This window comes from Manacus vitellinus, unplaced genomic scaffold (genome assembly GCF_001715985.3).
Source record: "Manacus vitellinus isolate BGI_N305 unplaced genomic scaffold, ASM171598v3 scaffold_44_pilon, whole genome shotgun sequence".
NCBI lineage: Eukaryota > Metazoa > Chordata > Aves > Passeriformes > Pipridae > Manacus > Manacus vitellinus.
Window position 1 is genome coordinate 4128893 of NW_021940565.1, and position 69270 is coordinate 4198162.

A 69270-nucleotide genomic window follows, 5' to 3' on the forward strand; every position below is an offset into this window, starting at 1 on the left:
TGGGCTTCTGCTGCCTGGGCACCACCAGGGCCAAGGCTGGCGCAGTGAGTGGGGCCCCTCCTCCCCCTGGGAGAGCAGGGGTCCTATTTGCCCCCTGCCCTGCCTGCGCGCTCCCTGCCCTGCTGACCCTCCTCTCCCCTTTACCCGCAGGACGGCTTTGTCCGGGTGGACCGGGACTACGTGGCGCAGGCAGCAGAGCTGGCACGGGCAGGGGGCTGCAAGCACTTTATCCTGCAGTCCTCCCAGGGGGCAAACGCACAGAGCAGCTTCCTCTACCTCCGCGTGAAGGTGAGGAGTCAGCTGGGGTGGGCTCCTGGTGCTTGTGTAGGAGTCACAAAATGCTGGGATGCTCGTGAAGGAAGGAGTAGCTGAGGTCTCAAGAGTTGCAAATAGCTCTGGGGGTCCTCCTTGTGCTGTGGGACAAGGGAAGGGGCTGCTGTGTGACTGGCTTCATCTGAAGCAGCATAACCCTGCGTGCAGTTTTTATCTTCCTCTTTAAACCTAGAAAGACTCGCTGGGGTCTGTAGCCCAGACCCAGCTCCCCAGCCTAAAGCTGCTTCACAGCTAGGTGGGGGGGCTATGTCCCAGTGAGACGTGAACTATCCAGGGATGGAGAGCCCACAGGCTCCCCAGGTGGGACCATACCTATCGTAAAAGCTTTTTTCCCCCATATGTTGTGTGCTGCCGCCCCCAACACCTGCTGGATTCACAGCTGTCTGCCGGCTGGATCCATCCCCAGGCTGGATGCAAAGTCCAGTTGCTCTCGGGAGCGGCCCGTTGCAGTTAACATGATGGTTGCAAGGGTGCGCTGCTGACTCACAGTCTGTGTCCACTGCGGGCACTCGCCCCACGCTGCCTGTCCTGGAGAGCTGCTCCCTGCCTGGCCTCTTCCAGCTTTGCACTGGCATTAGTGCCGTCCTGCCCACAGCTCAGCAACTCTCTCCTGCCCATTCACGGAGTGGCAGGGATGGTGCTTGCAGTCATCCTTGTCTCCTTTCATTCCTGCCCAACTGCTCTGACAGGGCGAAGTGGAGAACCTGGTCCAGGCTGTTGGTTTTGATCGCTGTACCATTCTCCGTCCAGCGTGAGTAGCAGTGGAGGAGGGAAGGCACAGGGCTTGGGTGGAGGGTTGTCAGGGCAGCAGGTTGATGGAGAAGGAGAAAGGATGCATAAGCAGGGGGAAGTGGAGAAAGCCACCAGCTGCAAATGCAGCTCACAGATGAGCAGACTGCTTCCCAATGCAGAGCTTGCTTTCTGCAGCAGTTTCCCATGGCCCATCCCAGTGCTAGTGCCACGTGAGGTTGGAGCACATAGGTCGGAGATTATCTCTGCATGGACCTTGACCTTATGCAGGGGGGGAGTACTCACCTGTGTCCTTTCAGCTGCACTGCACTCTTGCTGCCTAGGAGAACTGGCATCCTGCTTTTGGCAGCACAGTGGAAAAAGGAGTTGAGTGTCCAGGGGCTCAGCTCAGTCACATTTTGTGGCCCTGCTAAAGCCCCAAAGCCCATGTGGGTTTAGGAAGCTGGTCTGCACCCTGGTGCAGCTGTAAAACCCAGTCTCTAGCCTTCCCTTGGGGATGGTTTCAGGCTGACCCCACCTTACCTCCTCGCTCTGCAGGGTGCTGCTGTGCAAGCGCCAGGAGTCCCGGCCCATGGAGTGGGTAATTCGGCAGTTCCTGGGTGTTGTGGCTCGGGTCTTCCCCACTGCTTACTCAGTGCCTGTGGAAACAGTGGCCAGGGCTATGGTGGCCTGTGTGCTGCAGCCAGGCGAGGAGAAGGTGAAGGTGCTGGAGAACAAGGCCATCCATGAGCTGGGAAAGGCAGTGCCACAGCAGGGCACATAGAGCAAAAGGGATGGCAGGAAACAGCTTGGTTCACCATTCAGATGCTCTTTTGGGCCGAGGATGAATGCACGCATGGGAGAGGTGCAGGGTGCTTATATGGCTAACGTGGAGCCAGAGGTGGGTGCACTTCTTTACACAGTGGCTCATTCTGTCAAGGAATCAAAAATGCAGATGCTGGATGAGGAGAAACAATGTGCTCTGCTGCCTGGATCCAAAAAGCAAATGCAGATAAAGTGGTGTAATCCAGGCCTTGAATAAAACCCTATGACTGATCTGTTTGTGCCAGCTTTGTGTTTAAATTATACCTGTCACCTGCACATCAACAACCCAGCCTTACCTATCGAGATTGTGTCTTTTAGTGACACTACAGGGAATGCCCACAGGCAAGCGGCCATGCAGTAGATGGACACAGGAAGGCAGAATCAGCTCTCAGCTGTCTGTGCAGAGGCTGCACCTCACAGAGCACACGGTGGCACCAGTGCTGCTAAGATAGCGGAGCTCCTGAGTGCTCAGCAACAGCTGCTGAGGCGCCTGGGGGTGGCTCTGCCCACAGCAGGTCTCTGCAAACAACACTGTCCTCGCTGATCTGCTGAGGGTGCAGAGGGCCTGCTGCAGGGACGCAGCTGTTTGGGCCTGCGCTGTCACTTGGTGCCTGTAGTCACATCAACACCACGCAAATACTTGGGTTGACTTGAAAACACCTGTCTCCACATGTCTCTCTGGCCTTTCCTTATATAAATGAATCAGAGCTCAGACCCATGTTCCTCAGAGTGCTGTGCATGTGCAAGAGCTGAGGCCAGCCACACGCACATCTTGGAATGGGCTTGCCCCTGCCCCATGCTGCCCAGGTACCAGAAGGGGAGAAGGTTCCTTCTGTGGGCATGGAGCAGGCACAACGAGCAGTGCATTGTCCCAGCTGCAGTCCCAACTGTTCTCAGGCCTCCTGCTTGGGGTCGAGGAACTTGGTGGCTCGACAGCTGGGATGCAGGACTTACGTGACTCCCAAATTCCCAGCTGGCCAGAGTCCCAGCACTTCGGGTAATGCTGCTTTTCAGGATTTTCTCTGACCTCACCCGTGGCTCCTGTGTCAGTGACTTGGATGTGGCAAATGGAGGGAGCCTGGATCTCATCTCTGTCCTCTACACAAGCAGTTTAATCACTGGGCAGGACCTCAGAAAGTTGGCAGAGGCAGTGAGATGGTGCAAGGCCTGCACCCGAGCAACTCTTTAACCACGTGTGGGGCTCAGTTCAAAGGGACCACAGAGCCACAGTTACTCCTCCAACTGTCCCAGTGAGAGTATCTTTAGAGTAAAATTTCATATCCAAAGGGAGATGAGAGGTAGGCTGGTCAGGAGCATCACACAAGTTTCGGAGGGGTGTTTCAACTTTCCTCAAGTTGGAGCAGGAAAGCTGTTCAAGCATGCAGCACTGGGTTACACAGGCATAATGCACTCCAGTGCTCAAAGAGATTATTAAAAAAGGGAATGTGCTTATACAGGGGAGTGGAAATGAACACCTGAAGTGGTAAGACCTTAAAAGTAGTAAAAATTGCATACAGAAGAGAGATTGAAAAAAGAATGTAAGCTTTGGAAAGTTACAGGTAAAAGGCAAGCCACAGAAGACTTGAAGAAAGCATCCTAAAGGCATAAAAATGAATTATGACTATGTGAGAAGCAGAAAGGGAGCCTGAGGGACAGGATGTGATTAGGCTCTATAGGAAGAAAAGAGCCATCACAGGAAGACTTGAGGAATTACTTGCATTGCCCTTTGCTGTGAAGGAGCTCACACTAGCATCATTCCGTAGGGGGCACACATTTGCATGACTGTCCCAAAGCACGCAGGGGGAAAAAAATAAAAATATTTTTAACTCCATTTTTAGAACACATGGTTAAAAGTCTGCCAGAAGGAGCACTCAGATGAATTGCCAAATACTCTCCTGGGTGAGAATTGCAGTGATCCCTGTACCAAAAAGTCAACATTGTTAAATATGATACTAGTTTTTAAAAAGTTCCAGTGGGAACCAGGAAACTGCAAAGCAGCTAGGCTGCTTTCTATAAAAGGCATGTTGTTAGAAAGGATAATAAAGTCTGGAAATAACAGGGCCCAGGATAAATGTGGTGTAGTGGGAGATTCCACATGGCTTTTGAGGGGGCAGTTGCAAGACACAAGCCTAGAGCACTCTTGGAGGAAACCAGCCATTGTGTATATAAGACAATCTGGTCCTCAGAGTGCACTTGGATCTCCAAAAAGCTCTCCCAGAAGGGCTCTTAAAGAAATTAAGCTGTCGTGGGAAGAAAAGGAAGGTCTGTGTAGTTTCTTACTGGAAATATTTTCTTAGCACTCCAAAGCCTTGAAACACACGAAACAAGCATTTATTGCTGGACAAAGGTCTGTGGAAAATGCAAGCTATTTCTGTGTAACCCTTGTTTTTGCTCAAGTGGCACACAGTTTCTTCTTCAGTGTTTCAGATAAGTCTCTGTTAGAATGCACAACTGCAATCCCAGCACACAGTATAACTTCCTTATCACCCTCTTGTATGGAATTTCCTCACACATTTTGGACCTCAGTTCCTCAGTTTGCTCTGTGCACTCATTAAACCCCCCCTCCCTAGAGCTGTGGAAGAGATCACAGGGCATCAATCACTGAACTACGGCAGAGCCACAGGAGCAGGCGATTTGCCCACCTAGGGCTGAAAGAGATAAAGGAGGTAAAAGTCTCTAGGGAACAGACACTTCCTCCATGGTGTCTCACATGGGGGAAGCTCCAGGTTCCTCCAAGCAGCAAGAGGTCTGCAGAAATGGGGCCATGCCCCTGGCATGCCTGGCATGTCTCTCTGCTTTCCAGGGGCTTGTAGCCCTGGCTGGAGCTGGGAAGAGAGCACAGAAGGGTGTTCAGTGTCTCCTGGACAGCATTTACACAAACCTCCTGGTCCCACAGACCCAAGGGATTCCAATGCTGACTTTATTACTGCAGATTAATGAGAAGAAATAACTGCATTCCCAATGGCTCAGCAGCGAGCGTGGGGCTACGGGGGTTTCCCATGTGGTGCCATGGCCCCACTGTCCTTCCCAGTCCCAAGAACTGCTGGCACCTCTCACCCAGCCCACACTGCCACCGGCTCCTCTCTGAGTCAGGGGGTGCCTGGACAGCTGGCAAAGCATCCTACAAACAGCATCATGCTTGAATGGAGATTTTCAAAGCAGCCTCACTGGCACTCAGTGACATCCTAGTGACGTCCCTGCTAGCAAATGTATGGCCCTGACATGCTCTCTGACCCCAGGGTACTGGTACAGCCCAGCACAAGGGCAGAGCTTGCAAGGCTGCATTCCTTTGGAGAGCAGGGGCTGCACCCTAGCTGCTGGGACTTGGGATGACCAGGTGACCTCCAATTCACTGACTGGGTGAGGCACCTCCATGCTAATAAAAGACCCTCCTCCTGATTCCTCTGGGAAAAGCACAGAATGACAGCAGCCTGGGAAGGAGTAAAGGACCTCCATCCTCTGCAGCTGCCACGGTTTCCTTACCCCCTCTGCAAGACACAGGAGAGGCTGGGGAGCACCTCAATGCCAGCAGTGGGAAGAGGCAACCCACCCCAGCGAGACCCCACATCTTGCACCCCGCCTGGGTACATCTGGGGGACTCTAGTCAGCCCAAGCCCAGGCAAACATCATTTGAGCATCTAATCCTCTGAAATTGTAGGCTGTCCTTTTTTTTCATTCAGTTTCCATTACAAACCAGTACAAAGCTTGCCCAAGCTCTCCAGGGAGGCGCAGTTTCCAACAGACATCCACCTTTCACTTACTGCGCTCAGAAGCTGAAATGCAGACAGTGTCTTACTGCGTAGTCCCAGAACAGGTCCAAAATCCAGCTGGAAAATAGAACCAGGCACAGCTCTGACACAGCTCAAAGAACAGGCCTCAGCTTAAATGTAGCCCCAGGCTGGGGGGCAGGTGGGGCTGGTCAGGGCAGTGATGATCGTTAGTGACCCAGGGTGTGGACAGCCAGGTTGGGAGCAAGGTTCCTGTTCCCAGCTCCGAGTGTTAAACAAGGCACTCATGCACCTTTTCATAGTCACGCAGACAGCCAAGGTCAGGGCCAGGCACACAGCAGGTTTTCAGTGCTGGCTGTGGTCACCCTCTTCACTCAAGTGCTGCTAAGCTGTGCTAGGAGTGACTCCATTGCAGCTGCTGGCTGTAGCTCATCCTCCCCCGTGAGGGGGCCAGATCTTTGGCTGTGGGACCCTTTGGAGCCAGGCTGGTCCCTGTGTTTGCCATGAGCTGCCCCTCAGCAGGCAGCCTCACTTGTTGGTGTTGCACCTACACTGTACCTGAGTGGCTGGCTGAGGCTGGGAGAAAAATCACACTGCAGATGCTTTTGGACTCATCAAAGTGTCATTGTTAGATAAAACCAGAACATTTGCTATGATGAAAAGACTTGTTTTTTCAAGCTTACGTGAAAAGGAACTTGTTCTGGCACAAAATTCACTGTTATCCACCAGCCAGTAGCCACTTTTGAAGCTGTGGATGCATTGACATTAGCCACAGCCTTTAAATCAACAGCAAGACTTCTCATAAGAACTTTTTTTTTTTTCCAAAAGTACTGTTTTTCACTGGAAAAAAAACCTCACTTGAATGAAGCATGTCTACCTGGCTCTTCTAAATACTGACCCGGAGCTTGATATGTTGTTAAAAGAAAGGCTGTGGGCTTCCTGAAGCCCCCCAGAGAGCAGCTTGGCCCTTCCAATTTGATTACCTGATCTCACCCCAGAAAGACCACATTTTTTTTTTTCCCCCCCGTGTGAGCTTTGAGAGAAGAAAACAAAATCCAGAAGCTGCTGGGGCCGGGGCCAGCTGCAGCAGGCTGGCCGGCATTGGTTACGGGGCTGGCAGGGGTCCAGCTCCCGGCGCTATATAGGAACGAGAGGGGGGAGCTGGGCTGCAGACGGAGCCACTGCTGCTTGGTTTAGCCATCACTCACACTCTTCTCACGGCTCGAGGAAACTACAGCCTGCCAAGATGTGCAAAGGATTAGCAGCGCTGCCCCACACGTGCCTGGAGAGGTGAGAATGGCCAGGATGCCAGGGGGCTGCCTCCCCGCAGGGTTCTGCCGGGGCAGCTGGAGGCACAGGGGCTCTTCCTTAAGCATGTCCCTGAGATGAACATCTCATATGGGGACTGGGATTATCCAGCTCTGAACTGGGAGGGAAGGGAGGCTTTCTGGGGGTGGCTCAGTGGGTGCTGCAAATGGCTGGGACCCTTAGTGGGACGAGTGGTGATTCAGTTGCAAACTACCCACTCTGACTTGGGAACCTCTCTGCTGGGTGAGTTTGGGCTGCCCCAAACCCACCTCTCTACCCCTGCTGCTCTGAGCAGGAGTGCGTTGTTGTCAGATCTTAATATTTGCAAAACATGGAGGAGGGGAGGAGGAAAAAAGCAGAAAAGAGGTTTTGCCTTTCTGAGGCAAAACCAGCGCTGGCTCACAAGTGCTTTTAAATCCTCTTTAACTGCCTGTGTCTTGCTCTCACACGGATTAGCCAGACCTGGCCCCTCTCCACAAGGCTCAGTTCCATGCAGAGCACCAGCTCTGCCTGGCTTGTGGCACCCATCCTCGTCTTCATGCCTACCCACCTGGGTGCTTTCCTCAAAACCTGCCCCTGATGGTGTTGGTGCTGCCTCCCAGGCTGCTCTCAACCCTCTTTGGAGCCACAGCAAGCTCCAGCCCCCAGCCATTTCCATGGTGATTGGAATCTGGGGTCTCCCTGCGGCATCAGGGCACCCGATGCTTCACCTAAGGAGGAAGCTTGGGAAAAGACTATACATGTGAATCCCCCAATGAGGATTCCCTCATGGCTGCAAATGCCTCCGCACCGGTTTTTGGATGAGAATGAGGGGACATTCACTGTCCTTGGGGGAGCTCCAGAGAAGTCCCAGCTGAAGTTGTGGCACTGGGGTCTGATGCTGCTTGCCCAGAAGCAAGGCAAATTCCCATCACAGGTACAAACAGGAGCATGGGCCTGTGGCAGTTTCTTTGTTGGAAATGTGCCTTTGGGCCATCCTAGTGACTCCACTGCCTGCTCCCCTGCAGCCTCCTGCGCCACAGGCAGACAAGCAGCACTCTTCCAGATGTGGGTGATCCACATGTTTCTGTTCTGCTATCCCCTTTGTTTTCACTCTTCTGATGCTTTCTAATACTAAATTTTCTTAATAAAGATTTTCTCCCCCTGTTGCTATGCTGATGCTTTCACCTGTTGTGCCCTCAAATCCTTGCTCCTGAAGGCAGCTTCACTTACACTTTCATACGCAGAGTCAGGACTGCGTTTGCCCCCTGCGCATCACTTTGCACTGCCCTGTGAGGCATTCTAACAGCTGCTCCACTGCCAGTCTCATGAGATCTTCCCACAGTTCCTCACAATTTGTCCCTGAGTGCCATACCTGGGGAGTGCAATATCTGCTCCTCGGCCACTGACCCCCTTCTCCCCACGTGTGTGATGTTTAACAGCACGGTCCCAGCCTGTGTTCCCATAGCACCATCCCCACAGCTGTGTGCTACCTTTCCCACGCTGTCATCCATGAGATGGCCTTCTCCCCTGCAGCTGCCTGGGGTCTGGAAAGCCCACCCAAAGTCCCCTGAAGACCCAAGGGGCTGGTACCCCCTGACTCCCCACAAAACGTGGTTGCTGGCCTCTTCAGAGAAGGATGATAGGTTGGAAGGAATCTCTTCCTACCGCCAGAGCTGCCTTGACTTCTCTCCAATAGACCATATTTGTCCATGTGTCCACCACAGATCTGACACAGCTGCCACTGACGTGCCCATACAGCATCACACTTGCAGCTTTATGGCTCCTTGAATCCCCTCTGGAGCCTTTTTCCCCTCAAGGGGCATTTCCTCTCACACCTTCCTGCCCTTGGGCACAGCAGCACCTTTATCTTTCAGCTATAGCTTTAACTCCTTTGAGCTTCTATTTTTGTTTTGTTTTTAAAGCTGGAGTCTCTCCTGGCCCTCCGAGCAGCCTTCTTGCTCTTGATGTGTTTGACAGAGCCCATATTTTCTATTAATGCTTCTTGGAAGCTGTTTCTCAGACTTTTTCTTGGCATTCTCCCATCTGTTCTCACACTTAACCTTCCACCGTTTACGGTCCTCTTGCTCTTTCTCACTTGGCCATAGCTGGGTTTTTTTGAAGGATGCCTTTTTGTTTATAACTGCCTTTTTTACCCTGCTGTTAAGCCTTTGCTGAAGCCTTGCTTGAAAGCTTGCAATCCGTCTGCTGGAGGACGCCAGGATGGTGTCTTTAAATAGCCCTTCCCTCCCTCAACCTGCAATCTCTCAGCCCGCTCCAGTCCTTTCACTTCCTTTTAGCAACCTTCCTCACCTCTGCTGCCTCCATGGATTTCATGAAGATCCCACAGCCAGGACTTGCTCCAGTGCAGGGGGGTGGTTTTTTCTGCTGTCCCGACACCAGGACTTGCAGGGCTCCAGTGGGGTGGGCAGCCACTGGTGGTCTATTGACAGCACCATGGGATGGAACAGGATGGATCCATCCGAAGAGTCTCACTGGGAACAGCATGCAGTGGGGCTGCAATATAGGTCTAACACCACTGCACAGCACAGCCTGAGACAAAGAGGCCCCAGGGCTGAGCTTAAATGGAGCCCCATTAATGTGCAGGGTGTGGGGCTCAGCTGGAGCTGCTCAGGGCCATTAGGGCCTGTCAGTGCCCTTTGAGCCTGACAGATGTTGCCCATAAGTCACTGTCAGAGGATGGGAATCAGAGAGAAGGACTTTGAACCAGCTCTGAGCATTATCCAGGAGAGTACTTGCTGCTGTGTGAAACTGCCATCAGTAGCATCCCAAACACCTTGTGCATGTGTTGGCTCATCTACACCAGAGCAGGGGGGTCCCCGGGTCATGTTCAAACAGCAACAGACTACTGGTCCTGTCCTCCCAGCTCCTTAGGTCACCATGGGCTAGATTTGGCTGTTGGTGCCCCTGCTCCCAGCACAGCTCGTGTTATCTCCCTGCCTACATGGTACCTCCTGCATCCACCGTCCTTGCTTCAGAGGTGGGCAACTTCCCCCTGCTCCTGCCAGATGAGCCTCTCATGATAGGGCACATGGTCCAGTTTCCTGGAAGGGACTGTCCCTGGTGCACAGCACCCAGCACTGGCAGTGGGTTGGCCATGGCAACATCCACAGCTTTACCCTCCCTAGTGTTGGGCTGTGGCAGGGAGGGGCACATGGTGGCAGCCAGCATTTCTGCTCAGCCCCTCTTTGAGAGATTCTCCCTGAACTCATGTGTCCCCTTCCCTGCAGGGACCTGAAGCCACCAGCACAGATGTTTGGGAAAGCAGATCCAAGGGAGAGGCTGTTCTGCCCCAACAGCTTTCCTGGGGCACTCTCTGCACCCACCCATTGCTTTGGTGCTAATGGGGCTGCAGCTCCTTGTCTGCTTCACCTGCTCCCCATCACTGCAGCTGTGCCATCCTCTTTGGTCAGGGCCATGCCATGGGTGTCCCAGCTGTGATGGCCAGGAGGGTGCCTGAGGCTTGCAGGAGAGACAGTCTCAGGCACTGGACATCAGGAGCCAGCTCCAAGCATTTATCTGCATTTTATTTATTTATCAGAGGGAGCAGGACAAACGGTACGCGGCAGCATCCCTGTCCCAGACACCTCAGTGTGGGAGCATGGCGACCTCATCACCTTTTGCCTGAGGTTCTGCTCTTTCCAAGATTCAAGTTTTCTCAGAAGCACTAGCAGTGGGAACTGCTAGTCCCTGTAGCTGCTGACATTTTCCATGAAAACAGTTGGGTTTCTGGGTGCGTGATGCCCTGTGCCGTACACCCACGGCGGGTGGTCCGTGCAGCCCCAAGCTGGGCTACTCACTCTGGCTGGGCCTGCTTTGAGCTTTCATGCAAGGGTGGCTGTTTAGAGGCAGATTTCTTCACAGAAGTTGGGGGCAGCTGGCAGGGAGCAGAGCAGACGCCCCTGCTCCAGGTCTCAAAAAGTCACCCATGGGGACTGGCGAGTGGAAACCAAAACACAGAGAGAGTTTTACAGGGAGGGAAAAAAATTAAAGGAATTGCAATAAAACAGCAGACATAGCAAGGGAGTGATCATCCACAGAGGGCTTGTGAAAATAAACAGCAGAGAGGAAAATTGTAGGGAGCCCTGAAGCCAGGGACCTACAGCCTGGCTTTGCCAGCCATGCCAAAAGCTCAGCCCAGCCAGCCTGTGAGGAGCAGTGTGCCCCCTTGCTCTCCTTCACCTCCTCTACCAGGAAGATGACCTGGAAGCCACCAAATGTTGCTGTGTCAGGGAAGAGTCCTGCCCTGCAAAGATGGGGCTTGGGGTATCTGTTTTCACCCCTTTATTTCTTCGCCCTTATACAGCACACCTCAGTGTTCCCTGCAAAAGCTCAGCTTGCTTTTGCTACCATCGCTGAGCTGCAGCAGAGAGGAGCCTTGTCTGCAGTTTTAGATGCTCAGGACCTCATTGCAAATTGTATTGCACAAAAGGGAATGTTTCGGGAGACATCTGGGCCTGCTGTCAAGCCCCAGGACCCCTCTTGTTTCTGCTTCTTCCAAACAGAGGTCTAGGGCATGGCCTTGGGGCAACGGGGAACTGGCACGAAGCTTTTGGCAGTCAGAGTATTTCAACTCCTGACAAAACTGTTCTTCCCCCTCTGCCCCAGGGAAGGCAGCACTCAGGAGGTGTCTATTTGCGGTGTCTATTTCCCATTGCAGATATAAAGCTTACTTATTACCCTATATATATATATCTCTGAGGGTGTCCTGCTCTGAATGCCATCGGCAGTGCAGGGCTGGCAGGCACAGGGTGGGACAGGGCTCGGTGGGGCAGGCACTGCCGTGCAGCCCAGCACGGCACCCGCACAGCCTCCTCTCCAGGGACAGCTCCTTCACCTCCTCACCAGCACTTCTTCAGGCTCATCACTATAGAGACTGAGTGCTGCACACACGGCCCTAATTCACCATCAGAGCAGCCCGCCAGCTCTGCTGATACAATTATCCCAGCCACAGATGGGGATAGAGTGAAGAGATCAAGATCAAGAGCTGCCGCTAATGCGGAGCGCCCGGTTTGAACAGCACCAGCCAGGCGCAGCCTTTACAACATGAGGGTACATTTGTTCATCTGTAAGTAATTACAGAGCTTTGTACTTCACCAGGGGCTGTGCAGGGCAGGGATTGTGACTGTCCGCATTGCCCCGTTCCTCTGCCTGACCTGCCTCTGCTCCTCCCCTCCTGCAGGGCCAAGGAGATCAAGACGAAGCTGGGCACACTGATCCAGAAGCACGACTCAGCCATTGACTTCATCATCCCCTACCCTGAGAAGCCAGAGAAGCCGCCCAAGGCCCAGAAGTGAGTACTGCACTGGGGTGGGCTGTGCTGGCACCTGTGCCCAGCCAGTGGGGTGGTTATGAGCCCTTTTGGGGTGCAGAGGAGCTGAAGCCCTGCTGGGGGGGTGCACAGGAGGCTCTACATGGCAGGCAGCTTCGTGGCCTGACTGCTAAGTGCAGGCTCAGGAAGTTATGTCAGGGCAGCATGAGACATGTCAGGCAATACAGCTCTATGGAAACTAGATTTCCCATGGAAACTCAATTTATTTTTTATGAGATTTCCTGTTATTGGATAAAGGTTTTTCCCAGAGGCATGTGGCACTTGGACTTCTCTGAGTCACCTGCCTCAGCCCAGAGGTGCCAGCCTTCACGGCCATCTGGCTTTGGGATGGTAGCATGTCCCTGAGCTGGCTGTGTGACCGTATGGTGTGATGCCTGGCTCTGGGCAGCTCTGGGATGATGGCACCTCCTCACCTTATTGCCTTTGTCCTGAGCCACTGCTCTCTGGCACTGAGCTGGTGTATAATATTGGCTCTGCTTTATCAGCACTACTTAAAGCACATGAAACATTAGTTATTTTGCCTGCTAATCCAGGCTGTGGTGGGTGATATGGAGGGGGAGGCTTTCTGGCAGGGTGCCTGCTCACCACAGTGCTGCCTGGCAAGAGCTGCCCAGATCAAGCAGGGCAGACAGAGCTGCCATGCCCCAGATGCCTCTGTGACCGAGACACATTTGTCCCCATTAGCTGTCCCCTCAGAAAGCCAGAGAACATCCTCTCTCCCCAGTGCCTGGAGGAGTTGTTTTCTCTGCACTGCAATGTTGTGCAGCCTCGTCATTGCTCACCTGTCAGAATCTCGCTTGCTGTTAATATCATCCCTAGGACATTCAGACAATGGAAATGTGAATTTGGTAGTTTCCAGGAAATCTGGATTGTGTTGGGTTACTGCAGCGATGCTTCACCTCATGGGGGTGAGAAGTCACCTGGCAGGAACAGGGAGAGTTTTTGATCCTTGATAGAAGTGCAAATGCAATTTGAGGTCCAGGAAGTGAACAATCAGAACCCCCTGTCGTGGTCCTTACTGCTGCAGTCTGATGACAAGTGAGGCCAAGTACCCACCCTGAGCAAGCTTTGCTTTCCTGCTGTTCCCCTCTCTGTGCTGGAGCCACATGGGCAGCACGGCTGGGCAGCAGCACCTGCACTTCCCCCAGACCCACCACTGAAGCATCAGGCTGTCCTGCCCACACTCCTTGGGATGCTCCGCTCACCCAGGGGGTTTCAGCCCCAACACGTGGCTCCTGTGGCAGCAAAACAAGTTGCACAGGGGCTTCCCTCACCTTCCAGTCAACACCAGGCATTGCCCTGGTGGGTCACAGGGCAGGAACTGTGAGCCCAAGGCAGCTTGGCCAAACTCCTTGGAGCTTAACTAAAACAACAGGAAAAAGCCACAGTCAACCACCCCCCCCAACTCTTTAGTCACATTGAAAAATATAGCAAAAAAAAAAAAAGAGGAAAAACCTCGCAGCTGGAAAACACTGGAGGTTTCCACTGGGAAGGGTGCCGAGGCCATTGTCCTGCCTTGCCTTAGGGCGTGGGAACAGGGCAGGCGGGCTGTGGGAGTGGAGGGCGCTGACCCCAGCCCCAGTAGCACAGGGCCGAATGACCAAGCCCCTGCCAGCAGGGAGCATCCTTCCCCACCCCAGCAGGAAAACACAGAGATGCATCCCAGCTGCCTGCAGAGCTCCTGCTCTGCCATCCCACGCACAGGCAGTGAGGTAAGGAGGAGACCTGTGGCTGCAGAGGGGACCCATTTTGCAGGTCAGCCACATCTCTGGTCAAAAATGGGGGATTTCGCCTGCCCAGCCCCATCCTCACCTTCCCTGGCACTCGGCTCTCCCCAGGAGGAGGGTACTCGTGCTGCAATGCAGCAGCATCACCATTTCATCCTCAGACCATCACCTTCGCTCTGCAAGTTCCTGCAGATTGTTATCCAGTTCTCCACATGTTTAAAGGAATTATTTAAAAACCTGGAGCCCAGACTGGGGCTGTGGGGTAAGCATAGACCACCTGGGCTTTCTTTACTCTCTTCAGGCCATCACCAGAGGAGGCTCTGCAGTGGCGTGATTCCTTGGAAAAGCTCCTGCAAAACCCCTGTAAGTTCACATCCCCCTGTGGTCAGTCACCTCCCCTCTCTCCACATCCCCTGCTGTTGCTTGCCCCCCCCTGGCACTGCCAGTGCTCAGCAAGGGCTCGGCCCTCCCACAGATGGGCTCTCCAGCTTCCTCACCTTCCTGCGCTCCGAGTTCAGCGAGGAAAATGCCGAGTTTTGGGTGGCCTGTGAGGACTACAAGAAAACCAAGTCCCCTGTGAAGATGGCAGAGAAGGCCAGGAAGATCTATGAGGAGTTCATCCAGACCGAGGCACCCAAAGAGGTCAGTGGCCATGGGGCAGGAGATGGTACTGGGAGGGGTGAGGCTGCTGTGCTGTTGGTCCCCTTCCCATAGGAGAGTGATGGCTGCAGGGCACCTTATGCCATGGCTGAGGGGCTCAGAGGGCTGTACTTCTGGCAAGGGGCAGGCCCATCCCCATGTGCTGCATTCCCACCCTTCACAGCCCTGGTGCCCCTGTTTTCATGCTCAGCCTCTGCTTGGCTGTCTCCTGCCATGGGCACCTTCAACACACGCCTGTCCCCCTTTTCCCCACAGAGGGCTGACATTAATTGTAAGGGATGGCAATGTACAGTAATCCTCCTCCACAAGTTAGCTTTGCTGCAGGACAGACCTCATCCTTATAGCTTTGCCACTAATAATTCCTCCAGAGAAAAGAACTTGCTTCAGTCTCTCCCCACACCCTTTGGGGCAGAGCAGGTGAGGGGAGATGCCATCACCCACCCCTCTAAAGGCAAGGTCCCCATCCCTCTTACACTCCCATCACAGGTGAACATCGACCACTTCACCAAGGCTGTGACCATGAAGAACCTGGTGGAGCCGTCACCAACCAGCTTTGACATGGCCCAGAAGAGGATCTTTGCCCTGATGGAGAAAGACTCCCTGCCGAGATTTGTGCGGTCGGAGTTTTATCAGGAGTTAATCAAGTAGCAATGTGGCAGGGCTGTGCAAGGCATTCCCACTGCTTCTATCTAAACACCCGCCCCTTCTCCTGCAGCTGCTTTGCTTTCTTCATACCACCCTAGAAGAGCACCCAGGGATGTTGCTAAACATCTCTCCTCGTGCTTTGGATTGTCAGATGTCCTGGTGTTTCCTCTCTTCCCATCTCTTTCCTCTCCCACAAAAGACCAATTGCAGAAATTCCCTGGAGTTGGGACCCAGAAGGGTGGCAGAGCAGCCCCAGGTCCACAGTGACCGGGAGCCACTTGGGCAGCTGGCACATCTCTGGCGCTGCAGAGCTTGGCATTAGCTGGAGGCTCTGGGGTACCAATGCTGCCTTCTTAGGACTCCTTAGGACATGACAATTTTTCTCACAGTTTTGCCCGTATCACTCATTTGGCCCAGGCTCGCTCCCTCCTGCCAACTTCCGAGGGTGCTGCTGAGACTGCTCAGGTACCCTACAGGTTCTTCCCTCCCTGGCCAAGGTGCAGGGTGAGATGTGTCCACTGCCTGATTGGCATCATCTTGTCTTCAGAAAGCAGCCAACCAGCAGGCACAGTGACAGCCGTGCAGGGATGGAGGCAAAGCAGGGACAGTGTGACAGCCATACAGCAGGGATGGCAGGAATGGCAGTGATGGCTGTATGGCAGAACCAGGAGCCCCAGAGTGTACCTGGCAGGCACGAGGGGTGAGCAGAGCGAGGCTGCAGCACCGCTTCCCCAACAGCTCTGCTCGGAGTCAGTGCTGAGACAGCCTGTTTGCTCCACACTGAAGACAGTAAAGAGGGTAAAACAAGACCTGTTTGTCCAAAACACCAGGACTGTTTAGCAACCCAGAACTCTCGCTCTCTCCAACCTTTGCACCATGTCCTGAGCTCTCAGACCACAGCCCGTGCCATGTCCCAGTGCCAGTGCAGAGCCCTCACAGGGCTGGTGTCTGTGGCGTGCTGGGATGGCAGCTCTGGGGGTTGCTGCAGGGGTTTCTTGCTCCAGTCGCTTCTGTCTGCAGTAGGCATGCCAAAGTGATACTTCTGCACAAACCCAACCGAGGGGCATTGATCAGAGGAGGGAGGAAAGTCATGCTGGGGAGAAAAAAAGCTGCAATTGCAGCTGTTCAGATCCAGTTTGAAAAATCCAAACCAAACCCAAAAACCAAACCAAATTAAAAACCGTCATTGGAAACATGAAAAATAAACCCCTAGATTCTTGAACAGATGCAAACTGCTGAGTTTGTGTAGCCTACATCTCTCTCTCCTGTCTCCTCCCATCTGCCAAGGATGTGTGATTCCATAGGCTGTTTCTAAAAAGACCAGCTCTTTTCTGATTCAAAGCCAGCCCACTGCTAACAGAATAAATCACACCTGAGGATGGGGCAAGGGCATACATGAAAAGCAGCTGGGATCTTATTTCAGCCTCGAGGCAAATGCAATGAACCACTGCTCCATAGGGCCTCAGTTTCATCCCCGTGATGGTTTCCTGGTGCAGCATCCACAGGTCATGGCTTGCAAGGAGCTGCTTCAGCCAGCAACCTGACAGACACCAGCAAAATAACCCATGTCCGTGCTGCCTCCAGGCATCCCAGACCAGCCCCCTTCCCTGGGCTGCTCAGCCTCACTGCAAGTCATGGGACTCCATGCAAAATGCAGTAACATAAACAACGGATTTGCCAGCCTCTTCAAGACTCTCAAAATCTGATCAAAACCCCACCAGCCCCAAATATTTACATGTTGTCACTATGGTGATGAAGAAAAATACATCCCGAGCTGCAGGAAGTGGGCTATGTTTTCCAGGCAGGAGTGGGGAGGCAGGGAAAGGATGGAGGCAGTCACAAATGTGACTTTTTTTTTAAACACTGGAGCAAAAGGTCTGGGAAAGTTGGTGCTGGAGCAGCAGGGGTGAATGCAGGGGGTGGCTTGGGTGCCCCCAAAGAGCCCAAGGGAGCCCATGAGCAGCAGGAGGGTCCCACCGAAAGGGCGCAGGATCCCCCAGCAGTGCCCACTGCTCAGAGCTGGGGAGGCAGGAGCAGGGCTGGGCATGGGATGGGGAGCTTAGCCAGCTCCTCTGCTGCTGCATGGTGCTCCCACCACCTCTGCCTGCCTGTGCTCCCTGCACTCTCCCAACGTCTCCATGAACTGGTGTCAATGCAAGCGGGTTCAGCACGTTCAAGCTCCTTATTTACAGTGTGACTCAGAAATGCAAAACCGAACAGGCTTCCCTGCAGAAAGACCTAGATCTTTCATTTCTACTTAATCCTTTGGCAGCTATTTCCAGATTCCCTCACATGTTTCAGAGTTAAATGCCACCACCAACGCCATAAGGTCGGGATGCTGCTGGAGGCTATCTTGCTATGCACCATCAGAATCTGAGACGTCAGTAGCTACAACAGCTACAGTAGCGTGGGGTAGGGAGAAGGTGTTTAGGTATGCATGTGCTGAAAAGAAAGGCGGAGGCTGGATTCAGGAGAGATAAAACTGGAAATCCCTCCCCAGCTCAATTTCTGCTAAAATGCTGGAAGTCTACTTTGAGCGCTGCCAGTGATCTACTGGGCAGCCATAAAATGTGGCCCCTGAAGCATCTTGGAGCTCTTGGGAAGTTGTGTTTGTGTAGAAGGGTCATTTGGCTAATTATATGAGTAGGCTCTCCCAGAAAGGTGGCAATGCCTGTACCCAGCCCATGGCCCAGCTTTCCACAGGCCCAGAGGTATTTACTGTCGGGCTGACACCAACCATCATATTTCTGGTAGGAAATACTTCATGTATTTTATCACTCTTGCTCTCTTGAAATACAGCATATATGGCACTATACACACAACATGTACATCTGTATTCCTATAGTCTTATATAAGTATAAACACACACACATATACATACATACTCGTAACATGGGCATCTGGATCCCCTGTGAGTCAGAGAGCCAAAAAGCAGAGTTTCTGGATATTGTGCTTGGGGTCCATCACAGAGATGCATGGGTTTAGCATGGTCCCAGACCCTCTCAAAGGAAACCTTGGCCATCTGCCCAAGTGAACATGATGGTACATCTTCCAAAACATCCTCTGGGATCACCCTGTGCCCACAGCCCTGGTCCATCCTGGCGCCTGAGCTGGTGCAGGAGGCACGTTTCGTGCTCTCCGAGGTACCCCAACCTCTGCTGTGGGGCACAGCCAGGGTCCTTGGGCACCAGGCACTGCCTCCACACCTCCCTGGCGCCCACTCTGTGCCACAGGGACATGTGGAAAAGGGCTCTCTGCAGCTGCATCCCTCAGATTAACGCCAAGGATGGCTTGATGTGTGTTTTATGGTGACTTCAGTGACGAGGAGCCTTGCACCTCACCAGCCATGATGTGAACCATGGAGAGACCAGCTATTGCCCCATGTGCTGAGGCAGGGCTCTGCCTCAGCTGCCCAGTCCCAGTCTTGGGGACTGCCAAAGCCTCTGACACAGTGGCAGCCACAGGGCTGAGGGTGTCCCGGGGCTCATCCAGGCTCCGCCCAGCCCTTGGTCACTCCCTGGAGGGTGCTGTGTTCTGTGGCCAAGGTTAGGAGCGAAGAACAGCTCCTCACATCTGCAAGGTTTTTGGTCTGAAATTTTCTGTGTGATTTCCACTAGAGATCTTCATGTGGGGAAGATGTGAGGTGCTGGTGTGCAGAGGAACTGGTTGTGTTAACCCATATTCTTGTACCACTCAGTAATCCACACATAAACATGTATTTCTGCTACTAACTCAGTGGACTGTTCATTTTGTCTATTTGCACTGAAGGTGCAGTGTTTCCTTACCCGGTACAGGGCGCTCCCAAAACTTGTGCTCAAAAGGTCCTGGCAAGACCAAAGGCCTCTGAGAGCTTCTGCTGCAGTGATGTAGTGACTGAAAGTAAGCTGAAAAGGGAATAAAAGTATCGCCCCAGGAGGCTGATCCAGCAGAAACTCCCCAGGGCCAGGGCAGCTCAGGCACTCCCAGCCCCACTGTGTGGGTGCTGCCTTGGGCTTTGGCTTGCAGGGTCAGCTCACACACCAGTAGCAGCAGCTGTGGTGACACAGGGGCTGAGCAAAGGCCAGCCCTGCTCCCCCCACTGTGTTTTGGCCCAGGAACAGGTTCAGCTCTGAACTAAAACCTGTTACCCTCTGGAGCTCTGGTGGGAAAGCATCTGCAGCAAGGAGGTACTCCTTGATGTTCCCCCCTCCAAAGCTGTTAAGGGGTGCCTCACACTCACCCCAGACCCTTGGCAAGGATGGGTGGTCCCTGTGCTGAGCTGATGGTCAGGAACAGCACGGATCCCTAAAGGCCTGACATCCCCCAGGCTCATGGTGCTGAGGGTGTCTGGAGGACATAATGGGTATTTCATCAGCTGTGACTTAATCTATGAGTGAAGCCACTTTTAAAATGACTCTTTAGAGCAACCTTGGCCAATGAATTGGATCTTCATGCGTTTTCTTTGGTTCACACAATGGCATTTTAGAAGGGACTAACGCAAACATTTTTATTTAGAATGTATTCATCATTATTTAAATATCAATACAGTTTTTGCAATAGTTATCAAGAGTTCCCAGTACCAAGGGAAAATAAAACATAGCCACATGCTTGGCTACGTTCAGCATTTTAGCAAGCCTCTCCATCTTTTAGCTGAACATGCAGGGCAATACGTGTTAGTACATTGAATAAATACAAAATAAAGCAAATGTTAAAAAAGGCGTTTGTCTATGGGCCTGGAGAACCACATCCTCCTCCTGCCATGCCAAAACCTTGGTGTGAGAACTGTTGTCTGGACTGGGATGCAGAGTGTGGAATACACAGTTGCCAGAGCAGCGATACTTAATTAAGGAGAGACCAAGGGCTAGGGGACAGTGAGATACCTGGTGCTGCAGCCCAAGGCAGCAAGTCCTGCAGCTGCTTCTTGTGCTTCCAACTGCAGGTCAGTGCCAGTCCCAAAGCCCACAGCGAAGGCCGTGTCTAACCACAGCAATTAAAAAGTAAGATGCCTTCTGGCAAAGCCCAGCAGCAGTACTGAGATAGACACATTCCTCCTATCATCTTCAGGAAAAGTGAGCCATGCTACTACTGAAATGCAAACTCACGTAAATATCACTATAAAACCCCTCAATGTTTTCAAGTACTCCCAAGCAGGGCCTTTCCTCCCCAGCTGTTGTGGTCCTATTCCATCACAAACTGCTCCTTTCAAGCCAGGACAGGTAAACCTGAATCCAAATGGCACTCCCAGAGTCAGGAGTATACATCTATCAGTGTGGGAGAGAAGGAACATGTTTCTCTTCTGCTCAGCTAAATTATTTAATCTGGGAGCATGAAGGTCACAATTAATAATATATGAAATAATGAACCTCCACCAAAATAACAGCTCTGTAGCTCTAGGAAAGATCCTTGCCCAGCATAAACCTGAAGCTACAGAGGGAGCAGCAGCCAGAGGGAAGAGCTTCCCTGTGATGGTGGCTGTGATGGTTGAGGGAGGCTGTTTGAGAAGTTTTGGTCTCCCTTTGAGAACAAGCAGGAGCTCTTCCTATGCCTGATTCCTGCAATGCAGCACAGCCTGAGCTCTGAGCAAACACTTCTGACAGCCTAGACACATTTGGGAGTTATGTGAACAGCTAAGGACCAGAGCAAGTCCTTTTCACCTAAGCTTTTGTGGATTAGAAAGGGGAGATCACAGTCCTCGACGCTTCCCTGGGCTTCCTCTCTGCCCTGCTCCTTGCTGGGTGTCACGGGGTGACACCGCAAGCCTGGTCCCTCGGCGGGCAGTGCCGGGGCTGGGCAGGAGCTCCCAGCACCCGCCTGGGCTCGCAGGGCTCGCCAGACCCACAGCGGGCACGCCGTGGGTGCACCCAGCCTTCCTGTCAGACACAGACCCCAGCACTCCACACCAGCCGAGTCAGAGGAGGGTTTGCGACACAAACTGAGCCTGGATTGGGTTACAAATGCTGGCTGTTGCATGACATGGGATACAACTGGGACATTAGACAGCTATTGGAGACAGCTCTGTTGCTTCATGCCAATGAATGCTTTTGCTGCCGTATATTCTTGCGAGAGCCCAGCCCGCCCCTGCCTTGCTGCAGGTTCAGGCACACTGGGAGATGATGTTAGAGTTGCAGTCTAAGGAGTGAGTATGGTTTCTCTTGCAGTTTTCGGGCCCACAGCCAGCCCCAGGTGGGCTGACCAAGTCCAGGTAGTAAGGGGACTTGAGGAAACGGCGGTAAGAATCCTTTTCCATGAGGGTGAATATTTTTCTCTGAGCCTCATCAAAGCAGGACAGTGTAGGCTCCAGCATATTGTGGCTTGTCTTCTCCCGTGTGCATGAATCCAAGTTCACCTGTGGGCCAAAGGGACAGTGTAAGTAGAACCCGTCCCAGAAGCGGCTGGCACAGGAAAGGGAAAATCCAAGTTTCTCTCCACCAAGTGTGGTTGATGAGCTGTTGTCTGAAATGGCTGTTTGACACCCTTTGACACCCTTTGCCTCGGCAGAATCTGTGCAGCTGGATACCAATGCATCCCTGCTGCCAGGAGAACTGTTTGGGAGACTGACACACATCCCTCTGGGATGCAGCCAGCCAGGAAACTCGAACTGCATGGGAGCAGCTGGAACACTAGGAATCATAGTCCTCTTGGGCTTCTCGCATTTGAGTGTGCACATGGAATGGCCATGTGGTTGTAACTAAACACACTTTCTCTCTATCCAAGTTTAACATAAAAGCAATAAAAATGACACCATTTCCTTGCTAACAGGCAGAGAAGCAGAACCCTTCCTCTCTTGTGAAACTATCGATCTCTACATACCAGTACTGCTGGCCTGGTTCAGAATTGAGGGTGATACCTTTGCCCAAGAAATGTTCTGTGCACGTACCTCTTTTGTGGCCTGCACTGAGATGAACTCATCATAGATCTTTCTGGCCTTGGGGCTGAGCTTGGCTGGTGACTTGGTTTTCTTGTAGTCCTCACAACTGACCCAGAACTCGATGTTTTCCTCGCTGTACTCAGATTTGAGAAACGCACGGAAAGCAGCCAGTCCTCCTATGGGTTGTTTAGAGGAAAACCAGTTCAGGTAAGAGTGTTGGTTCCTGGACAGTCATACCCACAAACCCCAGAAAACAGTGATTCTGGGTTCTCCTTGCCAGAGCTGAATGAGGAGCTCCCCTGGGTCCAGCAGCGGGGACAGCTCCTGCCTCCATGGCAGTGACTCGTGTGTGATGTGGGAGGCTGGAATTGAGAGTCCCCTGGGGATGTCACTTGTGGGGCCTCAGCTGCCTGCTCCCCCACTGTGAACTTCAGTGTCTCAGCCAGGAGAAGACAAGCAATTCTTGTGTTCCCATGAGGCCCCGAGGAGACAGACAACACACTCCACAAGGTCTCAGGCCATGGGAACCATGAGAAGGAAACCTCAAGGACATCAGTGAAGCCTGGAACTGCTGGGAAGACAAAGTCTCCCAGGGACTCAGCTGCAAACAATGTCTCCACTTTTTCATTCTTGTTTAGCCCATCAGAAACTGTGTCCCCCAGGGTTGCCCTCCCCTTACACACGGACTATGCCAGTTGCCTTCAAAAATGGGACAGATCAGCAGTAGGTCAAAGCCACACACGATTCGTTGGGATTGACCCTTGCCTTGGATCTGAGCAAGAAGACCCTTCATCACCCCTTCCAGAGGTTTGTGTGGCCAAAGGAGATCTTGTGTGCTCCTAAGAGGCATAAGGTAACATCCCATGTCCCCTCCCACGACTGCTCACAGCACACACACTGCAGGCAGCATAAGGGCCCTCTTTACTTACTCTCATGATGGATCAAGTTTTCCAAAGAGTCTGCCCATTTTCTGACTTCCTCTTGGCTAAGCCTAAAAGGAGACAAAGGGAGAAACACAGGGAAGAGTTGAGGGGAGTACTGAAGGGACAAATTTGGTTTTTTGCTCAGTACCATTAGAAAATATTTTTCCCTGATTGTCGTAAGAGCATACACTAGAGACCAAGAATAAAATGCCTGCCTGCTTTACAGATACCCCTGGGGATCCCAGATCTAATCTACAGAAATTTTGGGTTGCAATTCCTATCACCAGCCACGGGCTGGAATTTTCCTGGAAAAATTGTTATGGAATTTATGTTTATTTTGTGAGAGGCTGCATCTCTTGCTGGAGCACAGACCTGGAATCACTCTTACAGGTCATATCAGTGAACTCCAAAGAGCTGATTTCTCTAATATGTCAGGTGAACAGTAGTTATGTGTAAGAGAGAGGAATGTGGGAACTAGAAACATATGGAGAATGTGTGAACACATCCTGCATTCCTTCCACCTGCCATACTAAAACATCTAGGGCTCATCTATTCCAGGAGCCTTTGGAGTCCTCTTTGGAGAGCACCATCACCTTGCACCAGTGATACCCTGGCAGGCTGCTCACTCTGTTTTGTGTGTCAGCACCTCTCTGCAGTTGTGTGGACCATTGCACAAATCCAGCTCCAAGAGACAATGATGCTGATTCTGCAGTGTGTCCAGTCACATTGGGTCTGGGATGGCATTGTTCCCCTGCCCAGGAGATGGCACACGCCTTCCCACATGCACATAGATATTGAATCATAGAAGTGTTGGCAGAAAGGGATCTCTAGTTCAACCTTCTTCATGAAAAGGGACTGTCAACACTTGAGGACTCTTGCCACACTAGATTCAAACACAGGCATTCAGGAGGAACTAGGAAGCAGCAGCAGAAACACTAATGGAGTCCAGCTTGATGAGGCAGTGAACAACATGCTTAGCTACATGACACCACCTGCTCTTACCTCTGGCTTGAAGATATCTTCTCCTTCTTGCCCTGGGAAGAGCTGTAGTCACAGGAGTCTGACTTCTGCAGCAAGAAACCCAGACGGTGCTTCATGTCTTTGGCACTGGAAGAAACAAATCAAGGAGATGAAGGTAATGCATTACACTCCCTCTGCAGTCTCCTCACTGAACAAGCTCCCTCAGCATTACTCAGTGACACCAATGCAGGTCATTGCTGGTGACTCCACTGCTGACTTTACACTCCTCAGATAATGCACATTTCTGTTTCTAGACAAATACAGCAATGTCAAAGTAGTAATTTTTCATATTCAACAGCACCATTTTCTTGCTGAGAAGGTCATCAGCCTGGAGGCAGGGCTGCCAAAGGGGGAGAAGCTGTTGTTTTCCTACTGTTTCCAGTTAAAATATTGTGATAGAAAGGCATCCCCACGCTGTGTGTGTCACTTCTCCTTGAACTGATTTGCCCAACTACCAATGACTGCTTCTTATAGCTTTACTAATCCTTTCCTGCTGCCCTTGCCATCTCCCCACCTCATCACCCAGCTACAGGAACAGCAGGGCCATGCCAGGCCACCCCACCAAGAGGCTGCCCATGACAGAGAGGGAAGGCAAGAAGCCAAGGGCTTGGAGAAGGATTGTGGGGTGAGATCAGGGGATGAGCCAAAAGTTTCACCATGACCAGCCCACACTGACTACAAGAAGGACTCTCTTGCTCCTCTGCAAGAAGGAGAGCAAGCTCCTCTGAGGACACATTGTTAATTTTGTTCTGCCTTCAAGCGTGTTCAGGACAATCTCCTGACAGCAGCATCTAGATAAGCAGCTGGTATTGGCCTTGGCATCTCTCTGGGTTTCCTTCCAGTTTAAGAATGAGGGGTGGGTAAATCAGTCCTGCTTGCTCAGCCGTGCAAGCCCTGGCCTGTCACAGGGTGCAATGATAGCATAAGCAGGAAATTCTTCTCCTGCTTATCAGATCTGAGCCTGAAAAAAAGCAAGAGGCTGTGCCACAGGACTGAGCTCTGGTAGCTGCTCAGCCTCTCAGCACTGCTCTCTGCCCCAGCAGCAGCACCCTGTTAGCCATCCTGGCCAAATCTTATCTCACTGCTTGCTCAAATCCAGCCCTCTGGTGAAAGCAAAGGAAACTCACAGCTGCTTTAGAGCAGGGTGCATGTGGCCAGGACCAACATTCAGGCTCTACCCAGACAGACATGGGGACTCTGTGCTGCCAGGATCAGGCTGCCTGGCGCTGTCATGCTCTTTGTCCCAGGGGAAGGAGACCACTCAGGTCTGCAAGAAGGCAGGAGCAGGAGGAAACAAGACACTCTTGCTTGTTTGGAGTCCCGCAGCCTTCTGGGAGAGAGGGGTTTTTTTTAGGAATCCTGGACAGAGGTGCTTAAAAGATGCAAACTAATTTTCTTTGCATTTTTTCAATTTTTTTTTTTTTTCATCTCCATCAAATGTTCCTGCAAATTGGAGTGGAGGGTGTCAATATTTTTCCCTTGCGTTTTCAGCACTTGTTTTCAAATCCAATCATGAACAGGGAGCTTTTTCCCCCCATATGGGAACCAGCTGAGTCTCTGTTTGCATTTTCCCAATCCATTGCACAGCTGCTGGGAAGCAGTCTCAGGAGCGCTGCTGAGGGCACGAGTGGGTAGAAAAGCAGTGCTGCACCAGAGACCTGTCCAAGTTTGCATGGGCTTGGTGAGCAGGGAGTATTGTGCCACCCTGCTGGGGATCTCCAGGGCCCACAGCACCTGAAAAGGAGTAACACCCCTCCAGGAGGGGTCGTGGCCACCTTGCAGGCACAGAGTCCCCTCACACTGGGCTGTGGGGCAGCCCACACAGCCGAGGCTGTGCTTAGGGATGTGGCAGGCTGTGCTCAGGGATGTGGCAGGCTCTGCCACTGCAGGAATGCCTGGACGGTCCCGCACACTGGGATGCAGCCAGATCCTGCACCCACAGCAGGGGTGCAGCTCAGCCCATCCTGATTGGCACTGCACTGTGGGTGTATGATGAGCCCCACACCAGCCCCACAGTGCTGTGCCTGACCCGGCCCCTCACCATCACTGCACACCCGGGGAACTCGCGCTGACCCCACACTGGCTGGTGCCGCATCCAGATCCACAGTGCACTGGGCTGGTTCGCATCCCTGCCTGCTGGCAGATGGGTCTCTGGTCCTGCCAGGCTAGGTTTCTGCATTTGGGATGCATTTTGGGGGATAATCCCTAATTTTTATCCTGTCTGCCTTGCTTCCCCCTCAAAAAATCAAGAAAAAAAAAAGTCGGCAGTGTGAGGACTCAAAGGAGAAAAGGGGTGCAAAGCTTGCGGCAGAAACAGCTGACAGGAATATAAAAATATAGCAATGCTAAGAGCTGCTTGTTTTGCTGATGGGAAAGATGGGTTTAGCGTTCCTGCAGCTCAGTACGAAACCTTTCTGCAATCCTGCTTCTAACAGAAAAAAAACTCTCAAAAGCCTCTAAGCAATCATTTGTATCTTACAAAATAATCAGAGCCAAATCTGCCTTTTCTGCTCCAGACACAAAGCGCAGTGCATCAGCGTATCTCCAGGCTAACACGACCATTACCAGATGCTCAGAAATAAACAGTACCTTTTTAAGCAAGTGGCTGGCAGTGCAGCGAGTCCCTTGCACATCTTGCTCCCGGGGTCGGTTCAGTATTCCAGGAAAAACAACAAAGCAGGAGGCGGCAGAGGCTGTGCACGGGTCCTGCGCCGACTGCAGAATTCAGTCTGGTCTCTGAGCCAGCTGCGCTGCCTTGGCTCTGTTTTATAGCCTAGCCCAGACAGCCCAGCAGCACTGGGTGACCCAGTCAGGAGTCAGCACAGCAGCAGCACCCGTCCCCTTTCTGCCCACCCAAGAGGAAGAGGCTGACGTATAAACCCAGACAAAGGAGTGAGTGAGATTGAAAACCTTACCAGAAATGAAGCTTGGTGTCTGGCTGCAGAGGTGGATTCTTTCAAAAGGGCTGAAAAAGCTTTAGGGACTTTCCTCTATTGCAGGAAGTTGGAATGGTGCAGATAGAAATCTAGAGGAGATTTTCGGGGGGCACAGATAGTAAAAAGGATCAGAGAATCAATTCTGAGAAGCGAGATGAGCTTTGCCGGCTCCTCTGTTCATTTCCTTTCCTCTTCTATTTAAAGTAACCTGGAGAAAAAAAGGGACAAGAATTTTAAACACAAAAGGTTCCTGTAATCCCAACAAATGGAGAAAACAGAGCTCTTAAGGAGAGAAGAATGTAAATTCACCAGAAAAATACCCAGGCAGATGAGACTGTCCTGTTTTATTCTAGTCATGAATATATACTTTTGGTGAGGCTGAAACAAAAGCTCTGAGGGGCATATCACCATTGGAATATAAAATGTGCGTGTCTCAGCACACAGATTTGAGGACAGCTCATGTACATGGGTGGAGAAAAGAAATTCAGGAGGCTGGCAACACGTCTGCCTCAGATATGGGTATTGCTGCAATACCTTACTTCTCCAGTTGCACTTGCCCCTAATCAAAAGCCAGAGCTTGGGACTCAGGAATCCTCAAAGAAAGATGTGTAAGTAAAACAATAGGCATAACTGCACCTGCCCAGAGGACTTTGAAGCAGTACTTAGGGTACCTTGTGCTAAAGAATGGACTCATGAGACACCTGGCTCTGGGGGTGTTTGCTGGTGACCAAACACTGCATTGCCTGGCTCTGCTGTAGTCCCAAGAAGAACAAAATGACTTCAGCTACACCCCTTGTCCTCGGCTCTTGGATGGTACAGAAGGCAGTTGCCCCTCTGGAGAGAGAGAATTGGCTGATATTTATTGAGTTGCAGCTCAGCACAGCCTGTACCATCATTATAAAAGAGGGGAAAGCTTTGGGCAGACGGATGTGCATATGGTCTTCTGCATTCTAAGTCTTGCTCCTGCTGTGAAATAAAGAAGCTTCTGATCAGCAGCAGGCTGTCTGCCCACGCTACCCACTGCTGTGTCCCCTCTCCCAGAAACCTTTCAATACTTTGCCCATGATCTGCAGAAGCTGCAGGATGAGTTTTTCCCTCCTGTGTCTCTAGAGCCAATAGCCAGCAGCACAGACAACCCAAATCCCGGATGAGTACCTGAGTACTGCATCCTCTCAGATCATTAACTGTGCTGAAAGGCAGTGCTCTAATTAACTGTAAAACGCTTTTGTAGGAAAACTATCCTGCTGCCAAACCTGAGGCAACGTGCCTGCAAATCCTGCACTGTTCCAACTAAAAACCAGTTCCAGCTCAGGGCAGCGTAAAATTTTCACTGAGTGAATCCCCTTGTCTTTTTTGTGTTAATGAGTTGACAGCACTTGGGTGGAACTGTAGGAATCAACTGAGTACTGGCAAAGCTCTCTGATGTCTTCTGTTTGGGGACATGAGAAGTCAAAGGGCAGAATATGGCCAACAGGAAAACTAATTATTTGCTAAATATTTAATTAATTTAAATTTAATTGCAAACTTGTGCAATGTTACTGCTGGTCATGTGCAAATGCGGCGCTTTCATTCAAGCAATTCACAAGCTCAGATGGCAGACACGGTCAAAGTGTCTGCAAGCTCTAACCCTGACCCTCACCCTGGCAGCCAGAGCCAGACCACCTGCCTCAGAAAGGTCCCAAAGGCTGCTTGCTAGGGCAGTGAGCTTCTGTGCAGAACACAAATGTTCTGCAGTTTCTCTGCAAATTGTTGTGGAAACTGATTTAGGAATGTCACACTTCTCTATGGATTGTAAGCACGTTTGCTGCGTGGCTCTAATGACACTCAGATGCTGGTGGTGTCAATATCAGGTGTCAATATCTGCATTCCCCAACTTCTATGTGAGCAGGCTCTAATCAGAAATTTCTAACACTGCCATCACAACAGCCAGCCCAAAGGGCTTTGCAATTAAGAGCATCCTCCCTAAACTGGGTATGCAGGTGCCTAGAAATGCTGCAGTTGAAATTTTCCTTTTTCCAGTTCATTAACACAGGCTGGTTCACTCTGGCCCTCATGTGAGGAGTTTGGGCTTGTGTACTGTTTCTCCTCTAAGCTGTGTTTTCCAGCTGTTGCAGTTTAATATCCTCTCAGCTGCTCCAGCTGGTCCCCAATCTAAAGTACCCCCTTCCATCTCTCACCGTCATAGTCAGGCCTCTTCTCCCAGCGTACAGACTGTGCTGTGCTCAATACCAAAATCTCCTCCTCCTCCTCCCTGCCGGTTAGGGAAGCAGCAGCTCATGCCACGTTTTACGCCTGTCACGTCATCTGTGCCTCGCTTCACCTGCAGCGTGGAGAACTCAGCAGTGAGGATGGGCTGGGGGTGGGGGCTCCCTGGCTAGTCCATCCCTTGGCGTTGTGGTGCTTTGGAGTCACCCAGGGGCTCACAGAGCCAGCACAATCGTAAATGTCTGCGGTACCCACCGTGGCATCCCTTGTTCCCCACCCACTCATCCCTGCTGCATCCCACACCCTGCCTCCCCAAGCAGCTAGAGACAAGGCTGTGAATTGGAGCTTTCCCTCCCACCACCACTTTTAGGGAAAAACGTCACACACATGTGCTCACCCCCATACACAAGTGAGTGTGGGATGTGTCCCTCGGCTTGGCTGCAGCCAAGAGGCAGGCCGTGGGAGGAGGCAGGGAGCACGGGAACGCTGCTTCTGTGGTCGTTGCCCAGAGCCGAGCTACTGCAGGCTGTTGCCCTCCTGCCTCATCCCTTCCCATCTCGGAGCAGCCGTGGGATGCGAGCACGCAGGGAAGGTGGATGCTCTGCGTCACTGGAAACTGAGAGGGACATGGGAGCTGTGAGGATGTGCTGCTGGGCCAGAGCCTCTCCTGTCACAGCTACCTTCCCCAGTCCACCTTGCAGAGGCTCAGTGACTCACTCTTCCCCCTCTCATGTCTCATAAAGCCAGCCAGGTACCTTGGGATTGGGCTGGCAAATGCCTGGGTGCACAGAGGGACACTGGGCAAGGCACTGCCCATCTTTCCTATGGGCATTCTCATCTCAATACATGTCTGGCAGACAGCATTGCTGTGGAACTGGAGCAGCTCCCACTCAACTGAGAAACACCAGCCTGGATGGCACTGGCCCCCAAGGCCCCAGGCTGAAGCCCTGCATAATCAGCTGCTCTGGTGACATTTCTGTCCAGTTGAGCGTCCCTGGCACAGAGCCCTGCTGTGGGGAGTGGGCCTGGAGCTATGCTGAACTCCCTGATTTGCTTCCCCTGTACTCCAGCCCCAAGGACTTTGCACAAAATCCCTTCCACTGCAACTGCCCACCACTGATTTCTTCTCCAGTACACCTGTTAGTGGGTGAGATTTCTTTCCAGTACCAAGGGTTGCATCTTATTCATGTAGATGTGTGGTTTGAGTGAATTATAACTAATGAGCTGGGAGCAGAGAGTCCTGGAAGGACTATTTGGGTTCCTAATTGGGGTGAATGAGCTCAGCACGTGCCTGTGCCTGACACTGCATGTTTCCTGTCCCAGGGCACTGACTGTGGCCTGACCCCACTAAAAGCCACATGGAGAGGCCACGCTTTCCCCATGGGATCCCCCAGTCAGCCCCGGGATTCCCAGAAACTCTGTCCCACAGCATACTCTGAGGAAACTGTCCTTTCCCATGTCTCTGCAGTGCACCACCTGACTTCCCGCATGACCACGGACATGGCCCTCACAAACAGCCCCCAGAGGCAGCCTTTGAGGAGAGAGCATCTCCTCTCAAATTAGCCCTGAGAGAGGGATGACTCATCATTCTGCGACATGGTTAATTTGGTGCTCACACAGAAACCTTCTTGAGTGGATGTACCTCCAGGCTGACCCAGTCAACCTCCTGCTTCTCTTGCACAGGGCAAATATGAACTTTTAAAGACAAGGCAGCTTTTTTTTGCTGTCATAGTTTCTTGCTGAGCCTGCTCCTCTCTGAAATGATGCTCTGTAAATGTTAGTACATTCATTCAGTGCATTCCTTAGCTCCAAGTTCACACAGTCCATACAACCATACATACAGTCCATACAATTTTCCCATGCTCTCAGGTGTTTCCTACTTATATGGGCACCTATACCATCAGTGGACTTTTGTAATTTCTAAGGGCTTGGAATTTCCTATTCATTTGAAGGGGGTGGTGGGAGTTGCGTTTTTCTTTGCTTCAACCCTCAGTTTTTGGGTTGCCTACTTCTTCTGTTACTACCCAGATGAAAATATTTCATCTTGTATCAAAGGAAGAATTTTGTTCAGCCCAAATGGATGGGGGTTTTTTCCTCTCCTGGTTTGGGTTTGCTGATGAAATAAGTGTGTTTCGTTTGTTTTGTTTGTTTGTTTGTTTGTTTTGTCTGGCTATTGTTGTTTATGGGCATCAGACCACAGAAAAAGCTATTTGAGTAGCTTGCCTTCCAATTTCTCAAATCTGTCTCATCATCCATCTTGATTTACAGTCCCTTAAACATTTCCTGCTAATCACTAAGACAGTTTTGAATAACACTGGACCACAAACCAAGTCAACATATGGCTGTTCACTGATGCTTTCTAAACACTAAAACCACTTTGAAATGTCTCATTTAGCCACTTTTAATCCATTTAATATGGACTTTATGACATATGAAGCCAAATATTGATAGCAAGTCGTATTCACTTATACATCTATTTCACCACCATAACTCCCTCATAAAAAAACTATTAAGCTCATTAGAAAAGGTCTATTTTTTCCATTCAATCACGTCAGTTGGTATCAATTGCATCACCACCTTTTTCAAACGAGTTTGCTATCGTCCATACTAATAGTGCTCCTGCACTGATAAACAGGTTACCAGCTCTGTGACTATACAGCTCACCCACTCTTAGAGAATCACAGAATTATTAAGGTTGGAAAAGACCTCCATGATTATCGAATCCAACCTCTGACCCAACACCATGATGTCAAGTAAAACATAGAACTAAGTGTTAATTCCAGGCATTTCTTGAACACCTCCAGGGATGGTGACTCCACCACTTCCTTGGGCAGCTTGTTCCAGTGCTTAACCACCCCTCCAGTGAAGAAATTCTTCCTAATGCCTAGGTGAACCTCCCCTGGCACAGCCTGAGGCCATTTCCTCTTGTCCTGTAGCTGGTTGCCTGGGAGAAGAGACCAACCCCCTCCTGTCTCCAACCTCCTTCCAGGTAGTTGTAGAGAGTGATAGGGTCACCCCTGAGCCTCCTTTTCTCCAGGGTGAACACCCCCAGCTGCCTCAGCCACTCCTTATATGACTTGCACTCCAGCACCATTGCCCTTCTCTGGACTTGGTCCAGCAGCTCAATGTCCTTCTTGTAGTGAAGGGCCCAAAACTGAACTTAGGATTCAAGTGCTGAGTACAGGGGGATGATCACTGTCCTGGTCCTGCTAGCCACCCTATTTCTGATCCAGGCCAGGATACCATTGGCCTTTTTTCCCACCTGGGCACACCCAGCTCATGTTCAGCTGCACCAGCACCCCCAGGTCCTTTCCTACTTCAGTCACTCTTTCTTCAGCCTGTAGCACTGCCTGGGATTGTTGTAACCAAAATGCAGGACTTAAAACTTTGCCTTATTGAACCTCAGACCACTGGTCTTGTCCCATCGATCCAGCCTGTCCTGATGCCTCTGCAGAGCCTTCCTACCCTTCAGCAGATCAACACTCCTGCCCAACTTGGTGTCATCTGTGAGCTTGCTGAGGGTGCACTCGATCTCTTCATCCAGATAATTGATCAAGATATTAAACAGAACTGGCCCCAGTACTGCTTCTTGGGGAACCTCACTAATGACTGGCTGGCAACTGGATGTGGCACCATTCACCACCACACTCTCGGCCTGGCCATCCAGTTAGTTTTTAGCCCAGTGAAAAGTGCGCCTGTCCAAGCCATGGGCTGTCAGCTTCTCCAGGAGAATGCTGTGGGAAGAAAAGAAAGCATGGCTTTCTTCCAATATCCTTTTATTCTAAAATGTATGAATGTATTCTAAAGGTATTCTAAAATAAACCATGCTTTGTGCTGGGAGCTCCTTGGCCTATTCCTCCAAGAATCTTAGTGCAAGCCAGTTGCACCTGATTGACATAAGACTGTGTGGATGATCCCCAGGGCTGTGTAGCCCCAGGCAGGGACACACTCGTTGTATTTTGCAGTGGACATTGAGCAGACCCTTGTGCTGTGTCAGCACTGCCTGCAGCCCCCCTGGAAGTCTCCCAGTGCCAGACCCCAACGCTGCCATTGCTGCTTCTGTGCCTGGGGGTGCCAGGCAGCTGTCCTTGTCCTGCCTGTGTGCTGCCAGCCCCTCCTCAGCCCACACACCCTGGCTGAAGCACAATGCCCGAGAGCTGGGTGCTGCTCCTGCTGATCAAAGGTGGCTCTAGTGACACACACACACCACTGACTGCTCACAGTGAACAGCTTCACCCTTCCCAGCAACCAGGCCAAAGTATTTTCACTCCACATTTTGATCTGATATAGTGTAACATGAATGTAGCTGCTGTTCGTTTAAATACACAATTCTGTGTTCCTTCATGTTCTTTGCAAATGGTTTGCACAGGCTATTTGAAGCTCACTGGGAAGCTCCCTATGGAGCCAGGAGCTGTGATGGGCGATGGGGGGACAGCTCAGACTGACCTCGTGGGCCCATCACCACGAGAGCTTACAGTCAGTGGTTTGTGCACACCTCTCACTCATGGGCCGATTGCTTCACCTGACGGTGCCCTAAGGTATAGGGGAGGAGGAGGCACAAAGGGAGACAGGAAGAGGGTTGATACGCCAGAAATTAGGATGTCTTTATGTACAGTGTGCAACAAAACCACTCCTCATGCCTTGAGCACGTTAGCAACCCAGCTGTGCAGTGACTTCTGTTCTACAGCTTTAAAAAGCCCAACCTTTTAATGTGATTGAGCCATCTTCTGCCTAGACAGTTACTGGAGGATGTGAAGTTACAAGCTGCAAGGCTAAATCTTTCACCACTGCAGATCTAGTGGGATCTACTGTCTTAACCTCAGATGGACCTTTCTTCCTCCCTTCCCTCTTATCTTTCTAGTGGCAGCTGAGCAGGATTAGAGCTGCCAGACCGCAAGGGCCCATGCCAGGGAACAAAGGGTAGAGCTTTATTGACTAGTGCAAATCCCAGGGGACATTTTGTCAGTGGGGTCATGGCTCAGCATCCTAAGCACACTGCTTACTGCTCTGGTAACAGTTTAGTTGTTGAATTCTCTAAGTCTGCTTACAAAAAGCAATTTGCAAGCAGCAAGCATGTGTCAATGCCTGTCTCAAGGGTATGCCTGTTATTTAAAAAGTGATTTCTGACACATCTGTGAATGGGGTGGCAAGCATCATGGTTGCAGGCTAGAGAAACACAAAAGCAAGGACAAGCAGCTGCAGCAGAGAAACAGCATCTTTTCAAGAGCACTGCGATGCCAGCCTGCTGCATACAATGGCTGAGGTAACTTGGAATAGAACTAAATGCTCTTCACATGACCCCAGCTTGAGGAAGAATTCAAAAAGGTGCCAGGTATTCAACTGATCAGGTAGCCCTGATCTGCATATAGTTTAACACTCACAAAAAGGAAGCAGTAAGAGGAAACACTGGCAACAGTTGATCTCAGCCTAAAGTTTCTTGACCTGTGTCTTGGAGGTGGATTGGACAAGTGAAATTGCAAATAGCAAATATCCAATGTAGCAAAACTGTGGAATTGCTGCACTGGGAGCAAGTGACTTGCTGCAGAGGCTGGTTGCACAGGCATGCATACAGCATATAACAGACATACAGAGACCACTGGAAAACAGTCATTGCTTGCTGAGCTCTGTTTTGTCAGGACCTCTTGCCATTTAAAATCTATGTTGCAGCAGTGCTGAAAATCCAAGTAGACCTGAGTTTCTCTGTGCCACAGAGGAAGAATAAAAAAAAAAGTGAGAGAAAGAGCTTGAGCAAAATCTATGGCACACGGCACATGGCCCTGCAGCTGATGCTCATAGCACCACGCTGAGAGTGACAATGTTTAATGCCTTACCATTTAAAAATTTCTGCTTTTCCCAAAAAAAGAAATAAATGCTTCTTGTTGTTACATTTTATCCCTCTGAACTTCTCAGCAGGATGCAAGTGGCTGAGATCTTACTGTCTCTTCTGAAACCGTGTTTGCCAGTCTTTCTGGTACTCCAGATGCAGGCTGGATGCTAAAGACTGCAATTACTGGCTCAGCAGGTGAGCCTCCTGCAAGCTGCTATCTCAAGACACATTCATGCTTTAGTGTTTCAGCTGGAAATAAGTTTTAACACAAAAGGAAAAAATATGGGCTTCTGCACCTGTTTTGAATCAAGCCTCCAGTGTCCATAACTGGCTCATCTAACACAGGATTACTTGGATCACACAAGAATCCAACCAACACCACTGAAGCAATCCTAAACTGTCATCCACAGAGGACTTGCAGTCCCAAGGATATAATGCAAAATATCAAAGGAGATGCTGCTCTGGATAATCTTAGAGATGGAGCCACAAGGACCATTATGGACCTGGACTTTCTCAAATCAAGGATGTTCAGCTCCAGGGCACTGTTTCTGATCACTGGAGAGACAAGCCAACTCTAAATACACCATGACATCGAAAGGAATTACACTGTTCAGCATTATCATGGTATAAATTGACTAGCATCATGTACAAAGCATTTTATGTCATAAATACAGAGCGTTTATCTTATTTGTGCATAATAGTAATTTGTAATTTGTGACAAACTTTGTGAAATAATGCTGCAGTCCCAGTCAGCCCAGCTAAACCTCACCTGCCAAACCCTCACATGAGATTGCCACACAGCCTAATTTCATGGGTTTGTCCCACCTGGAAAGGATTCCCAGACACAGACCCTGGGTTGTTACACAGAGCACGAGATGCCCATAAAAACATGCCCAGTATCCCACAGGCAAACGCTCCCTGGGCATTGCTTGTTCTCTCCCTCTGTCACTGAGACAGCCTCGTGCCATGACCATGCTGCACTGTGCATTCACCTCTGCTCTCTGAGACATTTCCTACCCCTTTGCTGCCAGCAGTCCTCATCTGTATTCCCTTGTCCTATGAACAGCACCATCTTGGAGTGCCTCTGAAGGGAATTCCAGGCTGAGAAATAGGATGGAGCCGTGCTGGCCAGGAATGGAAAAGGCAGGGGTCATGAGAGCTGGGAAGGAGAAGAATGGCCAGTGATGTACAGAGGGGGCAGGAAGCTACATGAGGAGTGGCCTCAGAGATGAGCCGTGGGAAGGAGGGCATGTCCCACAGCATCTGGACAAGACAATCCTTGGGAACACTGTCCAGCAGCCAAGGATCTCCAGGGACACTCAGCTGCCTCTGGAGGGAGCATGTGCATGTGCTGAGTGGCCTTGCTGACCTGCAAGGGAGGTTGGTGAGCTGAAAGCAGTGCCTCAGTGCTTTGGGGCAATGTGGTGGGATCTCTAGGGGAGCTGTGCCAGACACAGGCCTCCAGCATGATCCTTCTACTTGGCAACATCCTAACTGTCTTTACTGTTATCTAGTGCTTGAGATGCATCATGGAGAATCACTTATGTTCTGAGTAAGAGCAGCTAAAAATAGTGCTAATGTAACAAGGATGAGAGATGAATTTACAAAGTGGAGCAAGAAAGCCCAGAAGCCCCTCACTGTCATTATACACTCCCACAGCTTTCAGACATGCTTTCAACAGCAAATGCTCTTGCTGTTTGTTAGGCAAAAAAATCAAATTGCCTATGACAGTCACAGATGCCTGGAAGGCTTCGTATTGGAGTGATTTCTTTTTGCCCCCTCTTCCTTCAACATACCAACTGCTGTTCACCTTGTAACCCTGCTTCCTCCAACCAAAATATATGGTGCTTAGGTGTCAGCAGGTGTGCAGAGCATCTGGTAAACCATGACATCAAACCTTTCACTGGGAGAGAACAGAGTGGCTTTCTGTCATTTTCTAACTCGACATCAATGAGGCATTTCTCCCTTATCACAGACAGACATGGACAAAAACATGTATGGCTTTTTTCAGGCTCACCCTTAGGGTACTGCAATTTCTGCCACATGCAGAGGGTCCGTCCCTTCTGATGTGGCCTAGTGCATCTGCAGCTCAATCCCTGAATAAGCACAATGGATCTGTAAAATTTTTAAGCACTTGTTGATGAGAGAGAAGCAGAAGGTTCAAAAGGGGAAACACCCAAGATCTCAGGCTACCATACCTGGATCCCTGGTGCTCCCATTCCTTCAGATGGTGCAACAGGTACTCTTGTTTGCATGAGGATGCACACATACACACAGAAAGAAACCCAGTTGCCCCTCACTGGACTTGTTGCCCAGACACCTCTTGCAAGCTGCAGGAGCTCTGAGTTATAGCCTTATCTTAAGACAAAAGGCCATTTCCCCCCTCAGAGTTCAGCCCTTTGAATAGGAAGGGCAGGGTGAACCCCTGCCCTGGTGCTGTCTCTCACCTGTCTCACACACATGCTGGTCTAACCACGCTCTGCACAGCGTGCAGCCCTGCACAGACCCTGAGCAATCCCTGCCCTGCTGTGAGTATAATGCAGAGGAAGTGGCTCATTTAAAGTCTCCAAAATACTTCGGAGGCTTCTGGGGGTGCTTACTTCTCCTGTTCTAATAGACAAGGGCTCCAGGGAAGCTACCTTGCAATCTGAGCTGTGTGTAGAGTGACAGGCAGCTGATGCAAAACAGGCTCAAAAGGCAGTTTGGGAAAGATAAGTTGGATAGAGAGAGGCCTGGCTCACCCTTCCCACAGCCACAATAAAGCGTTTGATGTGTCCCTTCTCTGCACTTGGTCACGTTCCTGCTGCCTCTGTGTTTCATATTATGCAACTGATTGACTTTGAAAGATATGAGAACAAAGTGTCTCCGTGCCCTGCTCCCCGATGTGCGGCTTGTTACACTGGAGCAGAAATCAAAACATGCCCTGAAGCCTGGTCTCTCTGCTAATCTCCTGTGCTCAGATCTTTGTTATGCTGGGGGACTCTGTGCTACAGCAATCTAAAGGCACCATCCTGAGCACGCTTCCATGGGTCTTCAGAGCTGTTCTGCTGCATCTTCCCAGTAAGGACTGGGATGCATTCTGCATCAAGCAAAAAATTGTGCTCACACAGGACTTTTCTCTCTGAGGGTTAATGAGCAACTCTTGAAGCAGACTCTAATCAGTGAGATGTGAAGAAAGTAAGCCAGGAGGCACAGAGGCCAGCTGCCTTGTTACCTGTATCCCCATCGCAAAACGCTAAAAAAGTCATGGAGGAAGGAGTGGGACCAAGAGCATCACCTGCTCAAGCAGTGCCCTAAGCCCTGAAAGCATGGCTCAGGGTATTTCTAATGAAAAGTCAGACTGTTCCTGCTCCTAGAGCAGGAGCCAGCATATTCCAGTTTAGCATCTTCGGCCTAGTGCCACGTTCCCAGGGCTGATACACCAAAAGGACTTCACACCATGATGCTCACACTAGGAGGGAACAGGCACTGTCAACAGATGACACCCACTGTGTACCTTCATAGCCAAGGTACATCAGTGTGATAGTGCTGAGCTTCACAGAGTTACTCTACTGCATGAAATCTGGTGCTTACAGGAGTGAGTTTGCTTCTGTTTTTCTCCATTTCCCTGCACCCAGCTGTGGATTGCCTTTACTTATGGCTCCTGGATAATAGAGGCTGAATCTCACTGTGATTTTTAAATTCTCTAATATATGTGCACTTGATTCAAAACCCATCAGTCCAGTACAGGAGACGGGATGGACTCTGTCAGCAGCAGAGACCAAAGTAAGCTCAAATTTTAAAGAAATTATCTCTGAAACCTTGCTTGACTTTGTTCTGTATGAGTCACATAAGGCAATGTGCAGCAGAGGCTGGAAAGAGAATGGGGACAGCTCTAAAAGAAGAAGGATTTTTTTCCTCTTCAATTTGCCCTTCAGATATTGCCTGGAGCTGTTCATGAGAGAGAAGGGGGAAGATATCAGCCCTCAGCCCTAGACTAACAGAGTTTTGCAGCAAATCCTTGGGTGTAACAGTACCTGCTTGATATTACAATAAAACAGTAACAGACCCTGAACCCCAAAATAACCCACAGCGCACGCTCAGGTGTTATTATATGGGGACATGGAAATTATTCACAGCCAAGACTCCATCAAATTTTTATCCAAACTATTCTGTGTTCTCTAGCTGCTAATGTATTTTCAGTTAACCTGTTTCAGTACTGGTGCAGAAACATGACTATCTCAACTAACCTCCACTGATGAACTAACTGGCCTAATTATTCAGGGCTCACATTTCAGTGAAGGAAATACTTTGTTTAGCAGCAAGTACATCAGATCAAAACCTCCAAGGGGCTTGGGTGGAGACACCCTCTCCCTTCCTAATCAGTCCAGAATTCCCAAACATTCAGTCACGGAAGAGCACTGCTGATCTAGCTTGTACAGGGCTCAGGAGCAGCATAAGTAGAGGTTGGTAAGGAGGAAAACCATCAGAACATGGGCAGTCCTGCACAGGGAATGAAGGGAGGGAGAGCAGAGTGTACTGTGCACACAGACGGGCTGCTGAAGGTCAGTGCAGAACGAATGGATGAGATACAGAAGCTTTCAATCAACTACATGGCTAAGAAGACAAAGTTTTTTCCCCAGAAGGTAAAAGGTCACCAACCTGGGACTGTGAAGCCAAAAGCACAGGACAGCACTCAGAAAGCCAGGTGTACCAGCTTTAAGCTGTACACAGTACCCTTCTTGCCACCAACAGAACGGGCTAGACTTTTCAATTTGAGAATTACCTGCTTCCCCCAGCAGGGACATGTTTGTTTTCCTGGTGGCCTGTCAGGAAAAGCAATGGTATGTGAATTCCTGCAACCTCAATGCCATTTTCTGGGCAGGACGTGGAGTTTTGTGATGACTCGTCTGTGCTGTGACCTGACCAGAGCACAGGTCTTTTGGTCATGCCATAAACACATTCTTCAGTTTTACAGTCAGGAATGGCATCCTAGAAACCCAGTTCTGGGAGCAGTGCTCTGCATTATCTGTTGTTTTTCCCCCACTGTTTAAATACACCACAACTCAGGCTTCACTTCAGCCTTAATGTTTCTGTCACAAATCTCTTACACACACATGTGGGATAATCACTGTGCTCTGCCTCATTCAGACGATCAGTAAGAGGTTGGAAGATGGGTCCCAAGAGGGCTGCAGACCAACTGGAAAGAGTCCAGATTACAGACCTATAAGGTAAGATGGAAGAACGGGAGTTTGTTCAATCTAGAAGCGGGCAGACCAAAAGGACACAGGGTAATGATACATGAAGTATCTAAATGTCACATCCATAAAAGGCTGCAGTTACAGAGAAGAAGATGATAAACTGTTATTGTGTCCATGCTGGTTAAGGACAGGAAATGTTTGTCCTCGATTACAGAAAGTAAGGGTTAGATCAAACAGCAGGCAGGATTTTTCCAGCTGTAAGATCATGAAGTACTAGACTGAATCACCTGGGGAAGGGCGTCTAACACCACTTTAAAAAGTTTATTTGCCTCTGCCTTGGACCTTGGTGAGGCTCTAGATGGCCCCTCTGCATCCCCTCAGAGAGGGCTTATTGAGGAGATGGAAAACAGGAGTTTAAAGTTCAGCTTTAATACCCACATGTGAAGTTTGTGGTTGAACTTTGGGTGCACAGCATGTCCTGTTCCTAACAATCCCACCTGGCTGCCTCAGAGACAAACAGAACTCTTGTTGAATAGCAGGGACCCAGTGGTTCTGTACAACCTGCCCTTTGCAATCCTGACCTTCCCACTCTTACCAACCTTTGTTGCCCTTTGATCACCATGTAAGCCAAGCTGGGTTGTATCATCAAACTGGTTCACTTTTGTTTGTTTGTTTGCTTTTAGCCAAATGGATTTCCACCTACTCTGCAAACCTGGAGAAAGGGAAGTTGATTTTCTGGCTGGACACAGCAGTTCACAGTGACCAGTCCCAAGGGAAGAGGTTATACCAGTGTTTTTGAGTTTCCAATTAATTATGTTTACTGAAGAATACATAACATTAGAGTGCCTTGAGCTTTGGCCAAGTTTGTAAAAGTAAATAAAGACAATTTTGGCCTAATGTTAGAAAACTGACCCTTGGATTATTTCTGAGCTCACTTCTTCCAACAACTAGAATAAACCCTGATGCATATGATGTGAAATAAGGAACATTGGACTCATACCTTATTATTTCAGCAAAGAAATGCATTTGACTGCTATAGTGAGAAGGCATCTCTCCTCCAGATGACAGGCTATAAGACAGAAGAACGACTCCTTCCTCCCAAGGCTTGTCTGGTGCCCCCTCTGCAGCTCAGCAGACTTCCAGTCGCCTTCTCAGGAGAACATGGTGAAAAACATGCTTTGTCAGGAGGCAGCAGAAGTGGAGATGCTCCATAAAAGGGTACAAGCCAGGAGCTGAGGATGACCCCAGCATAGGCTGTGTCCTCACTGAGGGCACCATCCCACAGTAGCTGAGCATGGTAGGCTGCACAGGGGTGAACTAGTGGTCCATCCACAGCCCTGGGATAGATCAGGGCAGGGGACATTGAGGGAGGCCTATCAGGAGCTCTAGGAGATAGGGTCAGACAGAGACCTACCAACAAGATAGCTCAAGGCATGAGTTGAAATAGAGTCCTGGCCCATGAGCAGAAGGTGTGGGCGGGGGCCCAGGTGAGGCTGGTTGGGGTAACTAAGGTCTGTTAGTGCCATCAGGGCTCTAATATCATATCTGCACTCAGCCTGCTCCTCTGACCTCCCCAGGAAGAGCTGTACAGCACTGCTCATCCCAGAGGCAACGACAACCATCAGGCACTGCTGGTTTCCTCTCTGATCCTTTCCAGCCTCATCCCTCTGCTGCCTCACTTTCTGCCTGGCCACGTGGTGCCTGCCGGGGTCCTGCTGACTCCTCCCGTGCTCTACAAGCACATCGTGCAAATTGCTCACAGCAATCCTAACACAGCCATTTCTGCCCCATTAGCCAGCAACTCTCTCCTCAGTCTCTAATGATTCCAACCACAAGGCCATTTGTCATGCTACATCTTCTTTCCCAGCGAGTAAAAGTCAATTAGTGCTTTCAACTTTGCTCTGAAACAGCCTTGTCTCCCTCTTGCTTCTTTATGCTACCAGGAAACCATCTACAATAATGACTTGTTTGGATGTCGAGCGCTGTGTTGCAGAGAATTACAAGCTCTCTAAACTTCTCTCTCTGTGTACCAAACACCTTGCACAGGAGCCATGTTCTGTAGCCAGAAATTCCAAGATGAATTAGGTTTTAAACCTGTCATGTAGCTGCTTTTTAAATTTTATTTTTATTATGGTCGAGAAAATAAACATGATTTTGGCTTCCAAAAGACCACATCTCCTATCTTAAACACCTAAATGTTCAACAGTCTTTCCCATTTTCTTAATCCTGCCTTAGTAAAGGGATAAACTCTGGAAAAAACAAATTCTCCAAAAGGTCTACACAGTCCAAGATGTGCAGTGACCACAGAAGTCCTGTGGCCATCAGTGAGTTCTGGTGGCCTGCTGTACCCCCGGGGACCTGGCCAGCACCAGGTGCTGTCACACAGCCCAGGCTCCCTGTGAAGTGACTGGCTACAGCCATGCCCAGCAGGGCTTGAAACAAGGGACTGTTGCACTCAGAAGCAAATCAGCTCCAAACACAAGCTGCTCAGAGTCAAGGTGAATGCCTCTTGCATTTGTCAGTGTTAGGATGTAATAAGGCATTAAAACTTGATTAGCAGATAATAATTGTATTAGAGCTGCAAGGATTTCAAAGTTAAAAGAGAATAATGTTTCTAAAGTGAAAAATCCAAAATCGGTGCTTTCTATCATTGTGATATTTTAATTTGAAGCAATAGCCATTAATCAGAGCTAATTGAAATTAAATAAGCTTTTTTATTAAATTATTTAATTGCCTGGCCATTTTTAATTAAAGAATGAGATTCAATTATTAAAATCAGATGTGCTTAGTTTCACTCCTAGTCCACAATGAAACTACACATTTGTTTAAATTTCATGCAATAGTTTGGGTTGGAAGGGACCTTAGAAGGCCATCTAGTTGAAATCCCCCTGCCATGGGCAGGGACACCTTCAACTAGAGCAGGTTGCTCAAAATCCCATCCAACCTGGCCTTAAATGTCTCCAGGGATGGGGCATCCACCACCTTTCTGGGCAATCCATAGCCTGAGAGAAAAGGGCATGCTTTTCATGTGTAGACAGTAGGTGTCACCTACGAATGGCTGTCAATCATCTGCTGATAATGGATTCTATTTCTCAGCAAGGATCTCAGAGAACATGCAACTTTGCTGCTGCCAGCATGATATAACAGATATTTTGTTTTTATGTTGCCTCTACACTGGCTCCCAAAAGAAAAAAAATCCCTCCTTTCCTTAAGGCTTCCAGAACCAGCTCCTGGGCAGACATGCCCAGCCTGCAGCCAGGTGGTGACTCCCCAGTTAGACTGTGGGGGTAGAGGTGGTTCCCATCACACCTCTGCCTCAAACACAGTGAGAGGTGCCTGGCCCAGGAGGTTTGCCATACCACCCTCTCATGAGTAGCAGATTCACAGCAGGTGAATGGCATCCCCGAGCTCTGTGACAGAAATCTCCTACCCTGCAATGGTGTCAGTGTCCTCCCTTCCACGTGCAGACCTGCAGATGTAACAAGTCCTTCCATTTGTAGGTATTCCCTCCTGGGCAGTTTGCACTGTATCACCTGCCTCAGAGAACCCACCCAATAGTTCCTGGCCTATGGCTCATCGACAAGCAGAGATGTGGGCTGACCTTTGATTTCCTGGCATCCTTTCTGGTACCTCATGGGGTAAGCTCCATGCAATGCCAGACTCCTAGTCCCCTGGGTGAGTAGGCTCTCGAGCATCCTCATCTCCTGATGGTATGGGGCTTGCCTTGGGAAACAACACAGGGGTCACAAACCAAAGTCTGAGTCAGTTTTGGGGAGAACAGCTGGTTTATATGCAATTGCACACGTGCATAGTGAAGTGTTTGTGAGGGTTTTGCTCATCTCTGATTCAGCCTTGGAAGCAGCTGGCAAAAGTCACCCAGCCTGGCTTCAGGCCCAGCTCACACAATTAGGAAAGTATTAGCTGAACTTAATAGGAAAATCAACATTAAGCAGATAGGAGCTGGTGCAGTTGTTAAAGACTATGTAGTGTTTTTCCCTGGCAGAAGCCCAGGCTAATGGAGGGCTTCCAGCACCCGGAGCAGCCTCCAAATGAAGGCTTAATTGGCTTCTGAAGCCACTCATATAATTACAAACACTTTTAATGAAGCATGAAAAATACAAGAGCCCGGGACTGTGATATGGAGGGAACAAATGATCTCATCCTTCTCAGAGAATAAACCAAAGCTGCTTTACCTTCTTCCTTACACTAAACCTTCTTCCCAGCTCCTGCCTGGCCTGCAGACTCCTGTCAGATGCTAATGTCCAGGGCAGTGCTAAAATTAAGAGGAAATCTAGACAAAACTTCTACCTTCCCCTGTCTGTGGGGGACACCTCTCCCACCTCCCACCCTGAGTGCAGGCTGGACACTGGGTGGACACTGGAATGGACTTCGACTGCCCACTGCTGGTGTGCACAGCACTGTTCTGCCTGCAGCAACACAGCTGCAAACAATTTATGATTTGTTTCTGTCTTAACTTCAGCTAAATGTCCCTCCACCATTTCTATTCAACAGCTGCTCCCTGCAACACAAGACTGTTGATGACATCTGCAGCCCCTGGAAAGTGTGTCCCAGAGCAAACTGGGGAAGAGTCCAAAGTACAACTCCTCAGTTGCTATGCTGGATTGAGAGAAAGATCAATGGGCTTTGTACTGCTCATTACTCTACAATTTTCTGGTTCACTGGGGATGATTTGTTGGCTCATTTGTTTTGGAGGAGACTGTCAAGTCCTTTGATGAGTTCAGACTCACAGAGTAACTGAGGCTGGAAGGCAGCCAGAACCCATCTGGTCCAACACTCACACAAATCAAGGAGAGATATGACATCCTGTATCCATTCTATGAATCAGGTGGCATCTGGTCCCACCAAAAGGAAACCTCAACCAGGAATGTTAGGGAGGACCTAGAGGTAGTTCAAGTTCAATCAGGAGGGCTTCCTCCCTGCATATACCAGCAGAACAGATGTACCAGCACCACACCCAGCCTTGTCCAATTAGCCATGCCATCACCTTGGCTAATTAGCCTACTCAGAGCTTTGCAAGGCCACAGCAATATTGCTCATTCTTTTAGTATCTCTTCAGATCACACTGGACCACTTCACCTTACACTTTTTCACTGTGTTTGTCCCTAAGACTGCAGTCAGGAGCTGTGCACATCCATCACCCACACCTCTGTCCCAAAGCTCACAGCTGTCAGTGCAGGGAGGGAAAAACTTCAGGAGAAAAACTCCAACGCCTCGTAAGGAAGGGAAAGGCATGGCACAGGACTAGCACCACTGCCAGAAGGACAGCGAGGAGGCAACAGTCAGCTGGGTGCCTGATGTGGGGTAGATAGACACCAGTGAGCATCTCTTTCCTTCAGGCTGGTTTTCACCACACACTGCAGTTTGAAGGCTCATGGCCCTGCGCACACCTCGGCCTCTGCTCCTGGACCCTGCAATCCCTCCTTCTGGGGAGCTCTGGTGCTCATGTCTCATGTGCCAACATGTACCTCACACAGTGTCCATACAAAGCCAGTGAGTCACTCTCACTGGGGATGAGAGATAAGAACTTTTCATTTTCTTCAAGAAACTAACTTTGTCTGGACTTAGTCAGCCTGCTGTTATCGCTGTGGCATTCAGCTGCAATTACACACTGAGAGCTAACTGGTCACTGGACTACCATTTTTTTCATATGACTAAGGTTGTTTGCCAACAACTTCTCTCCAAGAGTTTGATCCCTGCAGAGACCAGACTGTGCCAAGAAATATCATAGGACAGTATTACATCTAGCACTTGTGATCTTAGGGTGTACCAGCTGGTCTGCTGGAGCAGGCAGTATTCAAGCAAAGGGAGAGCATCCTCCCCCACCCAGAAATATGGTGATTAACAACTTCAGTTTCCCTGGCACAATCTGGACACAGTCAGCCCCAAAGCAATGACTTTCTCCTTGCTTGCACCAGGTTTTGTATAAGTTAACAGCTAAAATACTAAAGTTTGATCCAATCACACTTGGCTAGACCAAGACCTGACATGAGCATAACTGCCCCCCAAGTGATGATAATCAGAAAGTGGAGATACAGAAGGCACCTGAAAATGAGCACCTTTTGCAGGAGCCTAAATGAGACTTCAGGGAGGCTCACTGGTGCACAAGAGGCTTTCCCTCACATGTCCTAGGCACAAGCCTGGGATTTATCTTTGAAGTGTCTGCTCTGACTCTGCCCCAGGGACTTGCTGGGGTTCCCTGTTTTCAGCTCTGCTCAGATAACCATCACACCAGATGAATGAATACAGCATGGCAAGCGCAGAGGCAAAGCTGTGCCAAATGATTCTTCAGAAGCCAGAAAAGGACCCCAGCTCACAGTCCACCTGTTTTTTTTACAACTGAGATTACAGAGGTTCCTGCATGCGCTCAGTCACAAGATAATGACTCCAGGTGCAAACATCAAGAGAGCAGTTGTGTCTTTTGCCACGTCTGCACAGCCCTGCCACAGAAGTAGCAGAAACAAAAATGTATATGAGGCCTGTGTTCTCAACACAAACAGGGATCTCTTATTAATGGGGCTGTCATTGGAAGCAGGTGACCAGGAAATGGATGCATGATGACCCAGCTCTAGATACTGGAGATCCATCAGAAGCAACAATATACTGGCTGATAAGAGCATCCTGGTCATTCTCAGCAGGGACAGAAGGGTTCTCTGATGCAGATGATCTTTAAACTGAGGGCTGATGGTCTGAGTTTGCAGAGTCAAGAGGGCCAACCCTTTTGCCCCCCAGGCAGCTGACAAAGAAGTTCACATGGTAGCACATGTCTGGGATGAGTTGGCATGAACCAGATAGCAAAACTGCAGGTACCAGAGAGGTCTGGCTCACCTGTGTGCACTCCCATGGCTCACAGGGTGGATCACCAGGGAACAGGGGCTGGAATCTTGAAGCTTAAGCAGGGGCAAGAGCCGACACAGGGTCTGGCCCCATGGGGACTGCTCAACCCTCCAACCAAGTGATTCAGGGGTGACCTCATCACTCTCTACAACCACCTGAAAGGGGGTTGTAGCCAGGTGGGAGTCAGCCTCATCTCCTAGGCTACAAGCAACAGGATGAGAGGACACAGTCTTAAGCTGAGCCAGTGGGGGTTCAGGTTGGACATTAGAAAGAATTTCTTCACAGAAAGGGTAATTAAACACTCAAGTGGACTGCCCAGGGAGGTGGTGGAGTCACCATCCCTGGAGCTGTTTATGGAAAGACTGGATGTGGCTCTTAGTGCCATAGTCTACTTGTCAAGGTTGTGTTCAGTCATAGGTTGGACTTGATGATCTCAGAGGTCTTTTCCAACCCAGTTGATTCTGTGATTCTGTGTGACTCAGCAGGGGTCTGTTGGGGTGTGTGATGGGTACCCCTGGCCCCAGGGTGGCCTGGCTGTGCTCAGCTTTCCTTAGCTGCTCTTTCTGCCAGCTGCAGGTCCAGCCCTGCTCACAGGGAGCTCTAAACCTTGGGGGAAATCCTGACAGGGCAAGCTATGGCCAAACCCCCTCCAGAGAAGAAATAGCATGTGATAATGAAAGGGAGATGGGCAGGAGGGCTGGAAGGAGCCCTGCCCAGGGGGACATACAGGGAACTGCAGTCCTGTGTCCTCTATGGCTGCACCTGAGCCTGTGGCCTGTGCTGGAAATCAAACGCTTAAAAAAAACCCCAAACAACTGACTCCTTTCATCTTGGAAGCACCTGGGCAGAATATTTGCAAAACATCAGACTATTGCACTGATTGTTGTTAAATCTTTCAAAATGGTTGCTCTGTGTATTGCTACTGAACCAAGGACCCTCACCAGAGTGAGGTGGAGATGGGAGGGTGGGAGAATGGAAGGTACCAGCAGCAGAGGGATGAGCACAGCTCTTTTAGATTTGACTGGGGAAAACTTGGGATGTTGATTCCCAAGCAGAGCCATCCATGCTCTCATTTTCTGAAGGAGAAAGGACATGTCAGAACTTTTCCAATAGAGGGAGCACCGGGACTGTCGTGGCCACTGTCAGCCATCACCTGAGGTGCCTTATTTTGGTACTGGAAAACCTGGATGCCCATACATCCATCCTCTGGGGAATATGCATCTACACTGTCAGGATTGGGGTGTAATTTGGTAATCAGAAAGCAAAGATTTTAAACTTGGAGACCATTCTGGGCTTAGAAAAAAAAGCGTTACTTAGCCTCCCCGACAATCTCTAAATTTGAATTTGAAAGGCATTTGGGAATCAAGCAAAGCAGTCTGCAGACCTTTCCTAGGCATTACAGAAATGACTTGTGGTCACTGCAAACTGGAATGGAAATTATTTCATATGTGCCACACAGACAGGTTTCAGACCAACAGTCTCTGTCCTCCGGCAATCTAGACTGAGTGGCAACGAATGAAATGCAACGTTTGTATTAGATTTGGTGACCACAGCAATATCAAACCTATTACAAGTTTCAAGTTTACCAAATTGACAGTGTAACCTGATGTATGATCACCTGTTTTTACTCAACAGAGAGACTAGAATACCTTGTTTCCTTGTGTGCATACTGAAAGTGCAAAAATCATGTTTCCTCTGTTTTGAGGAAGCTTTTTTGGCAAGCTTTGCAAAATTTATTTTTATGATTCCCATTATTCTGGCCGTGGCAGAGAAGCACAGATGAGAAAGACAGGAACAGCAGATTGGTCCTGATGAGAATCTGGTTTAGATGCTGGTGTGAAAACCAGAGGTCATCGAGGACAGCATCTGCAAAAGCTACAAACTGTACCATCGAACTCGTAATCATGAAGCATGCCATGACTCAGGCTAAAAGCTCGAAAAATTCGAGAAATGGATAGTGCCCAAATGGCAAGGTCTTTTGTCATGAACATAACAGCAAGGGTGACAGTGAGGAATTAATAAAATCCATCCCGCTGCCTAGAGTGCAGAATGAAGAATAAGTCCAATTCTTTATAATGTTGCTGCTTACATCTGCTGTGTCCCAAAATGGCTCAGTCTTTGCCAGATCACACAGCCTCCAATCCAACACAGCGAATTAATCAGGTAAGATTTCCTTGCATGACTGGAATTAAACACACACACAAGTACTTTTCTGGAGCAAAGCTTTGTCTCTGCTATGCCTGAAGCTTTTCTGAAGGCTCGCTAAGATTCACAGCCCTCAGCATATTACTGTGTTAGGCAATCAGCAAGCTTTTCTTGAGGGTTCCTGCAAATCTGAAGAAAAAATTGGATGGCTGTTTTTGGAAAGCCTGTTTTTGGTACCCTGGTGCTTGATAAGGGAAGGCTTTTGTTGGAAATTCTGCCACTAGCTAAGAGGAAGACAGACTATGACTGGCTGGTGAACACTGACAATGAGTGTCCCTGCCTTGAAGCCAGCTTCCTCATAAGATTGCTAACAGTTTGGGAGTAGGAAAAGAAACTGCCACTGCAAAACTTCCCTAAAAAGTTCCATAGGAAATAAAACTATTCCAACTTACATTTTAGAATACAGCTTTTTTCAATCCTGAAAAAAAGAGTTGAACCTTCCTGGAAACATTCTCAGTCATTCTGAATATTTCATAGTCACTGAAATGTGATGTGGCATTATTATTAAATTTTGCCTAATTTTAGTGCTGAATTTCTTTGGGTAATTACTGAAGAGAAAAATCAGTGACATGTAGCTTTTATATCTTCAGATGCTTTTGACAGACTTTGAAGATAATATATTTATATATTCATGTAGATAGATATTTGCTATATATTTTCAATTTTTTGGGTACCAGTTTTTTTGCTGCTCTGATGAGCAATCCACCATACTACTTTGTAAATCCCAGGACTATTTGCATCAGCTAAATCAGGACATCAGAACAATGCACTATCAGGAAGGAGTAACAATGAATAAAACATAATAACATATAAGTTGAAGAAAGTATCATTACAGAAACCTTAGCTGTGTTTTAAATAGGCAGAATGAGGTGTCCCTGTATCAGTGCCATATTATTTATACTAAAGGAAAACATGATGCAACCCTGAAGCCCTCACAGGTGTTTTTACAGTAGACCCTGAGCTTTTAGACCCTGCCTAACTTCATCCTAAATACCGAAGTGTGACCTTCAAAACCTGTTGTGAGTGCTTTCCCAGCCCTGGGGCAGCCATCTCTCCTGCAGAGCTGCTTTTTTGATATGAAGTGCTCCTTACAGCATCCCTAGTTCTGCATTGTGGATGTTTGACAATGCCCTAGTAGTTCAACCTGGGCTGCAGCATCCCTAGATATTCCCGAATCCCTTATTCATAATTATCCCTGGATAATCCTCAATTTCCTGACTGGAAAAGCAGAGTGAGGGCATGCTTAGCATCACACATGTTGGCTCTGCTTTAACCACTGAGTAGTTCAGTGATAGCAGACTGAGTCCTGATGTAACGCAGATTTTATTCCCTTGAGTTTGATTTCATGGCTAATAGTCAGCAGACAAGGAGTCACAGCCCTCCTATGTGATTAAGCAATAATGCCTCCATTCCGTTCTCCCACACCTTTCCCAGAAGGACGAGATAACGCTCAGCCCAATACTTGATGCTGCTTGCACTGTTGTCTTGGATTGATAAAATCTGTCTCCTTAAAAAAAAAAAAAAATAAAAGCGGGTTGTCATGTGAGGAATCCCTCTGGGTTTCTGTAAGACAGAAATAAATCCAGTAGCACGGAACTCCAGTAGGATATTTCGGGCAGGATTTAGAGAACATTCCTGCCTTTAGCGTTTCCTGTGAATACCACACTAAAATAAACACGTTTTAAAAAAATGCATGTGAGTGTTCTAGGTGAGCCCTTCCGGAAGCTGGTTGTTAACAGGCAATTGTCTAATGAGCGCTGATGTCATTGCTCCGCACTTGTGCGAGCTGGCTGTAAACACAGAGTGGTTCAACCGAGAAACCAGCTTCCTGAAGATTAATTGTGACAGTGATGTATGTAATATGTAAATAGAACTAATCAGAGGTGCCGGCCATGTAACCACGGGACAGGCAGGAAATGAACACAGCTGAGAACTTTGCAGACTCACTTTCTTATTCTGACCTCTCCAAAGACATAACAAATTAATTCGGTTTAGCACAGATGTAAACACTTTCCACAGCAGAAGTTCTGAGAAAACTACAAAGATTCCCAAGCCTGCACCAAGCCTTGAGTTTTCACCACGGGCTCCTTACAAAGTTCTTTTGAGATCCCTGGCTGACAGACCCCCAATGCAAAGTGTTATGTTCCTGTTGTCAGTAATCCGTATATGAAGCAATGCAACTTTGTTTCCTTCCTTATAAACATCAACAACAAACAGGGTTTTACAATGTGAACTATGTGCAGGAGTTGCAATGCTTCTCTTTCACTAACTCTGAAGTATCTCATGTGCCAAATTCCTCCACTAGGATGAAACTTTTAAGTGCACCACTAAACAAATTCACTGAATTAGCAGACTGCAAGATCCTCTACTTGAGATTTCCAATAAAACTATTTTACTTTTGGAAATGCTTGATAGGAAAAAGATAAACAGAACAACCACACGTTGGGTCATATAATTGTTAAATTGTAGGTCCAATTACAGTTTCCAATAAGGAATAAACAACATAAATATTGCGTAGTGCTAAATTGTTAAGAAGTTGGTGAAGAGCAGAGTTATTTATTAAAACCAAATTAACTCAAAATATGTAATTTTAATTTTCAAATTTTTAAAGCCCTTTACATGAAAAAGGAATACAGAAATTCATCTTTTCAGCCCACGCTCTTCTGTGAAGTTTCTTTCCATGCTTATTTCCTCACAGAACGCTAAAGAACCTCTCTTGGTTTTGTTTGTTTGTTTGTTTTTCTTCCCACAAAGATGAATATTGCTTCCCTTCAGCAGAAACCTAACCCAACAAAAGCCATACTGGTAAGATTGTATCTGAATAAGAACAGTGATGGAGCTTGGCTGTGGAGGAACCTGGGCAGTGCCAGAACGTGAGCAGAGACATGAAGGATGAAAAGTTTACACTTACCTGACAAGCAAGGAAAATAGCTTGGAGAGAGATGCAGCAGGATTACTGACAAAGGAGAACTCCCCATTGTGCTCTAGCTCTTTGTGCTGAGCTGAACCGCTCAGTCGGGGCTGCACTTCTATTCAGCTGAACTGAAAGGCTGAGCCTTTCAGTGCCTTCCTTTAAAAAAGAAACAAGACATACTCAGTGTATAGTACAATGCCCCTATTGCTAACAGTATCAGTCAGTATTTCTTTCACAGCAGGCAGCTATTGTGTCTGTAGAAACCAAGCACGACTTGATCATCAGCTGTGACACGACTTTATAAACAGGTACAGAAGCCAGTGCAGACACTTTTCAGCTGAAGAACAGGCCCAAAGGGGTCAGAACATCACCTCAAGGAACTTCCTGCACTTTATGATCTATTCAATTTTACTTTTGTGTCACATAAAGATCGTTCTGCAAATACATTTTGTATTCATCTTGAGAAATGTATTTATTCTTTTCTACAAGTAATAAATTATTAAGTCAATAATGTTCTCACATTACAGAGATGATCTTGATTTAAGAGCTTAAAAATCAGTAGTCTTCTTCCCAAAAGATTTGTGGATATATTTCAGTGGTTAGAGAAATGGTTGGGAAGCACGATATTTAGTTCCCATCACAAATTTCTTTAGAGATTTCTAGGTCTCTAGTCATGTCATCAACATAATATTCTTGGTCTGCTTTTTCCAGCTTAAAATAACTTATTCGTTGTTCTATATCGTCATCTTGCAGTATCCAAAATGGCCCAGAAGCATTTACAGGGTCATTAATACTGTTGCTATAACTACTGCAGCCTGCAGTGCAAAACAGAAATGCTTATTAGCACCAGCACCATCCCTGACAAAACACAGGCTGCCTTGGGGTGTAATTTGGCTACTTCATGGCCTAGATTTAATATTAGCTTTCTATTAATGGGGGAAAAAAAGTAGGGGAGCGGGGGGTGGGGGTGGGGGAGGAGTTTTTTGTGATTATTCCCTTCCTCTCCCCACTCTTCCAGATTTCCTAATGAATTCTCAGGAGATGCACAGCACACTGCTGCATTTGGGACTGATGCTATTGCCACAGTGTAGTACAGCAATATTTCAAGCACCTGAAGCATAGCACCTGTTGCTTTGGGGTCACTGAAGAGTGTGTTGGACAAGCCATTCAGATATTCTCAGGGGAGAGCCCATCACTGATGAGTGCTCAGAGAGATGACACAGCTGCTCATTCCCATCTATAAGTTACCTGGTACAGTGGCAATGCCACCATAATTCACTTCTGAGCGATGTTCCAAACCTTTCATAAATCAGCTTATATGAATTGCTGAGCCTACAGTTAATGACATTTTTCAGGAACTGAAATCACCAGGTTATAAAATTATGGCAGACAAACATAGACAGCATTATACACACATAACAGGAAAAAAAAGTTCATGTGACTACCACTATTGCAGAAAAGTGAAATAAAATCATGCAGTCTATATTTATCTACTTATCAGTAAAAGGCAGAATAAATGATTAAACACAACTGTGGTTAAAGCCAGTTTAAAATAAGCATGATGTGATATAAAGCCTACTCTGAAACTGAAAATGAAGTTCAAACCATAACCCTGCTCCTTAAAGGTTCTTGGGTTACAAAAGCAGTTGTTCACTGAGTATTTCCCATTCAGTCTGGTTTTAAAATTTGTATCACACATGTAGCACATGTGAGTTTTATTTCAGTTTTTTTGCTCTTAAAAAAAAATCACGATAGATAACAGTTTCTTTTTCTAGTGTTTCACAAATTTGGAATCCCGGCAGAGTTGTTGGGGGTTTTTTTTTGTTTATTTTGAATATTAATACTTCCCATCCTCCTTAGTTCTGCAAGCCACAGGAAAGAGGTCACAGGGGACTCTCATCAGAACTTACCAATGCTGCAGCAGTTCTGTAGAACTCAACAAAATTATTGGAGGTGATGAGGTCATGTCTTCTCCCCAAGGCTCAATGTCTTACCTGAATAATCAAAATAAGATATTGGCACTAAAAAAAAAAAGGAGAACTGTTTAATTCTTAATCAATTAACTACTGCATAGTTTTAATCTTTTCCAACACCTCATTCAGTTAACACTGAGGAGGTTTCTTTAGTAGATGTACTGTTCCAATGACATCTCCAACACAAGTTGAACTTAAAACCATGAAACTTAATTGACATCAAACTTGTTTGTGAAGAAGTAATTTGTGTTGATCAGCTTACAACATAAATACATTTTTACATTATGGAACTGAATTGAGAATTTTTGGGTTATTTACTATCAAAATAATAATTTAAAAAGTCACATATCTTTGTTCTGAACTAAAGACTTTTTTTTATCCTGACTGTGAGATTGCAAGTAAAAATAAATCCACACATAGAGAAGATATGGAAGGATCTTTTAGTGTACAAACTTGAAATTAAAAGCGGTTATAATTTCTGAAGAATGGTGCAAAAATTAAAATCTCTGCTTGCAAAATACATGATCCACCACAGCTTCATCTGGGTGTTGCAGGAGATGCTGAGAAACCTCGAGTTTCAAGTCAGCATGCTGCAGATAGAACTACTTCTGTGTCCAGCACATGGCACCTGAGCTGTGGAGAGTAGTTTAAGGCCAGATGGAAGCCCTCTAAGAGCTTAAGATGATGCTGTAACACTGTTTTATGCAATATTATTGTCATTAAAGTTAATTTTAGAGAAACTACACTACACTAAGTACACTTCTCACAGGTGTTTGGGGGCAAATGTTGGTGTCACCCTAAGCCTAGCAGCACATCAGCTCCCAGAAGCAGGCACCCCGGAGCTGCTCTCTGGCTGTGGTTTGTCGGCGTGAGCGACGGACATTTTGCAAAGTTGCAACCTCACTTCCCTAAATGACGAATGTAAAACCAGAACTCTACTTAAAGCGCAGTGTACGTGCAGCTGCAGCGGCAGCGAAGGTGGAGAACCACCTTCTTCCCACCACCTTCTTCCCACCACCTCCTCTCCAAACTGCGCCGTTCCCCACCGGGGGCAGCCCCGGGTGGGCACAGCATGTGAGAGCTGCACCGGGTGCCACCACTGCAAGGGAGCAAGAGGAAGGTTTTCGGAAGCATTTCTGAAGGAAGATGGAGAACCCCCTTCTTTTATTCCCCCAGCTGAACATTTCTGCTTCAAAGGACAAATCCTATTACAAAGTCATGAAATCGGTGATTAAAGAAGAGCCACACAAAGCAAGCAAACCTGGGTAAGTTTTTGGGTCACGCCGAAACATCTGAGTGTTCTGTTTACATAAAAGTTTCCTCTAATGCAGCTTGTGGGTATGAATATAGGGCACAGGTAATTTTATTTTTGACGCACATATGAAAACTCATGAACTGCAACTCTAGAAACCGTGTACATAAAATATTAAGTCATTGCAGAAGTATTTTTTTAAGAACAAGAAACAAATCAAATAATGGTCTAAACAAACCAGGAAAGGGAGGTTGGAAGAAGTTCTGAGAAATGCTGAATATGATTTGGGAAGGTTTCTTTTCAAAAATTTGAAATGACAGGAAGCAATACTTCCTTTTTTCTTTATGAAACATTAAAAGTAGAAGACGCTGAGCCAACTGTTTGTGTTCTCTAATGGGAAATTTTGCCCCTTCCTCTTTAAAATAAATTAAAAGCATGCTGAAAACAAAAGGATTTCCATTTCTCTTCGCTTCATATGTGAATTTGTGCTAAGCAGTAAAGAAAAAAATAACTAATGTGAATAATATATGTAGGAGAAGTAACATCAACATTACTGTAAGTGAAAATAGCAGGATCTATGATGCAGAAACAGAGATAATAGTCAAAGGAAATGTTTGAGGGGGAATAAACAACTTTCAAAACGGTTTCTTGAAAAGCTACTCCAAATCTGTTGTAGAGCTAAGCAGAAGAGAAATAGGCTGAGCCTGCTCCTGCAGAAACCTGAATTCCATGAAAGTGACCATCTTGGTAAACCTGGAAACGTGGCAAAACCAGCAAGGTAAGCATTATAAATGACTGAGCTGATGGGGATTCCTTCCAAGAAGTGCCTGTGTGACTCAGAACATTTCCTGCATCTATGTGTGTGCATTCAGACTCGTCAGAGTAATGCTTTCTAGACCTATTTAATTTGAAAGTTACAAATCTAATCCAAGCATACACACACTATAGAAATATCTGTAGCACATCAAGGTAACTCACCACTAGTATTTTCACACCACTGGTCCCCATAGACTTGGAGATACATTTAAACCTTTACTTATGCCAACAGCCTTTGTCTTAGTCCACTGACTAAGCATCAACTCGGAAATGCAGCTGACAAATTACTGCTTGCAGCAAAATGATACACTGCCCTGCAAAGCAGGTTTTCCAAAGAATTCTGTGTTGTACAGATGCCATATGCATGTTAAATTCTTAATGCATAGTTCCTTAGTAATTGCAGTAATTGGTTGAATACTCTTCTCTCCAAAATTCATACTCATGCTTATACACTGTGGTAATATTGCCCCTGTTATAATGTTTTCATAAAGATGCAGGGTAAATTCTTGGTTTTATTGACTTCAGCAACAGTTTAGTTTCTGAGTTCAATTGGGTACCAAGATCTGACCAATATATTAAGAATTGCACTTTTAGGTCCGGACTAAGAAGAAGGAACATGTAAAGTAATGCAACTCCATGGCCTAAAAAATTTGCTGCCCCTTTTTTCCCATCAGAGATCATTTCAGAACATTTCAGTGCTTACCATGCTCTTTTGTCTTGATGAAACCTTGTTTAAACAGTTCCTATCTTTTGGGCCAAGCTGCCTGCTTTGGCCAGAACTGCTTCTTACAAGCCCTTACTAGTTATGAGCACACAGCAGAAATCACATAAAGGCCCAAACTCTCTTTCTAGAACCCATGAAAAAGCAGCTGAGAAGGTGGTGTCTAAATGCTTGCACCCACGCATCTGGATAACTGGGCAGTTTGTTGCTCACATTTGGAAATATCCCACCCATCTCAGTTCCAGACATGTAAAACCATGCCAAGATTGCATCTAAAAAGAGGGAGCACAGCTGCCCTGCAGTCTGTATGCAGACAGTTCTCATTACCCAGGGTATTTCATACAAATACACAGCCATCACTGCATTCTTATAATCTGTGTAAAGGCACTTTCAGAGGAACATACAGTAGCAACAATAATTCTCTGAAGAATTTCCCCCTTTTAACAGACCACCACTGCCTCACTCAGCCAGCTACCTTTTACCATGTTACTTCAGATAGGTGCCTGACTAACAGATTCATCTGTTCTTGTAGAGAAGAGAAACTTGTAGATTTTTGCTGATCTTTATATACAGATTAGAGAGAAGCGACAATTATTTTTGGCCAAAAATGGGAAAAAAACCAAACAAAAAAGAAAATGATTCTTTTTTGAATAACAGAGTGGGATAAAATTTTGAGATTTTTTAAGTGATTTACTGAGCTTTCATGATTTCTATTCTTCACAGGGAGTTACTAACACAAGTAGAAAGAGAATTTAATGGAGCACTGCAGATGGACAGTGGGGTGATAGTAGAAGTAGCCTGTAATCTGTTAGTTTAAACTAGTTTCTTCTCATATTTAGAAAGTGGCAAAGCTGAACAAATCTTGGTTTCTGTCCATTATTGCACAAACTCATTGCTGCATCCAGGTTTTGGGGATCTGTGAGGCTACTGGGTTGATGCAGATTCTGAAGGAGAAATGGAGAAACAGAAACTTGCACTAGGAGTTTCCAAACCCAACAAAGAACCTCTACAGCATTCCATGCAGTTGTGGACTGAGTATGTGGTCTGAAGTCATAAGGCTTTATCTTCCACTAGGACCAAAATAATTTCTATAGCTATAGGAACCCGCAGTTACCAGACTTACCAGTCCACACAGTTCAGAGAACCACACTTTTTGTACTTCTCATAACTAACAAATTCTGTAAGGTGGCGAGGTCTCATTTTCCCTGACTCCAGAATTCCCCTACTTTACTAGCCTATGCTCATTTCTTGGATTTCACTTCTCCAGCATTTGTACCTCTCCTCAAGAACTGTTTTTCTCTCCTTGGTTAAAAATTCCCTTCCTGTAAGCAATGACTTCAGCTAGGAGACATGTGACACCTATTAAAATAATAATAATAAAAAAATTCCTCCTTTTGCGTTTTGTGCAAAATGAAGGTCATTACTGGCTTAAATTCCTTCCCAAAGTGATTGGAATTCCCTTTCATCTAAACTTCATGTGCCTACAGCTTTTGCCAAGGGAGCCCAAACTGTGTGAATCAGGCAACAGAACTGCAAAACTCCAGGAGGAAGGCAGAAACTTCCAGAAGTGTTCAGTCCATAAGAAGTTGTTCTAACCAACTAATCACAGACAAGTTGCTTATTGATACTTTCCACGTACTGTGCTTTGTCCTCAAATGAAAATGGTTCTAAAGATTAATATTCAAAAAGCAGTTGATAAAGATTGACTTCACCTTCAGGCATAGAACTTAAGTCCTAGCACGATACAGCTCACCTCCTGCTTACTACAGTTCTTGTCTACTAAAAATCCAAGTACTGTCCAGATGTGCATCCAGGGTTAGTCTACACAAAACCAAAAAATGATTTCTCCAAAACTGTATATGTGTGAATGGAACGAGGTGTTTTTTTCCTTTCTTCACTGTTCTCTAGGGGAGAGTTTTTGAAATCAAAACGAAATACGTGCATCTTGACATGCTTGATGAAGAATATGAGGAGTTTTATAAATGAGGCACAGTGTCTCAGAGTAACATGACATCTGAAATATGTTTGTGGTAAACAAACCAGACTATGTGTGGTATTAACCTAGAAGGCTAACACCCAAACCATATTGCTACAGCTCTGTCTTCAGGCTGTTGAATTTTCCATATTTCATCAGAAGCAGACTGCGGTAACACAGCCTCAGTGAGGGCACTCAAAACCACACCTCTGCACAAGTATTTCTTAAGTTTCAATAGCTGACAGACTTGGGTCCCTTAGGAGTTTTACAACACCCCATGATCTCAATTCCCTTTAAGACTGGTAGAGCAATGAAACACCAAAGCAAAAAAAAAAAAAAAAATCTTTGCTCTGATGTTTTTTTAAAAAGGGGAAAAGTAGAGCTCTGCAGGAAAAAAGGTCAGGAAAAAAAATTAAAGAAAATGTTTCTGAAGTCCCCAAGAGAATGAGTTCCTTTAGTAATGTGATCTAATCAAAGGCTCTGTGAAACAGTCCCGAGCCATAAGGGTAACTGATGACACATTACCACAGCTTCCTAAATACACAGTATACACAATTCTTAAGAATCCCTTTCTGTTTCTTAAGCAGCGTGTCTCCTGAAGAAGCAGTGAAATGGGGAGAATCTTTTGACAAACTGCTTTCTGAGAAAGGTTAGTAGTTTTTTTTCCTCTCCGTGCAGAGTGTTAGGATGGAAAAGCGATGGAAAATGATGGAAAATTGATGAAAAATGATGGAAAATTGATGGAAAATTATAAAATTCAGTTGTTCTCTTAAGTAGACCTGGCAGTTACCTAAATTAGGTATGATGGGTCATTTATAGCAGTGTGTGTTTCTGCTCTCCTCACATGCTTCGGTTATAGTATGCTGTTAACTAGTGAAAATAACTGAAAATAACTTTTGTATTTTATTGAACAAAGTAATATAACAGATGGCAAAGAATTCCTTCAATAAACAGGAGCATCTAATCTGAATATTTCTCAAATATTCCTGATTGCAAGATATGTTCTATGTACTTAAGAAAAGATTTTGTCCCTTCCGATACAATTTGTTTCTAAACCCATGACAGGATCCAAGCTGGGATCCCTATCCTTTGGAAGGGCCTGCTGCTCACATAATTATCAAATGCACATATGTTCCTCCTTTCCTTCTGGAGGGGCACACATGTTTCAGCTACAGTGCTGGACACCATGTGCTTTTCTAATCTGTGTTCTTTGAACAGTTGACTTCAATACAATTGCATGACTTGTGTAGATTTAAGCACACTTGAGAAAGAAAATGTCCTCAGCATAACAACAATAGGATAAAGCAAATTACAAAGATATTGAAACCCATCCACTTTAAATTGTTACTGGAGAACAGTTTGCTTAAGAGCGAAGATTCAAATAGTGTTTTGGTCAACCTAAATTGATATTCAGATGGAATAAAATCTGTCACCTCTACTTACATTGACATGTTTTGCTTGCTTCTCTTTCTAAATTTATGAGATCTTGGTAGTGGACTTTTACTGATGCTGAGTATTCTGTAATGGGAGTCACAGCACTCAGGATCATAACGGAAAAAAATACATAAAGGTTTTAAAATAAGTGCAGTTAAGTTAATTATCCATAACGTGATATTATTCAAAGGGAGCACAAACTATTTTGCTTCTTTGCACAGATTGTGTGAAAAGAGTAACTGTTTGATAAGGATATATTTTTTAATGCAATTGAACTTTCCCTTCTGTAGCTGGGCTGGATGCCTTTACAAAGTTTCTGAAAACTGAGTTCAGTGAGGAGAACATCGAGTTCTGGATAGCTTGTGAGGATTACAAGAAAAGCAAAACTGCACATGAACTTCTGCCAAAAGCTAAGACCATTTTTGAAACATTCATACAGAAAGATGCTCCAAAGGAGGTAAAGTCTTTCTTCATTCTACACTCTATTTGACACAAGTGATGAAATCTGCTTTTAAGAAGTGCATGACCAGAAGCAGGTGCAATAATTACTTTACATAGTCGGTGGCATAAGAAGGATATATAAAAAAAATCAAAGCTCTGGAAGGAAATCTGCAGAGATAATTCTCACTGTCTTCCATACTCCTTTCAATACCCCCTTCAAATTACTATATGAATATATATATATTATATCATAGGAATCATTGATTCCTAGTGATCTTTAAATCTGGGATATATATATATATATACACACACATACATGATGTATATTTAAGAAAAAAAGTGATAGTAAATGTTAAAGTTGCAATGAGATATATCAGCTAGCATTTGTGGAGAAGTATCACCTGTCTTTATTCATAGCTATCTCCAGAACAACAAATTTATTCCCCCCTTCTCTTAAAACACTAATTATCTATCAAATTATTACATAACAGAGATTCAGAAGCTTTTATTTTAAATAAGCTAAAAGAATAAAAGAGATTAGAAGAAACTACTAAATTAAATATATCCTTTAAAATAATAGCTATGTTTTAGGTATGGACTTGTCTTGATTGACTCCCTCCCCCTTCTCCACCTCCACCACCTCTAATTGCATATCCTTGTTATGTTACTGTCAGCACAAAAATACGTTGATATGACAGTCCTCACCAACACTGAGGCCTTTTTATAATATTGTAACAGTGCAAAAAGTTTTCATATTTACAACTTCTTCATGTTACTTAAGTGTGTTATAAAGGATTCAGAAATGAGCAAGAGGAATATTTTTGCCTTCCCTAAGGAGGAGATGAACGGGTTGGGAGATGATGAATTTTTCAGTGAAGTCACAACCAATAGGTCTTCTGGACTTACAATTTCCTGTAATTCTATTGAGTTTGAGCAGATCAAATAAGTCACTTGCCAATGCCTGCATTATTATTTTTTTTATTTTCCATAATAACAGAAGTTATACACTTGCTGCTTCCCTGTGACGAGGGCAAAAAAGGTGTAATTCTCATTTTAAGAAACTGATTGCAAAATGGTACAATTTCCACCTGTATTTCTCATAGATTACACTTAAGATTCAGGTCTTCTTTTCCCAGGAAATGCCCACTTTCAAAGGCTTGTGTCCCATTTCATTTCTTTCCCTGTTGTGTGCCTTTGGGGTGGACCTTACTTATAAAAAGAACACCCTGAGTCGCTTGAGGCAGAACCTGTTGTTGCCAATTGATCAATCCCTGGGCAGTTATGATCGGGTAACAACTGCTCATACTCAAAATATAAGCAGGAGGAAAGCTTAAGGAGTGGACAGGGTATGGAAGCTGTACTTTGACTCACAATAACCAAGCAATTTCTTTGTGTGTCATACTTTAATTTGCTGCAGGTAGGTGGGTGCTGGGTTCACCTTAAGCACTTGGCTTTGGTCAGACTTCCTCCTTGGGTTGAGCTGAGCAGCCGAGACCAGCCAACAGCACCTCATTTCAGACCACACAGCTCAGGAGTTTGCACCTTTTCTTTAACTTCTTGTCCACAGAACTCTTTTACACAAAAATTTCTGAGCATACGGTTCAACAGGTTCATAAAAATCTTAGATGAGAGGACCATTCTATCATCACTAATTACCCTTCAGTTTTTAGATCTAAACTACTTGTTTTAACTAGTTGTATGGAAATGACAGGTGTCTCTTAGTGAGGAAAAGGAAACATATTATAGAACTCACTTTTTGACTAAATCAACAATTTTTTTATATATTCTATCTTATTTTTGAAAATAACATTTTAAATCAGTGCCTGACACTTTAATAAAATTCTCATACCAAATAAACATTTCCCAGGATTGAATGCAACAGCACATGGAATAAATAATAATTTTTATATGCTTTCCAACATAAAGCTCCAGAGACCCATTTAAATATTTTTTTTTCATTTTATTAGAGTTTTCTCACCTTCCTACTACACACCTACTGCTACTTCCTACTCTTACCTTCCTACAGTACTACTGTACGGGTTTCTACTTAAAACCCTGAAATTTTAAATATTCACTAACACAGTCTCATTAGACAAAACACAGTCTCATTAGACAAAGCTCTACATAAAACCTAAATGAGAATAGAGGGAGTTCTGTATTAGTTTGGTGTTGCAAAGCCCCAGAGCTGCAACTGTACAAAGATCACTATTAGAAAGTCGCTTTTAGTCAAGCATCAGACCTTATCTTCTATTTTACCTGTTTTGCTTTGTACCAGTGACACAGCTTTGAAGACTTTCTGACAGCCATTTCTGAACATGAACATACTGATTCTGGGGTGCCTACATCCTGTTGTGTTGGGGATTCAAGGTCTCCTCATCAGAAAAGTCTTTCACCAATGTACAATGTCATTGCTATGAATGATAACTCAGGAAATGCGAGAATGTACATTAAAGAAATACACTTTTCCTCATTTTCCAGGTGAATTTGGACTTTCACACCAAAGAAGCCACAAGTCAGAATATTCACCAGCCCCTCATCACCACCTTTGACACAGCACAGAACACAGTCTACAGGCTGATGGAGCAAGACAGCTACCCACGCTTCCTGAGATCTGATCCTTATTTAAATTTGGTTAAAGGGAGAAATCCCAGTCGTCCTACCCTTAGGAGGCGGTCACGGTCTTTCACTGTCAATGATTTTCAAGGTGTACGCCCAGACTTTACTGTTTGGTAACAAGAAACCTCTGCCCCTCATAACATCTAGCTACTGCAGCTACCTGTATGTGTTTTAAAATCCAAATCCTTAGCAGGTGTAAATAAGTGGCAAAGCAAAGTTAAATGCACCTACACCGGGTCAGAGTTCTGTAGTAGATGATTAATCTCATTTTCATAGAGAAGTAGGCAACATATTGGCAAGTCATATAATGTAAAGTTTTCACACAGTATTTTCTTTAAACTTAAGCAAAAACTGTGATCATATTTGGAGGAAAAAACTGAATTTCCTGCATAAAAATGCGGCATAAAATGCCATTTGATAATATCCAACATTTATCCTGGGCCTGTATCATTTAGGCCAGAGTTTCATCACAGTTAGCATGTATATTCATAGTCTTTGCACATATTTATGTTTCTGCCATATTTCCTACACTAAGGACAGAGAATTTGTGGTATTTTCTCATGCTGTAAAACACACGGGAACATTATTAGGTATAATGCAAAGTTACATGAATTTTAACTACAGACACTGCATAATTATTATGTAGCTATTGCCTATTTTAAGGGGAACATAAAAATACATATTTAATTTTTTGAGGGTACATTTTGTACTTTTTTCTTATTACATGTGTCTGTTCTCTGTACTTAAGTTATGCTGTATAGATTAACTTTGGCATCAAATACTTGTATTCTAATTTTGAGCAGCAAAAAAAGAGCCAAGAATGTTATTTTAACACAATGTGTATCATTAAATATCAGGTCATGTCCATGTAGATAGATATATATATATAATATTTCTACTTTTATTTGTAAATAGTCATGGTATGCTACCTTTGTTACTACACTTTGTTCTAAATTTTCTCTGTCTTTCATTTTGCAAGTATATCTGAAAACTAACATCTCTTGGACTCAGGTAGAATAACTTTCATTTCTATTGGTCATTAATATACTCTCAATACTTTATAGCAGAGGAAGGAGAAATCTCCATTTTTATTTCCTTACTATTGAAATCACATATATTTTTCATACTCAGCACACACAGTTATCCTGTCCTTCTCTTTCAGAATTGATGCAGACATACCTTGAAGCATGGGGCAGTTCTTAAAAGCTTAAACACTGGTTTAGCAAGGGGCTGCAGGATTTCTTTGTAACTATGGCTTCTATTTTCAGTTGCTTCACATGGAATTTAAGCTTTCTCCCTTTTCTTCTCCTTTCTGTAAGTGGTGAAAGATAAGAGATGAAGTTCCTAAGGATGGGACTTTTATGTTCATTGCTAATTTGGAGTGTATATGAACTGCTTGATCTGAGGGTTTTTCTGTGTCTGCTTTACTAACTTTCAATAAATCTGATCTACTTAAGGAGTTGTCAGGATTCGGTTTATCATTAGTACATTGATGAGAAAGGTATGAAGATTTCACTTAAATTTCAATACTAGCTGTAATCATTACCATTTTAATAAAAAGTGTTACTGTGCATAAAGATTCAAACTCACCAAGAAATGTTGTTGAGCCACAACGACCTGGAAACCATCTCCAAGCCCTTATCATTACCCTGGGAATAGAGAGGAAACACGTTTGTAACTATGAGGGCTATGATCCTTGCTGGTTCATTCCATTATCCTTCCCTGATCTCAAAACTCCAGGCACATGCTCTCCCTGACAGTGTAAAGCAGTCAGAACCTGGGCACAGTGATTTAGGAACAATTCAACTGTTCTCAGGAGCACTGACATTGTATTTCAGTCTCTTTAGCACTATCAGATGCAGCTTTGGAGCTTTACAGCCTCCGTTTTTCACAAGCTGTCTGCACTTCCAGGGTCATTGTCAAAGGGTCACGTGAATGAATGCAGTGGAAGGCAACTTTCTAACCCAGTATCATTGCTGAAGTCAGTATCTTTTTCTGAATAGATTATTTACCTCCGCTCTTTGTTTGATGCTTGAAAAGAAATCAATTCTGACAGAAATTATCCTGTTTCTGCTTACGGGAGGTTCAGATTAGATACTAGAATTTTTTTTCACTGAAAGAATGGTTAGGCATTGGAATAAGTTGCCTGGGAAACTGGTGGAGCTGGAACTGTTCAACAGTTGTCTGGATGTGGCATTTGGGGGTACAGTTTAGGGGTGATTGTGGTGGTGGTAGGTTAATGGTTGGACTAGAAGATCTTGAAGGTCTCTTCCAACCTTGATGATTCTGTGATTAGGGAATCTCTAATACATCACCAACAATGAAAGCCAGTTCTCAGATATTTAAAATATGCATGTTCCTGTGTCATGTATTAGTAACTTCGTCAGAGAAAGGAAACATATTTGAGAACAGCCCCACCTGAGTGTTAACAGTGGGTTTGTTTGCAGCACAGACATTTGCAGCTAGATTCTGCCCTGCTATGTTCCTTCATTATCAGCTGAGAATCTGTACCTTGGATGGATTGCCATGGACTAAATAAATGAAAAAAACCCACATATTTAATACTGTTCCAAAATCTAGACAAATGACAAATATAGTACCTTGAGTAAGACTTTTTTTTTTTGTTGTTAGCAAAAGCCCAGCTGTTAGTCAGAACACTCTGCAATGATAAATACAAGTCAGCAGGCACCCGTTATTTCATTTCACAGACACATGGAAAATTCTGCTTATCTCCAGGGAGGCCTTCCTCAAAACCATCAGTGCTAGTCTCTATTATGAGTTTTATAATGAAAACAAACAAATAATATATTCCTGGTAGCTATTTATGCATGTGTGTTTTTCAAAGATAATTATGAACCGCAGCTGAATTTACAGCAGACTAATACCATGGGAACTACTGTAAAAAGAAAGTCAAGATAAACTCAGAGAAAGGAAGGCAAAGGACACAAAGATAAACCAAAATGACATAATTATCTGGCAAAAGGTTTTTTCTAGAAGAGGGGCTCCTTTTAGTGAGAGAAAATGAGCGCTCTACTGTTTAGTGCTCTACTGCAGTACTGGAGGATGAACTAGGCTTAGATTTGGTCTGTGATACTTTTCCAGAATTGATCAGACTCAGGGCTGACCCTGCACAGACATATTTACAGCATGAACCTTAGAGCAGTACCAGAGAACATAGTCAGGCTTCTCTAGTTTTGGCAGAATCAATGCCATAGTTATGTAAATCCTCTTGTTTAGCTGACCTAATGTAAATAATACATACACAAAGCCTATTGGGCAGGCATTTTTACTGAGGATTATTTTATGTAGCAGCTCTTTATATGTGCCATTCAGCTTTCAGGAAGAGCTCCCAAAATGTTCCTCTTACCAACACCATGATTTACCCACATAAGCACTGCACTTTACTCCTCACATATGTGAAGATGCAAAGTATGAGGGAAACAATCTGCTGACTTGTATTAGCACAAAGATTTGTCTCCTGTTTCAATACTTCAGTCTAATTAGATGCTTTATATGAGCTTAATTATGATCTGTTGTTCTTGTTTAACCTGAGGGAGATGGAAATACACGTCATCTTCAGCTTGTGGATTTGTTATTGAACAAAAAATAACGTGATTATTTTTGGAACTGACAAGAAACAAGAGGAATGAAATCTAAGATTTCATAAATTGATATGAGATAAATTAATCTCAAAGAAGATCAATTTCCATCTTCCAGTAAAGTAGGCAATTGGTAATATGGCTCTTACATGCCTTTACATGCTACAACTTATATGCAACTCACAAATGGCAGATCATTTTTCTCTTCTTTTTGTCCCCAGTTGCTCAGCCTGCCTTAATTAGCTACTGCTTTGAATGCATTTCCCTCCCCTTTCCAGGCATATTGCCAAAGACCTCAACTGAGAAAAAAATAGCATAAAATCATCTTCCTCCCATCAGTGATTCATATGCTCATGAACTTATGCCTTGCTCAGCTGCTTGTCCTAGATCCCACTCCGTTCTTTGCATTTTAGTCAAATGCCTCAATCAAATGCCCTTTAAGCTCCTGTGTGGCTTTGTGATGAAGATAGAAATGTATTCCTCTATCCACCACCCAAGCTTGTTTCCAATTTTACTTTTTTTCTTGTTGATGTCTTGTTATCTTTCATCTGTTGTACTCTGATAATTTAAGGCTGGTCTCATAAAAGCTCCCTCTGGTTTTATACTGAAGGTTTTACCTCTCCTTCCACGTTGCACATTGGTGCAATTTATACCTGTCTCCAAGCACAAGGTCATAATACAACCCTTATGTTTCTGCTAGATGGGCTTCTTGTATGAAGTTTTGTGAAGTCTGATGCTGTGTAAATAACAGTATATTCGTCCAGGACACAAGCTGTGCCAACTAATCTGCTAGTTAGTACTACATGGGAATCTTCGGGGTTGCACATTTTCTTGAGAATTGTTTCCAGTTTTTTTCCAATATAGCTTTGTATTTGAATAGTACTTGGAAATCCTATATATGAGGAGCCAAGAGTGCTGTAAAATATTTTGACAGATTGTTCTTGAAATCAAAACACTTCACCTGAAGGGCATACTTTGGTTGGGTGGAAAATAACAGCTTATTTTCTTATGCAAAACAACTCTGTGGCATACTGCAGACACACAGAGTTATTCATATGGAAAAATGTTATTTTCTGAGTTGCCCATGCTGTGCAGTGCTATGGGAAGGTGGGCATTTACATAGTGCTGTGATTAAAATAAATTTGCATCCAGTAGGACAGGTGTTTCCATGTTACCAGGATGCCAGCAGTGCTCAGATCATCTTGGCTTCTCCCAGCAAAAGAAATGCAGTCAAGTCACTGTGCGCTCGAATTGCTTGGACCAGCAGAACATTAACAATTTTTTCTGCTGAGGCTGAGTTATACAAGACAACACTATCCAAGCAGACCTGTGTATGGAATGGAATTAAGAGAGGCCACGTGCTGAAGGGCATTAATGTGTTGAACCTGATCCAGGCGAGCACCAGCACACAGAAACAGCCACTGGAGAGTGTGAGCTTTTCTCACACTGCACTCAGGTGAGTACAAGGCAGCCCTTCTAGGAACATATATAAATGAAAATTATGCCCTAGGTTAATACACCAATAGTTTGATCATGTAACACTGTTTTATACTCTCTGTCGTGATTAGTGTCTAAATCAGATGTGGGTCAGAGGAACAAAAAAACAACATACCTTATTCCACTAGAAGCCAATAGCTTTTCATAAAGGAATAAAACTCAGTGAAACTAATTACTAAACATAGCTAAAAATAAAAGGTGAGCATCACCTATGATGAGGATCCCTCATAGCTTCTCTGTGGTTTGGTGAATTGGGATCAGTACCCCATAAAATGCAAAAGCAATTGGACTGTATCCATGTTCTCTGTGCTATTTAGAAACTCCTGAGTTTTAACATCATTCTATGGCTGCTAAGACTGACTTAAAAATATCTATCAGCACTGAAAATCTTCAAGAGATTGTCATGTCTATCATTTAGACATCAGGCAATTAGATAGAAATTTTAAAAAGTGCATCTGTTGCACTGCTTGGAATTTTTTTTTTTAAAGCATATCATCAGATGATAAAAAAAATAGGCACAAATCCTGCAACCCTCCCTTTCATAGTCTCACAGGAGTTAATGAGACTACTACGTAACAAGAATAATATTACCGCTCCGAAAATGTAAAATAAGTCAGTTTATGATCCCAGTTTTAAGGTGCATAAATACTATAATAATTGGGATGAGACAGGGTAAACATTGAGAAATAAATGGAATCATCCAAGAATGATGTGTTGCTTAATTTGGTGTCACCCCTGTCCTCATAA

At 46.6% G+C, this 69270-nt stretch overlaps 4 protein-coding genes across 9 annotated transcripts; 3 read left to right on the plus strand and 1 right to left on the minus strand.

The window, feature by feature from the left end:
* Positions 1 to 2: 2 nt before the first annotated feature.
* HTATIP2 (HIV-1 Tat interactive protein 2) lies at positions 3 to 2118 on the plus strand (the record flags this gene model as incomplete). Its single annotated transcript, XM_029962236.1, has 4 exons — positions 3 to 44; positions 151 to 288; positions 1023 to 1084; positions 1621 to 2118. Coding segments are annotated over 4 exons (468 nt in total), but the record flags the coding sequence as incomplete, so codon positions are not given.
* A 4671-nt stretch (positions 2119 to 6789) lies between these two features.
* Positions 6790 to 19022, plus strand: RGS5 (regulator of G protein signaling 5). The gene is made up of 5 exons (XM_008926430.3): positions 6790 to 6905; positions 12106 to 12216; positions 14284 to 14345; positions 14458 to 14624; positions 15129 to 19022. The coding sequence occupies exons 1-5, from the start codon at positions 6862 to 6864 to the stop codon at positions 15288 to 15290; spliced, it is 546 nt and encodes a 181-aa protein (XP_008924678.1). The 5' UTR covers positions 6790 to 6861; the 3' UTR covers positions 15291 to 19022.
* A 724-nt stretch (positions 19023 to 19746) lies between these two features.
* Positions 19747 to 52333, minus strand: RGS4 (regulator of G protein signaling 4). 5 transcript variants are annotated; one of them, XM_018079000.3, is made up of 6 exons: positions 52197 to 52333; positions 26993 to 27221; positions 24060 to 24164; positions 23064 to 23125; positions 22144 to 22310; positions 19747 to 21612 (listed from the first exon to the last, which is right to left on the minus strand). In XM_018079000.3, the coding sequence occupies exons 3-6, from the start codon at positions 24152 to 24154 to the stop codon at positions 21361 to 21363; spliced, it is 576 nt and encodes a 191-aa protein (XP_017934489.1). In that variant the 5' UTR covers positions 24155 to 24164; positions 26993 to 27221; positions 52197 to 52333; the 3' UTR covers positions 19747 to 21360. The 5 variants fall into 5 exon arrangements, with proteins under 5 accessions (XP_017934489.1, XP_008924674.1, XP_008924675.1 ...); XM_008926426.4 differs by lacking the exon at positions 52197 to 52333 and adding an exon at positions 27334 to 27483; XM_008926427.4 differs by lacking the exon at positions 52197 to 52333 and adding an exon at positions 27323 to 27483.
* A 2942-nt stretch (positions 52334 to 55275) lies between these two features.
* LOC103759982 (regulator of G-protein signaling 18) lies at positions 55276 to 64883 on the plus strand. 2 transcript variants are annotated; one of them, XM_018078998.2, is made up of 5 exons: positions 55276 to 55437; positions 56101 to 56202; positions 59521 to 59585; positions 60661 to 60827; positions 63290 to 64883. In XM_018078998.2, exons 1-5 carry the CDS (start codon positions 55319 to 55321, stop codon positions 63542 to 63544), a joined length of 708 nt encoding a protein of 235 aa, XP_017934487.1. In that variant the 5' UTR covers positions 55276 to 55318; the 3' UTR covers positions 63545 to 64883. The 2 variants fall into 2 exon arrangements, with proteins under 2 accessions (XP_017934487.1, XP_008924679.1); XM_008926431.3 differs by having other exon boundaries at positions 59524 to 59585.
* The last annotated feature ends 4387 nt before the right edge of the window (positions 64884 to 69270 follow it).

Excerpts from the sequence above, each read along its gene's own strand:
- RGS5 (XM_008926430.3), top strand. The coding sequence starts at position 6,862 with ATGTGCAAAGGATTAGCAGCGCTGCCCCACACGTGCCTGGAGAG. Across the intron at positions 6,906-12,105 it reads CCCCACACGTGCCTGGAGAG|GGCCAAGGAGATCAAGACGA; the intron begins GTGAGAATGGCC and ends CCCCTCCTGCAG. Across the intron at positions 12,217-14,283 it reads AAGCCGCCCAAGGCCCAGAA|GCCATCACCAGAGGAGGCTC; the intron begins GTGAGTACTGCA and ends TACTCTCTTCAG.
- RGS4 (XM_018078999.3), bottom strand. The coding sequence starts at position 26,710 with ATGTGCAAGGGACTCGCTGCACTGCCAGCCACTTGCTTAAAAAG. Across the intron at positions 24,165-26,666 it reads CCAGCCACTTGCTTAAAAAG|TGCCAAAGACATGAAGCACC; the intron begins GTACTGTTTATT and ends TGTTTCTTCCAG. Across the intron at positions 21,613-22,143 it reads CAGTGCAGGCCACAAAAGAG|GTGAACTTGGATTCATGCAC; the intron begins GTACGTGCACAG and ends TTTGGCCCACAG.
- LOC103759982 (XM_018078998.2), top strand. The coding sequence starts at position 55,319 with ATGGAGAACCCCCTTCTTTTATTCCCCCAGCTGAACATTTCTGCTTCA. Across the intron at positions 56,203-59,520 it reads AACGTGGCAAAACCAGCAAG|CAGCGTGTCTCCTGAAGAAG; the intron begins GTAAGCATTATA and ends CTGTTTCTTAAG. Across the intron at positions 60,828-63,289 it reads AGAAAGATGCTCCAAAGGAG|GTGAATTTGGACTTTCACAC; the intron begins GTAAAGTCTTTC and ends CTCATTTTCCAG.